The sequence below is a fragment of the Lepidochelys kempii genome, chromosome 7, assembly GCF_965140265.1.
Source record: "Lepidochelys kempii isolate rLepKem1 chromosome 7, rLepKem1.hap2, whole genome shotgun sequence".
NCBI lineage: Eukaryota > Metazoa > Chordata > Testudines > Cheloniidae > Lepidochelys > Lepidochelys kempii.
Genome location: NC_133262.1, coordinates 55608856 through 55680944, shown reverse-complemented (window position 1 = coordinate 55680944; position 72089 = coordinate 55608856). Strand labels below are relative to the sequence as shown.

The window sequence follows — 72089 nt, the reverse complement described above, 5'->3', positions numbered from 1 at the left end:
TCCTTCTTTTGAGTTTGTCCTAGTTTTCCTTTCTTTTTAAAGGATAGGAGTTGTAATAATCCCTAACCATGGCTCTCTGGCTAAGGGTTTATGAGTGGCAATGGATGCATCGGCGGTCAATTTAGCTGATCTAGTGAAGACCCGCTAAATCGACCGCAGATCGCTCTCCCATCGACTCCTGTTCTCCACCAGATCGAGAAGAGTAGGGCGAGTTGACGGGAGAGAGTCTCCCATCGACATTGTGTAGTGTGGACCCCGCAGTAAGTAGGTCTAAGCTACATTGATTTGAGTTACATTATTCACATAACTCAAATTGCGTAGCTTAGATCAAATTTCCGTGTATTGTAGACAAGGCCTACGGCTGTAGTAGCTCATGTTCCTCAGTTCAGTGTCTGGTGTATCAGGCACAGTGGGTGCTGTCACCAAAACATTCAGCCTCCCAAAAGTCAGGAAATGCCAAAGTTAAGGTTGAATGTTTAACCTTAACTCTGCGTCTTTGAGTTTACACATTACATCTTTAGTTGCCCAGTCACAGACTATGCATCAAATACAATACAATATACTATTTCTTTCACAACATCAAATACACATGTGTAAGAATCTTCTGTTTTTTCATTCTTGTCTGCTTAATTCTAGAGCTAGTAAAAAACATCATTTTTTTCCACTGAAAAATGGCCTTTCTTTGGAAATGAAATTTTTCATGACAAATTGCCAAAACATTTCATTTTTCATGAAAAATGCCATGTCTTTTCTGTACATTTCCACCCTCTCACACATGTATTTATCAGAAATATACTGAAAGTGTTGGCTTACTGAAAAAAATCCCATTTTCAGTCAATTACAATTTTCCTTAAAACTTTTTTAATTAAAAAATTGAAAATAAAGTACTGAGTAAAAAATCACCATTTTAAAAATAAACAGAAATTGGTTCAAGTTCATACCCTTTGAAACCAACTTTGAAATTTCAAAAATTTTCATCAAACTGATTTTGCATATTTCTCTGGGGTCTATTTAATTCCAACATCATAAAGATCCAGTGTATCTTTAGTGACAGCCTCTGTATGGTAAATTCTCTTCTCTCTACAGGATATGTTTTAATAATTTTCTCTGTACCTACTTACTATAGGCTTTTGTCCAGCTTATTTTGAATTCCACACCCTGATACACCTCAGAATAGTAATTTATTATTGTGAGTATCACACAAACGATATCTCAGAGAAATACATATAGAGAGTTAACAGAATATGTTTTAGTGATTTCTCATTTGCTGTTTTCATGTAGACATGTAAATAATTTATATTTTTCACATGACCTATAATCAAACCGTCTTCAATTTCAGAAAACCCTTCCACAATCTGGCCCAGAGGGAAATTCCTTCCTGACCCCAAGTCTGGTGACCAGTATAACCCTGAGCACATGAGCAGGACATGCCAACCAAGCAGCAGAGAAAGAGGATTCGCTGTACCACTTCAAAACACTGGTGCACTGTGTCCTGAATCCTGTCTCCAGCTGTGGCCAAGGCTGCGGGGTGGGGGGAGAGGGGAGAACCACCAGAAAGAAACCCAAAATATATCACCAGTTGTTCATCGAGGAAGAATATTCCTTTCTGACCCCCTGCTGCTGATTGACTGAAGCCCTGGAGCATGAATCTGATTTGATTATAGTCCCTGCTTTAATGCAGAGCTGCAAGTGTGTGCTTCCAGGTGCAAAATATTTCATGGTATGATGTCATAGGTGAATTTGCAGTAAGACATGTTACATGTAGTCACTGAAGGAGCAATTATTATTACTATTTGTATTACAGTAATGCAATGTTATGAAAATTCATTGTGCTAGACACTGTCTGTACACACATGGCGAGAGCCCTGAAGAGCTTACAGACAAGACAGACCAAGGGTAGGGGACAGAAGGGAGTATCCCCATTTCATAGATTGGGAACTAAGGCACAGAGCGATCAAGTGACTGCCAACATTGTACTTTAACCCAGTTAATTTTAGCACCTTTTAGCTATTCCTTTATCACTCTTCATTTATAGTATGTGGTGCAATGGTTTAGTGTATACTTCCCCCACAAATGGGGCTCATGGATAGTGTGGCACACAAAGAGCTGTGCACAAAACGATAGCATGCTACCTAATAGATAAGATTACAAAAAATGCCATGTTATTATATTGTATTCTTTGAGAAACAGTATGTGCTCATGTCATTTAAGACTGTATTGTAATAATGCATCCAAATTCCCTTTATCTACTTCCACACTACAAAGGGGCAGAGTTAAGGTTAGGCATTCAACCTTAACTTTGGCATCTCCTCAGTTTTCAGTACCTCACTAAGATTCTCTCAATATTGTTGCTTTTGCATTTCATTATTTTTCTAAGGTGGCAGCTACAAGTGCCTTATACATAAAGTGTTGGTAGCTTTCCTGTACTTTTACAATCCTTTCCATCCAAGGATCTCAAAGCATTTTACAAGAATTGATTAATTTAGCCCCACAACCCCTCCCCACTGTGAGGTAGACCAATATCATGTCCCCCATTCTCAAGATGAGGAAACTGAGGTTAAATGACTTGTCCAGGGAGTCTGGGACCCAGGAATAAGACCGAGTCCCTCTGGTCTCAGATCTGTGTCTTAAAACACAGCACTGTCCTTTCTCTAGTTTATTGTTGGAATCACTCAGAGATCTGCATGATAGTCTCTCAGCTGCTATCCTTAACTGGTCTCATTAGGGGACCCTGACCCACCTGTGTCCCATCTCCAGTCACTACGTTAAGTCACGGGGACGGACACACACACCCCCGCATCTGCAATTCCTATGGATTTTGGTAGGAACATCTGATGAAGTGAGCTGTAGCTCACGAAAGCTTATGCTCTAATAAATTGGTTAGTCTCTAAGGTGCCACAAGTACTCCTTTTCTTATTATTACTATTATTTACAAGATTATTATTTTCAAGTTGCAGTGGGGGAGATTTAGGTTGGATATTAGGAAAAACTTTTTCACTAGGAGGGTGGTGAAACACTGGAATGTGTTACCTAGGGAGGTGGTGGAATCTCCTTCCTTAGAAGTTTTTAAGGTCAGGCTTGACAAAGCCCTGGCTGGGATGATTTAATTGGGGATTGGTCCTGATTTGAGCAGGGGGTTGGACTAGATGACCTCCTGAGGTCCCTTCCAACCCTGATATTCTATGATTCTATGATTAATTACAGTGGACAGCAAATGGTGCTTCCCCACCCCCCACCCCCAGCAAACTTTTGAGAAAAACAAACCATAATAATTTTTGTCATAACCTTCAGCTGAAAATACCAACTTTTCATCAAAAAAACGGGTTTGGGGGTTTCTGACAAATATGGAAAATTTCAGAGGAAAGCAGCCACTTCCACAAGCTACTGTCGTCCAGACAAAGCCCCAATTCACTGTCCAGAACAGTCTGGATGGAAGATTTGTGACCATCCCTAGTGTGAATAGCACTTAGCGTGTCAGACCGAGTGGAGGTGGATGTGTGTGCGTGTGTACGTACGGCCCCCAGCACGGCAGGGTTCTCACTCTCTGGAATGTCTATGCCCTGCTGCAGTCCATTATAATGATACATGATGGGGACACTCATACGTGCTTGGGTGCTTTCCAAACATAGGAGAATTCACAGCCTGTGCCTAAAGAACTTACAACATCCCATGCTGCTAAATAGGGCCTCGACCACCAAGGCACTTAAGCACATGAGTCAGCCCATTGGCTCACCTGTGCTAAGTGCTTTGCAGGCCGAAAAGGGAGTGCTCTTGTGTGCAGGGACCTGGCTGGAGGCCAGGAAGGACCACAGCCCAGGAGGCTGAGAGACTCACACCTAAATACTTTTTCCCTTTAACTGATGGATTCACTCCTTTCCCTGCCTCTAACCAAGTCTTTACAGCTGCATTTCCAAGGCTATTCCCCCTGAAAGTTCTGTTGTTTGGTGCGTGTAACTGCTGCTTTGCTCCCCTCCTTCTGGTTAATGGCCCATTAACTAGTTCTCGCCACACGAGGGGAAGGGTGTCCAGGAGTTGCTGAGCGCTGGGAAATCATCACAATCAAAGCACATTAACAAACAACACTTTCCTGGTTCTGAGAGTGGCTGATAATTGTGCTGGGGTCCTGGGGAGGGCGGGATCTGCGGGCAACCACCAGGAATGGGGGGTCAGCGTGTTCTCTGCTTCTTAGAAGAGAAAGTGACTGTGGAAGAAAAAAGAGGAAGACAGGCATCAGATTGTTAAAGGATTCAATGAGCTGTGCCCAATGTATTCGAAAGGTGCTTAAGCTAGGCACAGCGACTCACCAAACATACCCAGCAAAGAAACAACACAGCCACACAGCAAACGCATGCAGCAAAGGAACAACCGAACACACACACACACACAGGCACACACACATACACTGCAAAAAACACAGCCCCTCAGTCCAAATCCCACACCCAGCAAAGACACAAGACAGCGTATAGACACCTCTCTGCATACAGCACACACAGCACCGCCCACTCAGAGTCAGTACCTACACCCGCAGTACACACCTCTCACCCAGTGACCAGACCCAGAGGCCCACCGGGTTTTCAAAACACAGCCCTACCCTTCCTAAGAAACGGAGCCACGCAATATAGCTCCAGCACCTCCCCATTGCATCATCCTTCCTCCTGTGGACCCCTGCACACTCACTACGCCTGCCACAGACAGTTCTACACCTAATACAACACACAGATACACCCAATGCAACACAGTACGCCAATGCCATGTCCCTAATGCCCACACAGAACACGTGCACCAGAGAGTACACACACATATACCAACTAGAACGCAGAGAACATTCCCACCCCACACTGCACACACTACACCAGCTGAGATGCTGTACATGTCCTGTTGCGTGCACGCACAGAGCCACAGCTCGTACACCCGCCGCTGGGCACACACACACACTCACAGCATTCCACCGCTCGGCACATGCAGACACCCAGAGCAAGTACACCGCGGACTGCACCCGCACACACACCAGACCGTGCACACCCACCGTTGAGTGCACAGACACCCCAGCATGTACACCCGCCACTGGGCGCATGCACACACCCACACAGCACGTACATCCATCTTCGGGCACATGCACACACCCACAGCACGGACACCCGCCGCTGGGCGCACGCAAACGCCCGCACCATGTACACCCACCGCTGGGCGCACGCAGACACCCGCTGCATGTACACCCGCCGCTGGGCGCACGCACACGCCCGCACCATGTACACCCGCCGCTGGGCGCATGCAGACACCCGCTGCATGTACACCCGCCGCTGGGCGCACGCACACGCCCGCAGCATGTACACCCTCCGCTGGGCGCACGCACACGCCCGCACCATGTACACCCGCCGCTGGGCGCACGCACACGCCCGCTACATGTACACCCTCCGCTGCGCGCACGCACACGCCCGCAGCATGTAACCCGCCGCTGGGCGCAGGCACACGCCCGCAGCATGTACACCCTCCGCTGGGCGCACGCACACGCCCGCACCATGTACACCCGCCGCTGGGCGCACGCACACGCCCGCTGCATGTACACCCGCCGCTGGGCGCACGCACACGCCCGCAGCATGTACACCCACCGCTGGGGGCACGCACACGCCCGCACCATGTACACCCACCGCTGGGCGCACGCACACGCCCGCACCATGTACACCCACCGCTGGGCGCACGCAGACACCCGCTGCATGTACACCCTCCGCTGGGCGCACGCACACGCCCGCTGCATGTACACCCTCCGCTGGGCGCACGCACACACCCGCTGCATGTACACCCTCCGCTGGGCGCACGCACACGCCCGCTGCATGTACACCCTCCGCTGGGCGCACGCACACACCCGCTGCATGTACACCCTCCGCTGGGCGCACGCACACGCCCGCAGCATGTAACCCGCCGCTGGGCGCAGGCACACGCCCGCAGCATGTACACCCTCCGCTGGGCACACGCACACGCCCGCAGCATATAACCCGCCGCTGGGCGCACGCACACGCCCGCACCATGTACACCCACCGCTGGGCGCACGCACACGCCCGCACCATGTACACCCATCGCTGGGCGCACGCAGACACCCGCTGCATGTACACCCTCCGCTGGGCGCACGCAAACGCCCGCACCATGTACACCCACCGCTGGGCGCACGAAGACACCCGCTGCATGTACACCCGCCGCTGGGCGCACGCAGACACCCGCACCATGTACACCCACCGCTGGGCGCACGCAGACACCCGCTGCATGTACACCCTCCGCTGGGCGCACGCACACGCCCGCAGCATGTACACCCACCGCTGGGCGCACGCAGACACCCGCTGCATGTACACCCTCCGCTGGGCGCACGCACACGCCCGCAGCATGTACACCCACCGCTGGGCGCACGCACACGCCCGCACCATGTACACCCACCGCTGGGCGCACGCAGACACCCGCTGCATGTACACCCTCCGCTTGGCGCACGCACACGCCCGCAGCATGTAACCCGCCGCTGGGCGCACGCACACGCCCGCAGCATGTACACCCTCCGCTGGGCGCACGCACACGCCCGCACCATGTACACCCACCGCTGGGCGCACGCACACGCCCGCACCATGTACACCCACAGCTGGGCGCACGCACACGCCCGCACCATGTACACCCACCGCTGGGCGCACGCAGACACCCGCTGCATGTACACCCTCCGCTGGGCGCACGCAAACGCCCGCACACGCCCGCACCATGTACACCCACCGCTGGGCGCACGCAGACACCCGCTGCATGTACACCCACCGCTGGGCGCACGCACACGCACGCACACGCCCGCACCATGTACACCCTCCGCTGGGCGCACGCACACGCCCGCACCATGTACACCCACCGCTGGGCGCACGCACACGCCCGCACCATGTACACCCACAGCTGGGCGCACGCACACGCCCGCACCATGTACACCCACCGCTGGGCGCACGCAGACACCCGCTGCATGTACACCCTCCGCTGGGCGCACGCAAACGCCTGCACACGCCCGCACCATGTACACCCACCGCTGGGCGCACGCAGACACCCGCTGCATGTACACCCACCGCTGGGCGCACGCACACGCACGCACACGCCCGCACCATGTACACCCGCCGCTGGGCGCACGCACACGCCCGAACCATGTACACCCTCCGCTGGGCGCACGCAGACACCCGCTGCATGTACACCCTCCGCTGGGCGCACGCACACGCCCGCACCATGTACACCCGCCGCTGAGCGCACGCACACGCCCGCTCCATGTACACCCGCCGCTGGGCGCACGCACACGCCCGCACCATGTACACCCTCCGCTGGGCGCACACACACGCCCGCAGCATGTACACGCGCCGCTGGGCGCACGCACACGCCCGCACCATGTACACCCACCGCTGGGCGCACGCACACGCCCGCACCATGTACACCCACCGCTGGGTGAACGCAGACACCCACTGCATGTACACCCGCCGCTGGGTGCACGCACACGCCCGCAGCATGTACACCCTCCGCTGGGCGCACGCACACGCCCGCACCATGTACACCCTCCGCTGGGCGCACGCACACGCCCGCACCATGTACACCCACCGCTGGGCGCACGCACACGCCCGCTCCATGTACACCCGCCGCTGGGCGCACGCACACGCCCGCTGCATGTACACCCTCCGCTGGGCGCACGCACACGCCCGCTCCATGTACACCCGCCGCTGGGCGCACGCACACGCCCGCACCATGTACACCCTCCGCTGGGCGCACACACACGCCCGCAGCATGTACACCCTCCGCTGGGTGCACGCACACGCCCGCACCATGTACACCCACCGCTGGGCGCACGCAGACACCCGCTGCATGTCCACCCTCCGCTGGGCGCACGCACACGCCCGCACCATGTACACCCTCCGCTGGGCGCACGCACACGCCCGCACCATGTACACCCTCCGCTGGGCGCACGCACACGCCCGCAGCATGTACACCCGCCGCTGGGCGCACGCACACGCCCGCAGCATATAACCCGCCGCTGGGCGCACGCACACGCCCACTGCATGTACACCCTCCGCTGGGCGCACGCACACGCCCGCTGCATGTACACCCACCGCTGGGCGTACGCACACGCCCGCAGCATGTACACCCGCCGCTGGGCGCACGCACACGCCCGCTGCATGTACACCCGCCGCTGGGCGCACACACATGCCCGCAGCATGTACACCCGCCGCTGGGCGCACGCACACGCCCGCTCCATGTACACCCTCCGCTGGGCGCACGCCCGCACCACGTACACCCGCCGCTGGGCGCACGCACACGCCCGCACCATGTACAGCCTCCGCTGGGCGAACGCACACCCCCGCTGCATGTACACACGCCGCTGGGCGCACGCACACGCCCGCTGCATGTACACCCACCGCTGGGCGTACGCACACGCCCGCAGCATGTACACCCGCCGCTGGGCGCACGCACACGCCCGCTGCATGTACACCCGCCGCTGGGCGCACACACATGCCCGCAGCATGTACACCCGCCGCTGGGCGCACGCACACGCCCGCTCCCTGTACACCCTCCGCTGGGCGCACGCACACGCCCGCTGCATGTACACCCACCGCTGGGCGTACGCACACGCCCGCAGCATGTACAACCGCCGCTGGGCGCACGCACACGCCCGCTGCATGTACACCCGCCGCTGGGCGCACGCCCATGCCCACACCATGTACACCCGCCGCTGGGCGCACGCACACGCCCGCACTATGTAACCCGCCGCTGGGCGCACGCACACGCCCGCACCATGTAACCCGCCGCTGGGCGCACGCACACGCCCGCAGCATGTACACCCGCCGCTGGGCGCACGCCCATGCCCGCACCATGTACACCCGCCGCTGGGCGCACGCACACGCCCGCACCATGTACACCCGCCGCTGGGCGCACGCACACGCCCGCACCATGTACACCCACCACTGGGCGCACGCAAAAGCCCGCACCATGTAACCCGCCGCTGGGCGCACGCACACGCCCGCAGCATGTACACCCACCGCTGGGCGCACGAACACGCCCGCACCATGTACACCCACCGCTGGGCGCACGCACACGCCCGCACCATGAAACCCGCCGCTGGGCGCACGCACACGCCCGCACCATGTACACCCTCCGCTGGGCGCACGCACACGCCCGCACCATGTAACCCGCCGCTGGGCGCACGCACACGCCCGCAGCATGTACACCCACCGCTGGGGTAACGCACACGCCCGCAGCATGTAACCCGCCGCTGGGCGCACGCACACGCCCGCACCATAGTACACCCACTGCTGGGCGCACGTACACGCCCGCTGCATGTACACGCAGCGCTGGGCGCACGCACAAGCCCGCACCATGTACACCCTCCGCTGGGCGCACGCACACCCACGCACACGCCCGCACCATGTACACCCGCCGCTGGGCGCACGCACACGCCCGCACCATGTACACCCGCCGCTGGGCGCACGCACACGCCCGCACCATGTACACCCGCCGCTGGGCGCACGCACACGCCCGCTCCATGTACACCCGCCGCTGGGCGCACGCACACGCCCGCACCATGTAACCCGCCGCTGGGCGCACGCACACGCCCGCACCATGTAACCCGCCGCTGGGCGCACGCACACGCCCGCAGCATGTACACCCGCCGCTGAGCGCACGCCCATGCCCGCACCATGTACACCCGCCGCTGGGCGCACGCACACGCCCGCACCATGTACACCCGCCGCTGGGCGCACGCACACGCCCGCACCATGTACACCCGCCGCTGGGGGCACGAACACGCCCGCACCATGTACACCCGCCGCTGGGCGCACGCACACGCCCGCACCATGTAACCCGCCGCTGGGCGCACGCACACGTCCGCAGCATGTACACCCGCCGCTGGGCGCACGCACACGCCCGCACCATGTACACCCACAGCTGGGCGCACGCACACGCCCGCACCATGTACACCCACCGCTGGGCGCACGCAGACACCCGCTGCATGTACACCCTCCGCTGGGCGCACGCAAACGCCCGCACACGCCCGCACCATGTACACCCACCGCTGGGCGCACGCAGACACCCGCTGCATGTACACCCACCGCTGGGCGCACGCACACGCACGCACACGCCCGCACCATGTACACGCGCCGCTGGGCGCACGCACACGCCCGCACCATGTACACCCACCGCTGGGCGCACGCACACGCCCGCACCATGTACACCCACCGCTGGGTGCACGCAGACACCCACTGCATGTACACCCGCCGCTAGGTGCACGCACACGCCCGCAGCATGTACACCCTCCGCTGGGCGCACGCACACGCCCGCACCATGTACACCCTCCGCTGGGCGCACGCACACGCCCGCACCATGTACACCCACCGCTGGGCGCACGCACACGCCTGCTCCATGTACACCCGCCGCTGGGCGCACGCACACGCCCGCTGCATGTACACCCTCCGCTGGGCGCACGCACACGCCCGCTCCATGTACACCCGCCGCTGGGCGCACGCACACGCCCGCACCATGTACACCCGCCGCTGGGCGCACGCACACGCCCGCACCATGTACACCCGCCGCTGGGGGCACGCACACGCCCGCACCATGTACACCCGCCGCTGGGCGCACGCACACGCCCGCACCATGTACACCCGCCGCTGGGGGCACGCACACGCCCGCACCATGTACACCCGCCGCTGGGCGCACGCACACGCCCGCACCATGTAACCCGCCGCTGGGCGCACGCACACGTCCGCAGCATGTACACCCGCCGCTGGGCGCACGCACACGCCTGCACCATGTACACCCACAGCTGGGCGCACGCACACGCCCGCAGCATGTAACCCGCCGCTGGGCGCACGCACACGCCCGCACCATAGTACACCCACTGCTGGGCGCACGCACACGCCCGCACCATGTACACCCGCCGCTGGGCGCACGCACAAGCCCGCTCCATGTACACCTGCCGCTGGGCGCACGCACACGCCCGCACCATGTAACCCGCCGCTGGGCGCACGCACACGCCCGCACCATGTAACCCGCCGCTGGGCGCACGCACACGCCCGCAGCATGTACACCCGCCGCTGGGCGCACGCCCATGCCCGCACCATGTACACCCGCCGCTGGGCGCACGCACACGCCCGCACCATGTACACCCGCCGCTGGGCGCACGCACACGCCCGCACCATGTACACCCGCCGCTGGGGGCACGCACACGCCCGCACCATGTACACCCGCCGCTGGGCGCACGCACACGCCCGCACCATGTAACCCGCCGCTGGGCGCACGCACACGTCCGCAGCATGTACACCCGCCGCTGGGCGCACGCACACGCCTGCACCATGTACACCCGCGGCTGGGGGCATGCACACGCCCGCACCATGTAACCCGCCGCTGGGCGCACGCACACGTCCGCAGCATGTACACCCGCCGCTGGGGGCACGCACACGCCCGCAGCATGTACACCCGCCGCTGGGAGCACGCACACGCCCGCTGCATGTACACCCTCCGCTGGGCGCACGCACACCCCCGCTGCATGTACACCAGCCGCTGGGTGCACGCACACGCCCGCACCATGTACACCCACCGCTGGGCGCACGCACACGCCCGCACCATGTAACCCGCCGCTGGGTGCACGCACACGCCCGCACCATGTACACCCGCTGCTGGGGGCACGCACACGACCGCACCATGTACACCCGCCGCTGGGCGCACGAACACGCCCGCACCATGTAACCCGCCGCTGGGCGCACGCACACGCCCGCACCATGTACACCCGCCGCTGGGCGCACGCACACGCCCGCTGCATGTACACCCGCCGCTGGGCGCACACACACGCCCGCAGCATGTACACCCGCCGCTGGGCGCACGCACACGCCCGCTCCATGTACACCCTCCGCTGGGAGTACGCACACTCCCGCACCATGTACACCCGCCGCTGGGCGCACGCACACGCCCGCACCATGTACACCCTCCGCTGTGCGAACGCACACCCCCGCTGCATGTACACCCGCCGCTGGGCGCACGCCCATGCCCACACCATGTACACCCGCCGCTGGGCGCACGCACACGCCCGCACCATGTACACTAGCCGCTGGGCGCACGCACACGCCCGCAGCATGTACACCCACCGCTGGGCGCACGCCCATGCCCACACCATGTACACCCGCCGCTGGGCGCACGCACACGCCCGCACCATGTAACCCGCCGCTGGGCGCACGCACACGCCCGCAGCATGTACACCCGCGGCTCGGCGCACGCACACGCCCGCAGCATGTACACCCACCGCTGGGGGCACGCACACGCCCGCAGCATATAACCCGCCGCTGGGCGCACGCACACGCCCGCTGCATGTACACCCGCCGCTGGGCGCACGCACACCCCCGCTGCATGTACACCAGCCGCTGGGCGCAGGCACACGCCCGCACCATGTACACCCACCGCTGGGCGCACGCACAAGCCCGCACCATGTAACCCGCCGCTGGGCGCACGCACTCGCCCGCAGCATGTACACCCACCGCTGGGAGCACGAACACGCCCGCACCATGTACACCCGCCGCTGGGCGCACGCACACGCCCGCACCATGTAGCCCGCCGCTGGGCGCACGCACACGCCCGCACCATGTACACCCACCGCTGGGCGCACGCACACGCCCGCACCATGTACACCCACCGCTGGGCGCACGCAGACACCCGCTGCATGTACACCCGCCGCTGGGCGCACGCACACGCCCGCACCATGTACACTCGCCGCTGGGCGCACGCGCACTCCCGCACCATGTACACCCGCCGCTGGGCGCACGCACACGCCCGCACCATGTACACCCTCCACTGGGCGCACGCACATGCCCGCTCCATGTACACCCGCCGCTGGGCGCACGCACACTCCGACTGCATGTACACCCTCCGCTGGGCGCACGCACACGCCCGCACGATGTACACCCTCCGCTGGGCGCACGCACACGCCCGCAGCATGTACACCCGCCGCTGGGCGCACGCACACGCCCGCAGCATATAACCCACCGCTGGGCGCACGCACACGCCCGCTGCATGTACACCCGCCGCTGGGGGCACGCACACGCCCGCTGCATGTACACCCTCCGCTGGGCGCACGCACATGCCCGCAGCATGTACACCCACCGCTGGGCGCACGCAAACGCCCGCTCCATGTACACCCTCCGCTGGGCGCACGCACACGCCCGCACCATGTACACCCGCCGCTGGGCGCACGCAGACACCTGCTGCATGTACACCCGCCGCTGGGCGCACGCACACGCCCGCTGCATGTACACCCTCCGCTGGGCGCACGCACACGCCTGCACCATGTAACCCGCCGCTGGGCGCACGCACACGCCCGCTCCATGTACACCCGCCGCTGGGCGCACGCACACGCCCGCTCCATGTACACCCGCCGCTGGGCGCACGCACACGCCCGCTCCATGTACACCCGCCGCTGGGCGCACGCACACGCCCGCACCATGTAACCCGCCGCTGGGCGCACGCAGACACCCGCTCCATGTACACCCGCCGCTGGGCGGACGCACACGCCCGCACCATGTACACCCGCCGCTGGGCGCACGCACACGCCTGCACCATGTCCACCCGCGGCTGGGGGCACGCACACGCCCGCACCATGTACACCCGCCGCTGGGCGCACGCACACGCCCGCACCATGTAACCCGCAGCTGGGCGCACGCACACGTCCGCAGCATGTACACCCGCCGCTGGGGGCACGCACACGCCCGCACCATGTACACCCCCGCTGGGCGCACGCACACGCCCGCACCATGTAACCCGCCGCTGGGCGCACGCACACGCCCGCAGCATGTACACCCGCCGCTGGGCGCACGCATATGCCCGCTACATGTACACCCGCCGCTGGGCGCACGCACACGTCCGTAGCATGTACACCCGCCGCTGGGCGCACGCACACGCCCGCACCATGTACAACCGCCGCTGGGAGCACGAACACGCCCGCTCCATGTACACCCGCCGCTGGGCGCACGCACACGCCCGCTGCATGTACACCCTCCGCTGGGCGCACGCACACGCCCGCACCATGTACACCCACCGCTGGGCGCACGCACACGCCCGCACCATGTACACCCACCGCTGGGCGCACGCAGACACCCGCTGCATGTACACCCGCCGCTGGGCGCACGCTCACGCCCGCACCATGTACACCCGCCGCTGGGCGCACGCACACGCCCGCACCATGTACACCCACCGCTGGGCGCACGCAGACACCCGCTGCATGTACACCCTCCGCTGGGCGCACGCACATGCCCGCACCATGTACACCCGCCGCTGGGCGCACGCACACGCCCGCACCATGTACACCCACCGCTGGGCGCACGCACACGCCCGCTCCATGTACACCCGCCGCTGGGCGCACGCACACGCCCGCACCATGTAACCCGCCGCTGGGCGCATGCACACGCCCGCGCCATGTAACCCGCCGCTGGGCGCACGCACACGCCCGCACCATCTAACCCGCCGCTGGGCGCACGCCCACGCCCGCAGCATGTACACCCGCCGCTGGGCGCACGCCCATGCCCGCACCATGTACACCCGCCGCTGGGCGCACGCACACGCCCGCACCATGTACACCCGCCGCTGGGGGCACGCACACGCCCGCAGCATGTACACCCGCCGCTGGGCGCACGCACACGCCCGCACCATGTACACCCCCCGCTGGGCGCACGCACACGCCTGCACCATGTAACCCGCCGATGGGCGCACGCACACGCCCGCAGCATGTACACCCACCGCTGGGCGCACGAACACGCCCGCACCATGTACACCCTCCGCTGGGCGCACGCACAAGCCCGCACCATGTAACCCGCCGCTGGGCTCACGCACACCCCCGTTGCATGTACACCAGCCGCTGGGCGCAGGCACACTCCCGCACCATGTACACCCTCCGCTGGGCGCACGCACACGCCCGCACCATGTAACCCGCCGCTGGGCGCACGCACACGCCCGCAGCATGTAACCCGCCGCTGGGCGCACGCACACGCCTGCACCATGTACACCCACCGCTGGGCGCACGCACACGCCCGCACCATACTACACCCACTGCTGGGCGCACGTACACGCCCGCTGCATGTACACGCACCGCTGGCCCACGCACAAGCCCGCACCATGTAACCCGCCGCTGGGCGCACGCCCATGCCCACACCATGTACACCCGCCGCTGGGCGCACGCACACGCCCGCACCATGTACACTAGCCGCTGGCCGCACGCACACGCCCGCAGCATGTACACACGCCGCTGGGCGCACGCCCATGCCCACACCATGTACACCCGCCGCTGGGCGCACGCACACGCCCGCACCATGTAACCCGCCGCTGCGCGCGCGCGCTCACCCGCACCATGTACACCCGCGGCTCGGCGCACGCACACGCCCGTAGCATGTACACCCACCGCTGGGGGCACGCACACGCCCGCAGCATATAACCCGCCGCTGGGCGCACGCACACGCCCGCTGCATGTACACCCGCCGCTGGGCGCACGAACACGCCCGCACCATGTAACCCGCCGCTGGGCGCACGCACACGCCCGCACCATGTACACCCGCCGCTGGGCGCACGCGCACGCCCGCTGCATGTACACCCGCCGCTGGGCGCACGCACACGCCCGCTCCATGTACACCCTCCGCTGGGCGCACGCACACGCCCGCTGCATGTACACCCTCCGCTGGGCGCACGCACACGCCCGCTCCATGTACACCCTCCGCTGGGCGCACGCACACGCCCGCAGCATGTACACCCTCCGCTGGGCGCACGCACACGCCCGCTCCATGTACACCCTCCGCTGGGCGCACGCACACGCCCGCACCATGTACACCCTCCGCTGGGCGCACGCACACGCCCGCAGCATGTACACCCGCCGCTGGTCGCACGCACACGCCCGCAGCATATAACCCGCCGCTGGGCGCACGCACACGCCCGCTGCATGTACACCCGCCGCTGGGGGCACGCACACGCCCGCTGCATGTTCACCCGCCGCTGGGGGCACGCACACGCCCGCAGCATGTACACCCTCCGCTGGGCGCTCGCACACGCCCGCTCCATGTACACCCGCCGCTGGGCGCACGCACACGCCCGCTGCATGTACACCCGCCGCTGGGCGCATGCACACGCCCGCAGCATGTAACCCGCCGCTGGGCGCACGCACACGTCCGCAGCATGTACACCCGCGGCTGGGGGCACGCACACGCGCGCACCATGTACACCCTCCGCTGGGCGCTCGCACACGCCCGCAGCATGTACACCCGCCGCTGGGCGCACGCAAACGCCCGCTCCATGTACACCCGCCGCTGGGCGCACGCACACGCCCGCTGCATGTACACCCTCCGCTGGGCGCACGCACACGCCCGCACCATGTACACCCACCGCTGGGCGCACGCACACGCCCGCACCATGTACACCCACCGCTGGGCGCACGCACACGCACGCACACGCCCGCACCATGTACACCCGCCGCTGGGCGCACGCACACGCCCGCACCATGTACACCCGCCGCTGGGCGCACGCACACGCCCGCTCCATGTACACCCGCCGCTGGGCGCACGCACACGCCCGCACTATGTAACCCGCCGCTGGGCGCACGCACACGCTCGCACCATGTAACCCGCCGCTGGGCGCACGCACACGCCTGCAGCATGTACACCCGCCGCTGGGCGCACGCCCATGCCCGCACCATGTACACCCGCCGCTGGGCGCACGCACACGCCCGCACCATGTACACCCGCCGCTGGGCGCACGCACACGCCCGCACCATGTACACCCGCCGCTGGGCGCACGCACACGCCCGCACCATGTAACCCGCCGCTGGGCGCGCGCACACGTCCGCAGCATGTACACCCACCGCTGGGGGCACGCACACGCCCGCAGCATGTACACCCACCGCTGGGCGCACGCACACGTCCGCTGCATGTACACCCTCCGCTGGGCGCACGCACACCCCCGCTGCATGTACACCAGCCGCTGGGCGCACGCACACGCCCGCACCATGTACACCCGCGGCTGGGGGCACGCACACGCCCGCACCATGTAACCCGCCGCTGGGCGCACTCACACGCCCGCACCATAGTACACCCACTGCTGGGCGCACGTACACGCCCGCTGCATGTACACGCACTGCTGGGCGCACGCACAAGCCCGCACCATGTAACCCGCCGCTGGGCGCACGCCCACGCCCGCAGCATGTACACCCGCCGCTGGGTGCACGCACACGCCCGCACCATGTAACCCGCCGCTGGGCGCACGCACACCCCCGCTGCATGTACACCCACCGCTGGGCGCACGAACACGCCCGCACCATGTACACCCTGCGCTGGGCGCACGCACACGCCCGCACCATGTAACCCACCGCTGTGCGCACGCACACGCCCGCAGCATGTACACCCACCGCTGGGGGCACGCACACGCCCGCAGCATGTAACCCGCCGCTGGGTGCACGCACACGCCCGCACCATGTACACCCACTGCTGGGCGCACGTACACGCCCGCTGCATGTACACGCACCGCTGGGCGCACGCACAAGCCCGCACCATGTAACCCGCCGCTGGGTGCACGCCCACGCCCGCAGCATGTACACCCGCCGCTGGGCGCACGCACACGCCCGCACCATGTACACCCGCCGCTGGGCGCACGCACACGCCCGCTCCATGTACACCCGCCGCTGGGCGCACGCACACGCCCGCACTATGTAACCCGCCGCTGGGCGCACGCACACGCTCGCACCATGTAACCCGCCGCTGGGCGCACGCACACGCCTGCAGCATGTACACCCGCCGCTGGGCGCACGCCCATGCCCGCACCATGTACACCCGCCGCTGGGCGCACGCACACGCCCGCACCATGTACACCCGCCGCTGGGCGCACGCACACGCCCGCACCATGTACACCCGCCGCTGGGCGCACGCACACGCCCGCACCATGTAACCCGCCGCTGGGCGCACGCACACGTCCGCAGCATGTACACCCGCCGCTGGGCGCACGCACACGCCTGCACCATGTACACCCGCGGCTGGGGGCACGCACACGCCCGCACCATGTAACCCGCCGCTGGGCGCGCGCACACGCCCGCACCATGTACACCCGCCGCTGGGCGCGCGCACACGTCCGCAGCATGTACACCCACCGCTGGGGGCACGCACACGCCCGCAGCATGTACACCCACCGCTGGGCGCACGCACACGTCCGCTGCATGTACACCCTCCGCTGGGCGCACGCACACCCCCGCTGCATGTACACCAGCCGCTGGGCGCACGCACACGCCCGCACCATGTACACCCGCGGCTGGGGGCACGCACACGCCCGCACCATGTAACCCGCCGCTGGGCGCACTCACACGCCCGCACCATAGTACACCCACTGCTGGGCGCACGTACACGCCCGCTGCATGTACACGCACTGCTGGGCGCACGCACAAGCCCGCACCATGTAACCCGCCGCTGGGCGCACGCCCACGCCCGCAGCATGTACACCCGCCGCTGGGTGCACGCACACGCCCGCACCATGTAACCCGCCGCTGGGCGCACGCACACCCCCGCTGCATGTACACCCACCGCTGGGCGCACGAACACGCCCGCACCATGTACACCCTGCGCTGGGCGCACGCACACGCCCGCACCATGTAACCCGCCGCTGTGCGCACGCACACGCCCGCAGCATGTACACCCACCGCTGGGGGCACGCACACGCCCGCAGCATGTAACCCGCCGCTGGGTGCACGCACACGCCCGCACCATGTACACCCACTGCTGGGCGCACGTACACGCCCGCTGCATGTACACGCACCGCTGGGCGCACGCACAAGCCCGCACCATGTAACCCGCCGCTGGGTGCACGCCCACGCCCGCAGCATGTACACCCGCCGCTGGGTGCACGCACACGCCCGCACCATGTACACCCGCCGCTGGGCGCACGCACACGCCCGCACCATGTAACCCGCCGCTGGGCGCACGTACACGCCCGCACCATGTACACCCGCCGCTGGGCGCACGCACACGCCCCCTGCATGTACACCCGCCGCTGGGCGCACGCACACGCCCGCAGCATGTACACCCGCCGCTGGGCGCACGCACACGCCCGCACCATGTACACCCTCCGCTGGGCGAACGCACACCCCCGCTGCATGTACACCCGCCGCTGGGCGCACGCCCATGCCCACACCATGTACACCCGCCGCTGGCCGCACGCACACGCCCGCACCATGTAACCCGCCGCTGGCCGCACGCACACGCCCGCACCATGTACACCCGCGGCTCGGCGCACGCACACGCCCGCAGCATGTACACCCACCGCTGGGGGCACGCACACGCCCGCAGCATATAACCCGCCGCTGGGCGCACGCACACGCCCGCAGCATGTAACCCGCCGCTGGGCGCACGCACACGCCCGCAGCATGTACACCCGCCGCTGGGCGCACGCACACGCCCGCACCATGTACACCCGCCGCTGGGCGCACGCACACGCCCGCACCATGTACACCCGCCGCTGGGGGCACGCTCACGCCCGCACCATGTACACCCGCCGCTGGGGGCACGCACACGCCCGCAGCATGTAACCCGCCGCTGGGCGCACGCACACGCCCGCAGCATGTACACCCGCCGCTGGGCGCACGCACACGCCCGCAGCATGTACACCCGCCGCTGGGCGCACGCACACGCCCGCACCATGTACACCCGCCGCTGGGCGCACGCACACGCCCGCACCATGTACACCCGCCGCTGGGCGCACGCACACGCCCGCACCATGTACACCCGCCGCTGGGGGCACGCTCACGCCCGCACCATGTACACCCGCCGCTGGGCGCACGCACACGCCCGCACCATGTACACCCGCCGCTGGGCGCACGCACACGCCCGCACCATGTACACCCGCCGCTGGGGGCACGCACACGCCCGCTGCATGTACACCCGCCGATGGGCGCACGCACACGCCCGCAGCATGTACACCCGCCGCTGGGCGCACGCACATGCCCGCTGCATGTACACCCGCCGCTGGGCGCACGCACACGCCCGCACCTTGTACACCCGCCGCTGGACGCACGCACACGCCCGCAGCATGTACACCCGCCGCTGGGCGCACGCACATGCCCGCAGCATGTACACCCACCGCTGGGCGCACGCACACGCCCGCACCATGTACACCCACCGCTGGGCACATGCACACGCCCGCAGCATGTACACCCACCGCTGGGGGCACGCACACGCCCGCAGCATGTAACCCACCGCTGGGGGCACGCACACGCCCGCAGCATGTAACCCGCCGCTGCGCGCACGCACACGCCCGCAGCATGTAACCCGCCGCTGGGCGCACGCACACGCCCGCAGCATGTACACCCGCCGCTGGGCGCACGCACACGCCCGCACCATGTACACCCGCCGCTGGGCGCACGCACACGCCCGCACCATGTACACCCGCCGCTGGGGGCACGCTCACGCCCGCACCATGTACACCCGCCGCTGGGGGCACGCACACGCCCGCAGCATGTAACCCGCCGCTGGGCGCACGCACACGCCCGCAGCATGTACACCCGCCGCTGGGCGCACGCACACGCCCGCACCATGTACACCCGCCGCTGGGCGCACGCACACGCCCGCACCATGTACACCCGCCGCTGGGCGCACGCACATGCCCGCACCATGTACACCCGCCGCTGGGGGCACGCTCACGCCCGCACCATGTACACCCGCCACTGGGGGCACGCACACGCCCGCTGCATGTACACCCGCCGATGGGCGCACGCACACGCCCGCAGCATGTACACCCGCCGCTGGGCGCACGCACACGCCCGCTGCATGTACACCCGCCGCTGGGCGCACGCACACGCCCGCAGCATGTACACCCGCCGCTGGGCGCACGCACATGCCCGCTGCATGTACACCCGCCGCTGGGCGCACGCACACGCCCGCACCTTGTACACCCGCCGCTGGACGCACGCACACGCCCGCAGCATGTACACCCGCCGCTGGGCGCACGCACATGCCCGCAGCATGTACACCCTCCGCTGGGCGCACGCACACGCCCGCACCATGTACACCCGCCGCTGGGCGCACGCACACGCCCGCAGCATGTACACCCTCCGCTGGGCGCATGCACACGCCCGCACCATGTACACCCGCCGCTGGGCGCACGCACACGCCCGCACCATGTAACCCGCCACTGGGCACACGCCCGCACCATGTACACCCACCGCTGGGCACACGCCCGCTGCATGTACACCCACCGCTGGGCACACGCCCGCACCATGTACACCCGCCGCTGGGCTCACGTACACGCCCGCAGCATGTACACCCGCCGCTGGGCGCACGCACACGCCCGCACCATTTACACGCGCCCCTGGGCGCACGCACACGCCCGCACCATGTAACCCGCCGCTGGGCGCACGCACACGCCCGCAGCATGTACACCCGCCGCTGGGCGCACGCACACGCCCGCACCATTTACACGCGCCCCTGGGCGCACGCACACGCCCGCACCATGTACACCCACCGCTGAGCGCACGCACATGCCCGCTGCATGTACACCCGCCGCTGGGCGCACGCACACGCCCGCAGCATGTACACCCGCCGCTGGGCGCACGCACACGCCCGCTGCATGTACACCCTCCGCTGGGCGCACGCAGACGCCCGCACCATGTAACCCGCCGCTGGGCGCACGCAAACGCCCGCACCATGTACACCCGCCGCTGGGCGCACGCACACGCCCGCACCATGTACACCCGCCGCTGGGCGCACGCACACGCCCGCACCATGTACACCCTCCGCTGGGCGCACACACATGCCCGCTGCATGTACACCCGCCGCTGGGCGCACGCACACGCCCGCACCATGTACACCCGCCGCTGGGCGCACGCAGACACCCGCTGCATGTACACCCGCCGCTGGGCGCACGCACACGCCCGCACCATGTATACCCTCCGCTGGGCGCACGCACACGCCCGCACCATGTACACCCACCGCTGGGCGCACGCAAACGCCCGCACCATGTACACCCGCCGCTGGGCGCACGCACATGCCCGCACCTTGTACACCCGCCGCTGGGCGCACGCAAACGCCCGCACCATGTACACCCACCGCTGGGCGCACGCACACGCCCGCACATTGTACCGCTACAGCTGCACATATATACAGCTAACACACAGACACCAGTCAAGATGCTGCACACAGATGTACACCTGAGAGCACACACACATACAAGTGATAAAACACACTCACACAGACAAGTTGGGAGAGGCAATATCTTTTACAGCACTATCTTCTGTTGTGAGAGAGACCAGCTACACAGAGCTCCCCTTCAGACCCTGAAGCACGAGAGCTTGTCTCTCTGACCACCAGGAGTTGGTCCAATAAAAGCTATTTCCTCCCCCACCTTGTCTGTCTGATCTCCTGGGACAAACACAGCCACACCACCACTGAGCATGGACACACACCAAACAGGATCCTGCACACTGGAGCACACAACACTGACGCTGCAGGCACATGGGGATCCCAGGGCAGCACACGCCAGGCCCACGTGAATATGGCCATGCACCCTCTGGCCAGCTCCTTTAAGGACTGCGGATGACACTAAACTGGGAGGAGTGGTAGATACGCTGGAGGGGAGGGATAGGATACAGAGGGACCTAGACAAATTGGAGGATTGGGCCAAAAGAAATCTGATGAGGTTCAATAAGGATAAGTGCAGGGTCCTGCACTTTGGACGGAAGAACCCAATGCACAGCTACAGACTAGGGACCGAATGGCTAGGCAGCAGTTCTGCGGAAAAGGACCTAGGGGTGACAGTGGACGAGAAGCTGGATATGAGCCAGCAGTGTGCCCTTGTAGCCAAGAAGGCCAATGGCATTTTGGGATGTATAAGTAGGGGCATAGCGAGCAGATCGAGGGACGTGATCGTCCCCCTCTATTCGACATTGGTGAGGCCTCATCTGGAGTACTGTGTCCAGTTTTGGGCCCCACACTACAAGAAGGATGTGGAGAAATTGGAGAGAGTCCAGTGAAGGGCAAAAAAATGATTAGGGGACTGGAACACATGACTTATGAGGAGAGGCTGAGGGAACTGGGATTGTTTAGCCTGCAGAAGAGAAGAATGAGGGGGGATTTGATAGCTGCTTTCAACTACCTGAAAGGGGGTTCCAAAGAGGATGGTCCTAGACTGTTCTCAATGGTAGCAGATGACAGAACGAGGAGTAATGGTCTCAAGTTGCAGTGGGGGAGGTTTAGATTGGATATTAGGAAAAACTTTTTCACTAAGAGGGTGGTGAAACACTGGAATACGTTACCTAGGGAGGTGGTAGAATCTCCTTCCTTAGAGGTTTTTAAGGTCAGGCTTGACAAAGCCCTGGCTGGGATGATTTTACTGGGAATTGGTCCTGCTTCGAGCAGGGGGTTGGACTAGATGACCTTCAGGGGTCCCTTCCAACCCTGATATTCTATGATTCTATGACTCTGGTTCTTAGCAGGTCAGACTCTCTCAGCTAGAAGGCAAGTGCGGTACCCTTAGATGAATTCAGATTGTCAGCTGTTTGGAGCAGGGGCCGTCTCTTGGCTCTGTGTTTGTACAGCACCTAGCACCATGGGACCCTGCTTCCTGGATGGAGTTCTTAGCTGCTACCACAATACAAATAATAATACCCTAAGCTGGCTTCCCACACCTTTTGTTAACGACTGCACCCAATACCTTGCTACCCCAGGTGCTCTAAATAGAAATTAAATAGCTCTCTGGATTTATTATGATAAAGCCTAGCTTACATACCACTTTTCATCAGTAGGAGTACAAAGGCAGTCAGTCTCACTGTGGAGATGTCAGTATCCTCTATGGGGAAACTGAGTCACAGAGCTGGAAAGTGATTTGCCCAAGATTATGGGAAGAGCTTGGAATAGAACCCTGGGCTACTGCATACCAGTCCAGTGCTCCATCCCCTAGGAGTCAAGTATCCAGATCTTTGCTGTGAGGATGCAGTTCTCTGAGTGCTACCCAGCTTGTTCCTGGCAGAGGTTCGGGTGAGGGTAGTTCTTGACACAGGGTTGTCCAGGATGCCGGGATATGCTACAAGTCTGATCCAAATGGGAAGGATTTGAAAAGCAGCCACCTTTAGTTCAGCCCAAGGTCCCCGGTGAGACAAGAGTCGCCGAGCCCACCCGCGCTGGCCTCCGTGCTCACTTCCAAGCAATGAATTCATCAGGCTGGAGGCCTGGGAAAGTTTAGACAGAAACTCACCCGACAATCATTCACAAAGTTTGACATTAAAAAGTGCTGACAGCAGCGAGGGGGAAAGGAATGGAAGAAGGGCCACTTTCATCTTGTGATAGCCTCCTCCTGGCCCCAGGTCACCGCTGTCTCCTCGTCCTCCCCCCCACCTTCCCAACACCACCTCCCTTCACCCCACTGCTCCTAGCCTCCCTCCCGCGCTCTCGGCATTTTATTAAATAGGGTCACAGCCCACATTCAGGTCCCTCCCACCTCCCAGCCGAAATGAAAACACTCATCCCTTTGCTCTTACCCTTGGCGCAAGGCACACGGCCCTCTCTCCTGCCGCAGCCTTGAACTTTCCCTGCGAAACATCAAGGCAAAGGCTGCTTCTCCCCTCTCATCCCCCACCCTTTTCCCTCCATTAATTATCTTCTTCTGTTGAAAGAAAAGTAAAAATTGGAGCCTTCCTTGGGCAATTTATGACGTCGGGAGACTGAGCGATCATTTATTGCTTGATCCAATTTTATTTTATGCGTTCTTTACAAACACACACACAAAGGTATGGGGAAGGGGAAGAGACACTAACCTGAATTGATCTGCCACATACCTGCCTGCTGGAGGTAAAGATTGGATGTAATTTACAGGGCAGGAGGGGGGCATTTAGCAGAGTTAATATTTGAAAGCTGGACTTTGAAGGTGGGAGGGGAAAAAAGCCCCAATAATTAAAACTGATGGGTCAATTTCAGAGGAAGAGTGTGATGGTAATGAAAATGCGCATGGGTGCCAGCAACAGTGGGGTGGTCTGCCCAAGAAGGTTAGACACCCACTAGGAAAACAGCCCTGAATTAAACATCAAAGTAGCTAATGAGAGCGTGTATCTATTTACAGGCTCATGGAGCCACTCACCGAAGTAGCAAGACACCAGGTGAGCCCTACTCAAAGCAAACCGGATAGGCCCAGCAGGGGGCACCCTTGCCACACCTGTATACGTGTTGTACCAGAACTTCCCTCAGGGTAGCCACCCTGTGTACCCTCGCCCCACCCAGAAACATGCCTCTTGGGCTAGTGAAGTTGCCAACAGATTCCCCAGCCATCCCCTTTGAGCCCTGTGCACTTGATGGTCATGGAAAGAGTTTCCTGCACCCTCTTTCTAGTGCATTCATGTAAGTGCAGGCATGATGTAGCCCTACATATGAATGAATGAATCACCTCACACAACACTGAAATCCAGCTACCTCTGGGGTGGAAGGAAGCAGCTGCAGAAATACTGCATAACAGTTTGAGACAGGAAGTGAAAACACAAATAGAAACGCACACCCAGATGCTGGTGCACATGCACGTACTAGATAAATGTCCTCTTATGAAAACTACAATGAAAGCTTTTTTCCAATTTCTCATCAATTCTTCTTGAACTTGAACTTCAGATTCTTAGTCTCAGGCCCACAGGTGAAGTCTGAGCAATGAGTTATCAGATATATTTTTTTGCAGTGTGTACATCCAGCAAAAAGTTAATTATGTGATATGGGTTCATTAGAATGCCATGTGCCTGTACTAAACACTGCCACTGTTGCAACTAATGTTCCAGCATGCACCTGTGTCCAATTAGCTTGGAGTGCGAGCTTGGGGGAAGAGCGGCTTGAGGGCTGCTGTTAAAAATTTTGCTGGCTTCTCAAATGATTTCATTGCTGTTTTGATGCCTGGCTCACTGGAATCTCTTTATTGCACTGGGTAAACGGGAGACCCCACAAAGTGGCTGCTTCATGAGTTTGCAGTACACTAACGCATAGGGCGAGACAGCAAGCAGAACGCATAGCTTTGCTATCTTGGAAAAAAGGGCTTCCATCCAGATCCACAGGGGAACTTCAGCTCCTAACTTCCACTGAAATCCCTAGAAGTCAGCACCAAAACACCTGGGAGGATCTAGGCCTTAGTCATTTTAAATAGACCCCGTCAACTTGGAAAATCACATTGGCCCGATCATTTTGTACCTATTATAGCTACAAGTAACACCCAAGATCACTCTAAAAGAAAGAAGTTGAGTGTATCTATCTGCCTATCTATCCAAGTACTTATCTGGCCCTCATCACCACACCATCTGAGGGCCTCACAATCATTAACAGATTGTATCCTGGGTATACACACACACACACACGAGGTAGGGAAATATTATCCCCTTTTTACAGCTTGGGGTCCAAGGCCTGCGATAGATCAAGTGAGGTACCTAAGGTTCCCCAGCAGGACAGTAGCAATAAACCCATGTCTCTTGAATCCACATCCAGTGTCCTACCCAGTGGCCAACCTTTCCACCCCAGGGAGCCCTCCAATTGACTTCAATGGGCTTTAGATCGGGCCCTGAGTTTCTTTCATCTGTGTAGAGTCAATTTCACGGTTTCTCATGTACAGTTAGTTACCTGTACATTGCAAAAGCCCTTAGAAACATCAAGAAGAGTACAGGAAAAAACCTTAAAACTTTTTTAAAGGATTTTTTGACACAGTACATTGGGAGATAAAGTTTAAAAGGGATCTCTGTGACAAACGGGACTTCCTTTCCATTTGTCACTTTAAAAATAGATCAGGGTGACATCGTCCCTTTAAACTTTTGAATTGTTGCAAAAGCGGGTGAGGCATTGACCATGCCTATTAGCCTATGATAGCAGATTCTGCTGCAAAAAAAAAAAAAAAAGTGATTTATACACGGATGCAGAACTACTGTGCAATTCGTAAGGATAAGTGTTATTTTTTCTTATTGTTTTAACTGTAGACTTCAGCTTACTCACAGATCTTACACCAGTATACAGCAGTGCTGTTAAACAGGTGAGGAAAATAGGGTTTTTCCTTATTGATTTAGGGATGGTTTCATTTATAAGCAAAAGGGCATCTGTCAGTACAGACTGACCAAAGGTCCAGCAGTTAAGCATGCGAATAGTCCAACTGATTTCAAGCAAGCATATGCTTAGATGCTTTACAGAATCAGGGCCTCAAGTCTCAACCTCATGGTACATTGACTGTTTACATTTCAGTGTAACAGATATGAGTGATCACATGAATGCAAAGGAGTTATACTCATTATTAAATAGGAAAAGGTGTCTATTTCTAGCTATTTCTATTCCAATAATATTAATAATACATTTATAAAAACAAAACAACATTAACCTTCACTCTTCTAAGCTTTCCACAAAGCCCCATCTACACTGTTTTGTTTAAATCCTACAGCAGACTATCCTAATTTGGGTCTGGTACAACAGGTAGCTCTTTGTAGAATAGTAATAATCTATCAGGAAAAAGAAATCACGGCAGGCAGTGAAGCTGCAGAACTATTTCTGCCTGGAAAGAACAGCAGTGAAGCTCGGGAAAAGTTTCTACATTTGTTCAGATAAAGTGGGTGTGAGAATTTCATTAGGATCTGCAACCCCCCAGCACCCACAGAAGTCCCAAATGCATCAGCGTGAGGGCCTGGGGTATTAAGAGGTACATCCAGTAGCATTTGAAGTATCAGACGCTTATGAGAGTAAAACTGAACTAAGGTTTGAAATTTCATAGAATCATAGAATATCAGGGTTGGAAGGGACCCCAGAAGGTCATCTAGTCCAACCCCCTGCTCAAAGCAGGACCAATTCCCAGTAAAATCATCCCAGCCAGGGCTTTGTCAAGCCTGACCTTAAAAACCTCTAAGGAAGGAGATTCTACCACCTCCCTAGGTAACGCATTCCAGTGTTTCACCACCCTCTTAGTGAAAAAGTTTTTCCTAGTATCCAATCTAAACCTCCCCCACTGCAACTTGAGACCATTACTCCTCGTTCTGTCATCTGCTACCATTGAGAACAGTCTAGAGCCATCCTCTTTGGAACCCCCTTTCAGGTAGTTGAAAGCAGCTATCAAATCCCCCCTCATTCTTCTCTTCTGCAGGCTAAACAATCCCAGCTCCCTCAGCCTCTCCTCATAACTCAATTTAATTTACTTTGCACCAGGTCAGAAAAATATGGCAGCATGATCTAACAGTCAGGGCAGAAGACTGGGAGTCAGAGGTCAGGATTCTATTTCCCACGCTGCATTGACTCGCAGCCTGGCCTTGGCCAAACCACTTAAAGTCACTCCGGGCCTCAGCTGCTCCCTCTCTAAAATGGGGATGATGCTACCCACCTCTGCAAAAGGCTTAGAGGAGAGGCATTATATAAGGGGATCCCTTATGCCCACTGGGTCTAACGCTAGGTGTGAAATATCAATATTTTGCTGCTGAGTTACTTCCTGAGCCAAAAAGAAAAGGAGGACTTGTGGCACCTTAGAGACTAACTAATTTATTTGAGCATAAGCTTTCGTGAGCTACAGCTCACTTCATCGAATGCAACTGAGCCAGTATCACCAACTCTCATGATTTTTATCACAAATCTGGATATCTTGGGTGTTACTTAAAGTGCCAGATCCTAGAATCATGAGATTAGAGGGGAGAATCTCCGCTTTCATTTAATTTAAAAAAAAAACGTTTCTAATCCTTGTGTTTGCAGAGAATATCTCGATTGCAAAACATGACTGCAGTCCACGCTAATGGCTATGCCACCAGACAGCAGATAAAAACAACCCCACATTTCGTATTGGTGGTTTTGAGATCTTGTGATGTTTTTAAACTAATCTTATAATTGTGGGGAGCTTTGCTTATGATTTCTGAACATCCCTTGGGGTTAGCCATGCTGGTTTAGCTTGTAAAATGAAACTAGCTTGGTCAATTTCACTTCCTGGTTCCCTCAGCCTAATATGATTTCTACTAAATGCATCTGATGAAGTGAGCTGTAGCTCACGAAAGCTTATGCTCAAATAAATTTGTTAGTCTCTAAGGTGCCACAAGTACTCCTTTTCTTTTTGCGAATACAGACTAACTCGGCTGCTACTCTGAAACCTGTCACGATTTCTATTGTGTTTGGAATGACAATGAGAACAAGGCGGAGGACAGACGTCCCATTTTGTGAACGATTTTGAAATCTGGCTTCCTTCCAAACCGGAATGAAAACTGAAAATTTAAAAACTCTCTGTGAAAGAAAACTGCTTCCGGTTGATCAAAGCATTTCATTGCAATTTTGACTTTTTTTTACACTTTGTGTTATATGAGAAAATACAAACTAAACCCAATGAAAAGTCATTTCGAAAGGAAAAATCAAAACTTTTGGTTCCAAAAATGTCAAAATGAGCCATTTTGCCACTTTCAGAACATTTTTCCAATTTTCTTCACAACGAAAAATCAGAAAAATCAACCTGATTTCAGAGTGTTTCAGCTTTGATGGAACCACATAAATCTGATGGAATATGGTTCCCCCGAAATTTCTACAACCAACTCAAGAAACAACACAGCGCTGCTGTGCTCGGGGTAATGGTGAATGTGGTGGTGCCAATTCTTGTGATTTTACTGGGAGTTGCACAGTTTAGGTTGCTGTTTTTTTCTGACAGCCCCCAGCTACTGGAATCTGGTTATTAGCTGAGAATCTCAGCTTTCATTTTTTTTAAAAATAAGAAGTTCCTGGTTGCAAAGAAAAACTCAAAAGTGTGGCCCCCCTAAAGTCTCTAATGTTAGAAGGCAAATAAAATTAACCTTAAATATATGACAGTACTTTTACATGATCATGACTTTTAGCACGGGATCCATGATTTGTGAACATTTGGGGTTGGCCATACTAGGAAGGGGAAAGGGGGGGTGGGATTAGATGCAAAATAGTTTTCATTGACATTTTTAAAGAAAGATCATGAAAACCCATTTCTCGCCAGAATATGTTTTCCAAAAATATATAGATGTATTTAACTTCTTTAAAGCAAAGACCTAAATTTGAGCCTTAAACTCCTTTCTACTATCTTTTTAATAGTGGCCTGGAGGAAGTATTGCTAATAAATTAATAAGAATTGTGACCAGTGATATTTTTAGTATTTATTCATGTTCTCAGGAAAACACTTAGGCAAGAACTTAATTTTAACCTACTTGCTTAAGTCTGCTTGATTTCAGTGGGACTAAAGCATGGGCTTAAAGTTAAAACCCTGTTTAAGTGCTTTGCTGAATCACTTTTGGAAAGGACAGACGGTCAGCCTGCAAAATTTACCAATGCCACAAAATTGTTTGATTTAGTCATTAATCCTAATGCACCAGGGCAACAAAGCAGCAGATGAGAATCATCTTGGATGGGGTAAGGCAAGGTACATTTTGGCAAAAAGAATCTAAGCTATTTCTATACAGATTGGCTCTGAACCTGTGCAGTCCTCAGAGGAAGAATGATGTAGGAGTCTCCTTGGTTAACAAAATGAACATGCCACCAAAATGTCCAAACCACAGTTTAAAATGAAAATCAACGGATTGTTTGGATGCATTTAGCATAGAAACCGGAAACAATACAGGAAATATTAACGGCCTGATCACTTGATCCAACACTGGGCAAAACTCCCACTGATATTCTTCTTCTTCCCCTTTCACAGAGGAGGAAACTGGGGCAGAGCAGGGATGCTGTGACTTACTAACGGTCACAGTGAGTGAGAGCCATGAAGAGAACTCAGGAGTCCTACACCAAAAAGACCTGGGACAAAAGTCTCTGATCTGTAGGTGCCATTATGTCTCTCACTTACTACTTTGTCAGATCACACCCTGTGCTGTTCACTCATCTAAATTTCAGCTTTGTAGTTTGCATCATTTTCAGGTTGCATGTACATAAAGCCTCAACTCATCCACATTAGGTTACCATCCCGTCAGGTTATACACTGGAGAGGGGGCTAGGAGAGCAGGCAGGCCATGCAGGGGAGGTGCCTTCACTTGCTATAAAGTACAATTCCATGGAGGTTTGTGAAGAACAATTCCCATCCTCACCTAGACCCTTGAAATTAGGATCATATGTGCTGATCTGTTGTCATTTTAATGCCTTCATTCAAATAGTGAAAGCCTGCTCCAATCTCTAGCTCCAAAACCCTCCAGAAATGGTAACTATATTTTGCAAAATATTTTGCATTTTTTCTGTTGATGTGTGTGTAAAAAAAATAAACCAAATTTTTGGGAGGTTTGGAGGTTTTCTCTCTTTATCCCCCATCTCCCGCCCCCTCCCCCCTTTGCTGGCAAGGTAGAAGAGCCACAAAAAGTCATTCAAAAGCGCGGGGTGGGGGGGAGGAGGAATGCCTTTCCATGCAAGACTGAAGGAGCTTATCAAAAAGATCAAGAGGTGATTTGATGACAGTGTTTATGTACCTTCACAGGGAGAAAATACCAGATATTCTTTAACCTAGTAGAGAGGGGCATAACAAGAACGGCTGGAAGCTGAAGCCAGACAAATTCAAGTCAGAAATGAGGCACACGTTTTCAGCGGTGAGGGTGATTAACCACTGAAACAAATTACCAAGGAAAGTGGTAAATGCTCTCTCTCTCTCTCTCTTGCTGTCTTCAGACCCAGACTGGAGCCTTTCCAGGAGAGACGCTTTAGTCAAACACAAATTAAAGGGCTCATCACAAAGGTAAGTGGGTAAAATTCTCTGCTCTGTGATATACAGGAGCTCAGACTAGAGGATCTAATGTGCCCTTAAAATGTATGAAGGGAAAAACCAGAGACCCCTGGAAAGAAAAAAAATTGGGTTCCCCCCCAGACAAAACAATAGAAAAGCTAGGGAACAAAACCTATTTTTAAAGCCATTTTTATCTGGAAAAAAGTTTTGGATTAAAAATGTCTAGCAGCATTCTGAAATGGGCAGCAGGCTCAAGAATTGGGCCTGTGACTCTAGAGAGGGGCTCCCTGGTCACCCACGGCCAGTTAAGTTGCACCCACCCCCAGAGCACAGAACGAGCTGCTCAGAACTCTCTGGTGAATCCTGTGGATTTCCAGCAGAACAGCTTTCCACACTCATGTTCTCTGCTGGTTTCAAGCAGGGACCTTCACTGGCTTGGAAGAACTGGTGCCATTTAGATAGCCCACTCCCAGGGTTTCCTCATGCCTTCCAATGGGGCCCGTCATTAGGATCTGTGAAGGGTTGGAGGAGAAAACATTATTTTCTTTTTACAGAGCCAATTTGATCACTCGCCTGTGATAACCGCTCTCCTCTTCTGACACCGAAATTCATTTCCTAGGTACATAGCACACAATAGGTTTCCAGTGCAAACAAAATTAAAAAATTAAAAAAACCCAAGCCCACCACCGAACAACACAGAAGAGTTAAAAATAGCCACGCTGTGGAGCAGGACGTCAGAGCAGACACAGCACAAGCAGGGGGCCATGGGAGACGGGAAGGAGTTTTGGAGGTGATGCAGCAGGAGCAGGCAAGAGCACAGGGCAGGGAGATCGGAGTGGTAAGTGGCGGAGGAGGGGGCAGGGGGAGGGTTTGGATGTGGTGATAATGGAATGCAAAGAAGACTGGAGGATAAGGGTGACCTGTGTGGCCATGGGGTAGCGGAAGAGACACAGGGGGTGGAAGGTGTAGTAGAAAGAAAGCTTAAGATCTAAGTCCGTGTATCAAAGGCCTGGTATGAGGCCTGAGCTAAAGTAGTGGGCAGGCTTTGCTAATTTAAAGCAAAGTTAGCAAAGTCAGGTTGTGAGCAAACCTCAGGCTCTGCCTGCTTGCGGGCTCACAGAACCCGGCAAGCACAGGGCTGGTATTGCAGAAACACACACTCCTAAGACGTGCTCGGCAAACCCATCCCAATATCAAGTGGTACCAAAACATCCCCATATCAAAAATGGTACAAAACCAGGATAATGAGAACACACTGACCCCTCCTAAAAGATAAGGTCAGGATGACAGTATGTAATAAAAATGTTTTAATCAAACCAACATGTATAATGCGATGGGTGAAAACTAGTCATGTCAGAGGGGCAGTACTAACTTGTTTGTATTAGGGTATAAAGATGTATCTCAGAGGGAGTCTCTTTGTCCGGTCTAGGGAGGAATGGAAAGTCCCACCGTTCACTGAGCTGGTCCACTGTTACATGCATACATGTATTAGCGGTCCCGTAGAGTCTGCAGGATAGTAGTACCGTGCTTCATCAACAACAAACCTGGCTGGATACCTTCATCCCTTAATGGATCTTGTGGTCACTGGGCAGTTTGATTGAGGTCTGCCGTGCCAGCTGTCTGCGTGGGGCTGGGGCGGCACACAGAGGGAACACACACACAGCCAAACATCTATCAACATCTAACCACAGAAGGAGTGATACACGGCCAGTGGGTAGCAGAAGGCTGGTTGGGGGTGTACAGCAGGTGTGACAGATATCATGGTGTCACTTGCCCCACCACCCAAGCTGTGTATTGCAGTGGGCTTGGTCTCTGCACTGCCGTGGGTTTCTGTCCTTGGAAGTCCCCCATCAGGGGGTTATTCTTAGGTCCTGTGCTGGATGGGAGGAAAGCTGCCAATTCCCAGTCCCTGCCAGGAAAGTCCCTCCCGACTAGTTTATCAGAAACCAATGCTTCAAAGAGCGATCAGCAAAGCTTCCGTACGTTTGACATTTCACACAACGTATCCATTTGGCAGAGCCAGGATAAATGACACAGCGTGAAATATACTCCACCGCATCAAACCCTATAAATCAGCGAGATTCCTGGTTTCTAAATGTCATGTGTGGAATATGAACTCCTTGGGAACATCTGAATCAGGCCAGAGGGCCCCTCCCTCCAGCACACTCCCCCGCTTTGAACAGGGGGCTCCTCGGCTCCCCTTTGGAGCCAACGTGTCCCCATCAATTCTTGTGTGGGCCACTGCCGACTGTTGGCCCAACATGGCAGCACGTCCACATAGAGCTGCTCACAACCTGCACGGGATGTAGCCGTATGGAAAGAAATCTGCACCCAGAGGACACAGCTGGAGGACTCTGGCCGTGATGGACCAATGGGCCGATCTGGAATGGCAACACCTATGTGTCAGTATAGGTACACACACACAGGCCAGAGAGAATGGAGTCTGCATCCCTAGCGCTGCTCATGTGGATCCGCTGGAGGGGATGGATCCGCAGATGGACGGGGAGGGCAGAGGGGCTCTGCTCAGCAGGAGGAAGAGCCTACAGAATTGCTCTTTCCTCTTGAGATCTCCTGATGGGTAGGAGTGGGAGCTAGGCTGGGCTGGGCTAGTTACACAGTACTTTGGGGCTATGTGGGCGCTGAGCACTACTGATCAGGCATCCCAGAGCGCGGTGTGAGCAGCAAGCAGGAGTCACTGGCCGGAAAGCAGGTGCAGGCAGGTGTCATTGACGTGCTGAGGGTACAAGAGAGAAAGTGACTAAGGGGGAAGTGTCAGACACAGCAGCCTCCTATCCCCATGTCCTGTCCCCTACACTGGGCTCTCTGATCTCACTCATTCCTGTGTCACTCTGCTGGCTTCAGCAGAGTCACTCTGGATTTATACCAAAATCCAAACCAGATCCACTATCTTACTCCCACCTCCGGCCTCCTGCGACCAGCTTCCTTGCTACAGGTTCCATTCCTGTCTCAGCAGAGCTCACTCACCGAATGCCAAGCACCTCTCCTGCCTGCCGTGCAGCGAACACTGCCTTTTGCTGGCCCTGATTCAGGCCAGAGGAATGCTCCCCAGCTCTGACCTGGGCGTGTTCTTATGGTGAGCATCCTGGGGCCGGGAAGTTGATCTGCTCTAACTTGTCCCTGCAAAGCCGGGCTGGGACTCTCAGGAGAAGAGACATTCCCAGGAGATCTCTATCGCTTCCTCGTGTCTCGCTGGACTCGAAGAGAGCAGGAATGCAGCGGCCTCTGTTGTGGCCTTTGATGCTGCTGGTGCAGCCAGCTCCTGGAGATGTCAAAATTCACAAAGAAAGAGAGACAGCAACAAAAGTACCTTGCAGAGCTCCAGGTCATTTGGGGTTTGTGCTTGAGGCAGAGGGGGGACTAAATCTTAGCTGGCTTCCCCCACATACATGGAGAGGTGGTGACACAGCCTGATCCTGCCCATATACCACCTCCATCCCCCAAGAGCCGCTAGCAAATGCCCCTCCTTGTGGTCTCCTGCTGGGGCACGAGCCAACTCAGGTGGAGAGCTTCCTGGTCTCTCTGCCCCTCCTAGCACCGGGAGGCAGAATTCAGTCCCAGCTGTGGACCAGCACCTGGTGTTATTCAGGCACTCCTGGGGCTGGGCAGAGACCTAGAGCCAACCTGCCAGCCCTGCCTGCCTCTCCCTTCGGAGGGGAAATCTGCACACATATTAATCTCATCTCACACACGACCCCACCATCCTGATCCCAGAATCCATCTATTAGGGGATTTACATAAATTACCAGCTATCAATAGGGCGCACAAGGTGCCGGGGCTCTGATTCGAGGGGCTTGGAAACTGGCAGATAGGGAGGGGGAGGGCTCAGCGGGGCTGGAGAAAGGTCGCTCCCCAAGCGAAGGAGAGATTGGGGTGCTGGGAGCAGGCTGCACAAGGAAACAGAAGAGATTAACCGTCACCCCCACCTTTGTTTTAAATCCATATTAGTTTCACTGCATTCCTCAAACGCTGGGTCCCCCCAGCACCGCTGACGCAAGAGCCTTCTCGTCTGCGTTCAGCCCAGCCATCCCAGACTCCCTCACCCTCAGGAGTGGATTGAGCCTCATAACCCCCGCCCCCCATGGGGAGTACCCTCCCCATTTTGCAGATGGGAAACTGAGGCACAGGGCAGACTAAGCGACCTGCCCAAGTCTCACAACACTGCTGCAGAGCTGGGCATTGAACCTGGGTCTCCTGACTCCCAAGTCAAATCCCGCACCACTAGACCACCCTTCCTAACCCCACGCTACCTCCTTTCCAATCTCCTCTGCACACATCTCTTTTCTCCATCACCCCCTCCCATTGCTTGTGTTGTTTAATGCTGCGAGGCATTTGGGGATGCGGCTGTATGGAAACCCTGGCCCTAAAGCCAGCTGGTATCATGGGTGGGAGGCAGATGATGGACTGGACTGGGCTGTTCCATCTCTAAGGCCTCCACGCCTCTGTTCCTAGGCCTCCTGCAGAGACACATGGGGATTCCATGCAAGCCAGACTCGGGTAGATGGGGGAAACGTGCAGATGTGAACGGCCGACGCAACTAAGGCCTCGCCCACCTGGCTCTGGAGAGCGCTCTGAGCGGTACGTTCATCCCAGTTTCCTTTAGCACTGTCACTCAGGGAGGCCTTCTGCAGCATCGCGTATTCACTCTCTAAATTGATGCCCAGTTTCGAGTTCAGTCACCTCCTTTCTAAGCCACAGGAACTCCTGGGAAAAGAGATCCAGGGCTGCACAAGAGCAATGAATGGATTCTGGTGCCAGCTTGTGTGTAACATGGATTTCTCCGGGTTCCTTTAATGTCTCTGCCACTGACTCACTCTGGGGATTTTGGCATGTCATGTCATTGCTCCGTGCCTCAGTTTCCCCATGGATGAAATGGGGGTAATTCCATTTCCCTCCCTTGCAGTGCTGTTGAGGGGTCTCAGTTAATGGTTGCAAAGCCACTTCGGAGCTGTAGCTGAAAGGCTGGCAGGAGAGGGCACAGATACCTGCAAAGGTTTCTCTTTATTCTATCATTTCCTGAAGCAGGGCCTTGTGCCAGGGCACACAAACTGAAGGACTTCTCACTGTGCCAGACTAATGACTTGGCGTATGGCATGCCATGACCTGCACCAGCATCTCCACTCATGCTCCCGAGCCCTGTGCAGATTGGCATAATGCGCCCATGTTCCTGTCTTGTTTGCCCACTCCACTTCTCACTCTACTTGGGATGGGACACATCCACCATCCCAGGAACCTCCCCTTAGTGTGGGCCTTTTTAAGTGGGAGACGGGCTATATGTCCCCTTCTTGTTAAACTCTACAATGGTTCATCAGCTCTGGGGGTTAGGGATAATTCTTGGATAGGACAATGGAGCCGACTTCTCCCTCAATGCACAGCCCTAAGGTAGAGAAACCCCCATTACCACCAGCCCTCTGGTCCATCTGGAAGGAGACCCAGACCCTGTGTATTAGCAGGGGTAAAAGAGCAACTTTTCCCATAGTGTTTTGCTGCCCCTTTGAGGCCAGTGGGGGGATTGCACCCTACCTGACTTGCAAGGGAAGTGACTCCATAAAAGTACATCTAAGCAACAAGTCATTCGTTCACACCCCAGACAGACGTCGGCGGGAGATTACTGGTCTAGGGGAAGAGCGGTGGAAAGGGAAGCAGAGCCAAGCGGGCAGCCCTGGCTGAGTGACAGATCAGTTGTGGTTGTTGCTTGGGCCCCTGTGTGGAGTGAGTTGGTGGATCTCAATTCAGTTCCTAGGGACAGATGTCCACACATGACAAACCCACTCACACAGCTGGCACCCAGGGGCCGTCTCTGGCAGTCTCAGCAAAGAGGCCAAGAATGGAATGAGTCAGAGAGTCAGACCCCTCGAAAAGGATATAGGCAGCGTGGGAGGAACTTGCCCTGCAGCTGCCTGTGCTCCATTCCTTCCTCTGGATGCACAGAGCCCTCCTGGCTCCAGGGCCGGCAGAGAAAAAACTGACAGACTATAAGCTCTTTGGCGCAGGTGCCAGCTGTTTGTGAATGTACGGCACCCTGCGGAATGGGGCCCGGTCCATGGGTTACTGACAGTGATCTGCAACCTTTCAGCAGCCTCTGAAATCCACCACAACTTCCTTCATACCATGGGGAAGAGTTCAGTCTACTCCAACTTCTCCACCACTGAGAAAGCAGCTGGTGATGCAGAAGAGGTGTTGCAATCCGCCCCAGGCAGAGCAGTCCTGAAGCTGAGTTACTGTATGGAGAAGCCAAGCAAGAAAGGCAGAACTTTTCCTTGAGCTTTTCTCTCCAGCTGCATCTACAGTAAGAGCCCAAAAGGAGGAAGACAAGCAGATCCTGGGGCCTTTAAGCAAAAGCATGGGCACAGCGCGCCTAAGCAGAGAAGGGGTCGGCCGGGAAAACATGTGTGACTGCAGGACAGTGGCTGCATCCATATGTGGGTATCTGCGTGTTTGCATGTATTAGTGCATGGTGTCTGGATCCTGGTTTCACCTGTATGTTTTTATGCGTGCATGTCTGGGGGTCTCTGCACACACATGCATGTGAGTTAGTGTGTGTACGCATATGGATGTGTTGGTACAGGAGGGTGTATGTGAGCATGCACTGTTTCTACAGCACCTAGCATAATGGGGTCATGGACCAGGACTGGGGCTCCTAGATACTACTGCCATGCAAATAAATAAGGAATGTGTGGGTATGATCCTGTTTCCCTGTGTGTTCACAGCTGTGTCTCTGCCTAGACAGAGGTGGAGCCAGTGCTCAGCTCTGGCTCAGGATTAACTCCGGGCTAGTGTTTGGCCTGTGAAGTAAAACCACAGATAACATTGGGGCCCTGATTTGAGGGCACTGAAATCTCAAGCTGTGCTCCCCTCAGCTCAGCCCCACGTAGTGAAAATCTCATGAAAACAGCTGCTCTTGAGAGATTGCAGAGGCATCCAAGTTGGCACCAGAAACGATAGGCTCCCTCCAGCTTCTTGGTCAGTCTCAAAGCTGGAACTAGAGGGTGGTTCGGAGCCAGCTGGATTTCAGACTGTCCCCTCCCCAAAATTCAAAGGAGCTGAGAGTCTGAGTCCTGGGTTTGGCCCATCTCTGTTTGTGTTTCTGAACATGTGGGCATATGTGAACACTGACCTGCTAAATGCTGCATGAAGACAGGCCAAGCCTGAAATACCCTCTCCAAGCATGACAGGTAACTCCAATGCCCTTTCTCAGCCTTCAGCAACTCACTAGGCACAGAACTACTGCAGATCAGGGGTCAGCACACTCCAAAACAGACCCAGTAACTGCCCAACACTGAAGCAGGTTCCTTTAAAATAGCTTCTCACCTGCCCCAAACAAATACTGCCCTGTTGAGCCCATATAGAACAAGGGCGCCACTCTGTGGCGAGACGGAAGAATTTCACTTTCACAAACTGATCACAGTGGCTGGAAGGTCGGTGACCATGTGCCCCATCTCCTTGAGGATATCCTGCAGTGCAGCCGCTGTGCCCAGGAATGCACATTCCTGCTGGTCGCGCATTCAGCCAAGTTAGCAGCTGCTGCTCGTTCAGTGCAGGACTCTCCTGTGTGCTGACCAGCCGGTGAGTCAGAAGTCCTGATATTCTCCCTTTATCCTGGCTAACTAGAGCTTTACCAGCTTGACAAGCTTGAACTAGAGCTTGTATCCAAGCCCAGACACCTTAAAGCCATCCCAATTTCTTTACTTGTTTCCTCTTAGCCCTGAGTACAAAAGGCCGCATGGGGCCCAGAGCTCCCTCACCCATAGGCTGGACTGTAACCCCATTACTGGGCTCACTCAGCCATTCTCAAATGAGCCCCTTAAAGCAACCCCAGGACTGGGTTGCACTTACCACTGCTGCCCAATGCTGGGCCAGAACTTCCACTGCCAACTGCCCCTTTAACCGCAGAACCAGGACGTAGCTACCAGCCTATTCAACAAGCCACCCCAATGCCAGGCTGTACTGCATCACCAACAGCTCCACCAGGGATCCACCTCCAATACCTTCCCTGCTGCCCCTCCCAAGGAAAAGTTAGTTAGCATGCACAGACCTTACGGGTGCTCAGGGGGGAGCCAGGCACATCTTCAGCACCATACTTGGAAGATGACAGGCAGTAACTATACCATTGTTGCAGAGATGGTAGGCCATAACCTGACAGCTGCACAACTCCTCCAAGGGTGACATGGTAAGCTGGCACGTGCTCCAGGAGTGAAAGGTTGCCTGGAAGCAACAGACATTAGCCGCCTAGCCGTACAGCTATGGAGTAACCATGCCGCTGCTCCAGGAGCAGTCAGAAATGCCCTGACAGCTGAACAGCTCCTGTCAGAGGTGACAGGCAATAACTGCCTCGCTGTGCAGCCACTCCGGGAGGGACAGGTAATCATCACCGTACAAACACACCAGCGCTCCAGAGGTGTCAGGCAATCACTGCACAGCCACTCCCGAGGTGGCAGGCAACAATCTGACAGCTGTACAGCTACTCTAGAGGTGACAGGTAATAATTGTAGAGCTGTGCAGCCACTCCAGGAGGGACAGGTAATCATCACAGTACAAGTACACCGCCACTGCAGAAGTGACATGCAGGGATGCAACAGCTTTACAGCTGCCCCTTGTGTGCAAGGCAAAAACGGAATCTGAAAAGGTGACCAACAACAATCTGACAGCTGTACAGCCACTCCAAGAATGACAGGCCTATTTCACCTAGTGGGATCACAACAGCCTGTGACATGCCCAGCGGTAAGAGGCTGGCATGGCACTCAGTGCAGCATCACCACCTACAAGACTCCTACTGCTGGACAGCCTTCTCGGGGTGACAGGCACAGCAGGGTCAGTGTACACAGTGATTCTGCAGTTGCAATCTCAATGGTTTATTCCAAGGGTTGTGAAGAAAATCTTGCCAAACAGACCTGAGTGTGCATCCCCCCAATGACGTCTGCAGACAGCCTGAACTAAGATCTCAGAAAGGTGTAAACTGCCCCCATCCACCACAATAGGATGTTGGCTCTGGAACTCAAAAGGGTTATTTAAAATGACAACAATGATGATTTCAACGCTGCTGATTTTAGCAGAAACTTCCAGCTAATGTGCTTATTCCACAGCCCTAGACTGCACCTAATAACTTCTCCAGTTCTAATAACTTCAGCTGCCCCTTACAAGCTGTCCAAACCTCCAGCTTGCCCCCGGACAACTTTGGCAGTGCCATCAGCATTGTCAAGATCAACATTTTTGGCATGCTGAAGACTGGAAATTACCTTGTCCCTACAAACGAGTTGAACTGACCATCAACCCCTCCCAAACCAGTTCAATCAGTTCCCGATTTAATTCAGAAAATTCATCCATTTCCTAATTTATGCGCAGTGGGAGCAACGCAGAATCCAGGTGTCTTGCTGCAGAATCCAGCGGAGCTGCGCGTGGAGTATGCAGAACCCAGGCAATGACTGAACAGCTGTACAGACCCCCTGAGACGGGCAGACAGTAGCCCCAGGGGTAACAGGCCAGAGTCATCCAGAGTGACCTTAGAGTGGTATTGCTGACCTGGTGTAAGAGACCATAACCAAACAGCTGCACTACCCATCCAACCACTGCAGGCACTTACTGTGCGGCAGCATGGCTCCCACAGGCAATAGCCAGACAGGAAGGGCCTGATCTTCAGAGCTGCTCAATCCCCGCAACCGTGACTGAAGCCAACAGGAGCTCTAAATGCTCAGCCCCTCACAGGCAGGCCTGGGGTGCCTTCAAACCAGCAGCAAAGCCTCGCGCCAAGCAAGGTGCCCAAATGCTGTGGAATTCCGGGAGACGGCTCAGGGATGTTGGAAAGTATCACCCGCTCCATGGATGAGCCCTGTTCCTTCCCACTCAGATCTCAGGCGCTTTCTCTCCAGATGAGCCCAAGCCACAAAGCTGAAGGGGTGTCTGAATGAGAGGTTCTCCTAAGCCCCATGGTGGGCCTCTCCTTTCCCGGTTCGCCCACCCCCTGGCGCCACAGCAATGCTGTGACCTGTGCTCACGTCAGCTGTCAGTGTGGTTCCTACAGTGCCAGGGCATGGCCCACATGCCAGCTAGTGCTCCTTAAGCCTGTCCGTGGGCTACAGTCACCTGCCCACTCCAGCAGCTGAACCCTGCCCTGACTGGGAACAGAACAGGGTCATGGAGGCTGGTTGTTGGCAGTGGGACTCAGAGCCTCTCACCTCCAGCCCCCAGTAGCAGGACTGAGAGGAGCTGCCTTGTGATGATCACTGGAGGTCCAGGGGAAATGTGGCTGGGGCTCGGTCCCATACCCCGTGCACAAGGTATCACCATCAGGAGAAACACAAGCACCAGCCGGCAGCCTCTGAAGAGAGGCCATGGGGGTACAGGCCAAGGAGACTGGCAGGTGAGGATAGGGTTGCTGGACAGGAGCATGCAATCCAGGGGAAATCCCCCTACAGCTGTTTCCCTGCAGACCTGCCTCCTCCCCACACGTACTCACGTGTACCTGGGAAACTGTTCCCAAGTCACCTGCAGGGCTCTCCATTAGCGCTCTCCACCTCAACTTGAAGAAGCTGCTCAGAGGAACCTGTCCCTGGGGGAACCATGTGTCTGGAGAACACAGCTGGGATCCATCCCACTCACCACTCCACACATGAGCCATGGGGACAGCTTGGGGACAGCCCATGCCAGTGCACATGGATCACACACACAATGGACAGATGCCTCAAAGCCAACCTTCCCTTCAATGTTTGCTCACATTCATAATGGAATTGGCCTGTGTTTGCACTGCCCCGTCATTTGGCCTTCACTCTCCCCCAGTCCTCCTGTCATTCAGCCTCCCTCACACCAACTGTGGGGAAGTTTGAGCTCCAGTCGTCAATTTCACACTTGAAGGTGCTACTAAAAATTTACTCTGCTCTTGGTTGTTAACCTAAGCCATCCAATCAGGGAGCAAAACTTATATCACATGACTTATGGAACTCATCACTAGCACAACTCAGATTCTGAATATTCACACATGAATTCTCGCTGAAGAGGTCCACCAGCTGCTTTGAATGCAGAAGGACCCTGAGAATTTCACCATCTTTGCCCAGACAATCCACAAACGGGCTAAGTGCATCCAGTAAACAATCCATCACAGATTATTCAGCCAGCTCTAAACAGGACCTGGGAGAACACTCCCCTCTACTGCTGCTCCCCAGGATCCTGGAAAAATTGTGTCGTTCTCCCCACACACACAAACACACACACATAAACGGACAGCAGGCAATGCTAACACAGTGATACTTTGGAAAAGGCTACAGTGACTCTCAAAAGAATGAAGCTGGGGGAGCGGGGGCTTTCTAGGTCCAGAGCATAACAAGTTGTCATGTGGCCCCCAAAGCTATGAAGAGCACAGGGTTGGGTTCTCAGCACTGCTGAGCGGTCTCAGGTCCTATCAAAGCGGCTGGAGTTGTGGGAGGCCAGCACTTGGGAAAAATCAGGTCCCTACTGTCTAGCAGGAGTGACTCCCATCAGACCCTGGCTATGCCGTGCACTGCTGCAGACACAGAATCAGGCTGTGGGGTCTGATTTTCAGAAGCAGCCAGCCCTGGTTTCACTCTGTTTCCACTGAAGTCCTTGGGAGTTTTCTCACTGCATGTAGTTGGAGCAGAGTTAGGTCAACCTGAGTGCTTTCAGAAAATCCCAGTGATACAGTATTTCTACAGCATCACACGTAAGCAAACAGGCTTTACAGAGAATGGGCCTACACAGAGGTGTTACACTAGGCGCTGGGCATGCACAAAGTAAGAGACAGTCCCTGCTCCACGCTCTGTTTGCGGTCTCAATGGACAAGACAAAGGATGTGTTCTCCCCATTTTGCAGGCGGAAAATGGAGGCCCAGAGAGATTCAGTGATTTGGTCAAGGTCATAGGAATCCTGATTCCCTGCTGAGCACCTTATCCACAAGCTCTCCCTATCGGGGCAGGGGAGAGGAGAGCCTGCATCACCACTGCTAAACCTTCTGCAGGAGCTTGAATGTCCTGAGCAGCCAGCGGATTGGTGGGGAGCGCCAATCAAAAGTAGGGAATTGTGAATGCAGCTGAGTTTGGATCCAATTCAGGGGGCCACAGCTCCGTTCAAAGGATATATATGCCCTATAAAGGACAGTGTGTTGCATTTAACTTAGTCAAGGTGTGAGGGGGGTGTGGGTTTTATGGACAGCACTTTTGGGCTGGCCTCGTCACCATTCCTAAATACAGCCAGCAATTAGGATGGAGGCTGGGTCCATACCTGTCATATTGGCAGATAGGTGTTCAAAGCCCTGAGTTTGAAGCCAAGTGTGTATGTCTGTACTGACCATGTATGGATATCCACAGGGATTCATTAGCCGTTATCACAATGGGGGCGTTATTGCATGCATCTGATGCATGTGTGTCCGTTTCAGCGTTGATCTTTATGAATCAGAGACTGCAAAGTGAGAATCTGGCTGCCCCTCATCTCAGAGTGCAGACGGGGCACTGCACAATAAAGGGACAAAAGTAAGAGAAGGGTGGAAGGGAAGGCAATATGGTCTAATGGAGAAGGCATATGATTAGGAGCCATGGGTTATATTCCCAATTCAGAGGCTTACCTTCAACAACTCACTTCATCTCCCCCTGCTACCGTCTGTCTATTTAAACTGCAATCTCTTCCTGGCTGGGCCTGTCTCTTCCCGTGTTTGCACAGCACACAGCACAAGGGGCTCCTGAACTCTAATTAGATTAATAATTAAAATTACTAGGATTATTTTGTAACTAAACTGAAGTGGATGAAAATATAAACAGAGCCATTTATTCAACACTCCCACCATTGTTGCCCATTTATTATACACAGAGTCGAAAGTGGGTGCATGACACGGCACAAACAGAAGATGGTACAGTCCCTGCCCCACGGTCTAAAGGCTTGATCCTGCAAAGAGATTGATGCAGCCCTCATACTGCCCTGCCAGAGTGCCTCAGCGCAGATCCAGAGAAGCCACTACCAGAGAAAAGGGAGGAGATCAGCCTCTGTGGCAGATTGGCTCCTTGGCTGCTCAGCTGAGCCCACAGTCACACACTGGCCAAGCGTATCTTCGTCCCTGTCATGGCTGCACCACATCTATGGGCCCATGATTTTAGATCCAGAGGACCGAGGTTCAAGCCCCATAGAAGACCCACCCAGGTGGTGGCTTACATGGGGATCTGAACTGCTGGTCCTCTGATGTCTGGGATGAGCTTCCCCAGCCAGTGAGTGCTGGTGGGGATGAAGCTTTGAGGGATTAGCAGGGGTGAATGTGGGCCAGTATGGTGTACCAGTAAGAAGCCAACGTTAACGCGCTGCCGCGGCAAAGGACCCTCTTGGGTGCTGCCCCAGGGCCAGCGATTTAAAAGGGCAGCAGCCAGAGCCCCCATCCCTTTTAAATCACCACCAGAGCCCCGGACAGTGCGGGCCAGGCAGCATGGTTGGGCTGGCTGGGGGAGGTTCACCCCCCCAACCCCGCCCCTTCCGCCCGAGGCCCCACCCCTTCCAGCCAAGCCCCAGAGCTGGGCCCCATACCGGTAAGTGTTTAATATTACTTTCATCTCTAGGGATTAGCCACTAATCCACTTGATCCCGTGACCGTGACAGGACAGTTCTGAGTCAGTGACTACAAACATCCTCTTCAAAACGTAGCAGTAAATGGCCAGGCTCTTTCAGGAGCAGAGGGGTGGGCTGGACAGCCACCTCCTGGCTCCCTCCTCTCTAGGCACAGACACCTGGCCATGGGACTGAAACCCCTGGCAGCTGCCTTGCTCTGGAGGACAAGGCTTGTTGAGCATGGCTGAGTGATCCCAGCCGCTCCTGTCATCACAGCTGCATGAATCCTCGTTCTCCCAACACAAGGCTCGCTGCCTCTCTGTATCACCCCATTACATTGCTAATATCTTATTGTTCTTTAAGATTTTGAAACTTGCTGGGAAACATTTACAGATAATTTTTTTTTTTGCCTGCAGTCACTGTGCCTAATGCCCAGTCATTGAGTGCCATATGTGTTTATATGCACTGCAATTTTCCACTTGATTACATTTTACCACAAACAGTTTCATCCACTCTGCAAAGACAGCAGCAACATATCCATAAGGTTCAGAGCAGCCCGAAGAGCGCCACCAGCCCAGACCGACAGAGCTCAGACAGCGGCACGGCCAGTGTCCAGAGCAGCCCAAACAACCGACTGAACCGACGCCCAGATACCTCCAACATCATATCCCAGGATGTCTCGAGCCTTCCAGACCCCTAGATGGAGCACACAGAGTTACCCTGCCGTCCCTAGCTTGCACCTGGAATATCTGGCTGTCTGAGAGGCAGCAGAACACCTGTAAGAGGAGGGCACACCTTAGACAACTCAGGCTATCCACGAGATACAGACTCTCCTTGGCGTTCCTGGGCACCTGGAGCTGAGCACACAGCTGTTCTGTGAGAAGGTAATAGCACCACATGCCAAGAATATTTTGTTCCCCTCTCTGTCCCTGGGCCCCAGACCGTCTCTGTCAGCGGGTTCTGCATGCCTAGGCTCTAGCATGGCCTCTAGGCAATCTGTCTGAGTGGTACCTTTCCCCCAGGGCAGAGGTTGTCAAGCTTTTCTAAAGCATGGCTCACATCTCACGGGTTGTCTCATGGAGCACGTCTTTCCCATTTGCAATCGGGTGGGCCATCTTTTCTCCCATTCACAACCACACAACATCCTGGCAGCACCTACAATTGCTTGCATGGGAAAAACTCCTATTAACAGCCATGAGCTTTGGATCAGGCCCACTGTGACTGTTTAGGCCCACAAGTCTGTCCTGCTCTGAAATGATCGATGTCACCAGCAAAGTTGAGGTACTGGATGTAGGAACATAGAAGCACAGAATCATAGACATTAAGGTCAGAAGGGACCATTATGATCGTCTAGTCTGACCTCCTGCACAACGCAGGCCACAGAGTCTCACCCACCAACTCCTGTAACAAACCCCTAACTTATGTCTGAGCTATTGAAGTCCTCCAATCGTGGTTTAAAGACTTCAAGGTGCAGAGAATCCTCCAGCAAGTGACCCGTGCCCATGCTGCAGAGGAAGGCGAAAAACCCCCAGGGCCTCTGCTAATCTGCCCTGGGGGAAAATTCCTTCCCGACCCCAAATATGGCGATCAGCTAAACCCTGAGCATGTGGGCAAGTCTCACCAGCCAGACACCCAGGAAAGAATTCTCTGTAGTAACTCAGGTTCCACCCCATCTAACATCCCATCACAGGCCATTGGGCATGTTTACCGCTAGTAGTCGAAGATCAATTAATTGCCAAAATTAAGCTATCCTATCATATCATCTCCTCCATAAACTTATCAAGCTTTGTCTTGAAGCCAGATATGTCTTTTGCCCCCACTGCTTCCCTTGGAAGTCTGTTCCAGAACTTCACTCCTCTGATGGTTAGAAACCTTAGTCTAATTTCAAGTCTAAACTTCCTGATGGCCAGTTTATATCCATTTGTTCTTGTGTCCACACTGGTACTGAGCTTAAATAATTCTTCTCCCTCCATGATATATTTATAGAGAGCAATCGTATCTCCTCACAGCCTTCTTTTAGTTAGGATAAACAAGCCAAGCTCCTTGAGTTTCCTTTCATAAGACAGGTTTTTCATTCCTCAGATCATCCTAGTAGCCCTTCTCTGTACCTGTTCCAGTTTGAATTCATCCTTCTTAAACATGGGAGACCAGAACTGCACAAAATATTCCAGATGAGGTCTCACCAGTGCCTTGTATAACAGTACTAACACCTCCTTATCTCTACTGGAAATACCTCACATGATGCATCCCAAGACCGCATTAGCTTTTTTCATGGCCATATCACATTGGCGGCTCATAGTCATCCTGTGATCAACCAATACTCCAAGGTCCTTCTCTTCCTCTGTTACTTCGAAGTAATGTGTCCCCAGTTTATAACAGAAATTCTTGTTATTAATCCCTAAATGCATGACCTTGCACTTTTCACGATTAAATTTCATCCTATTACTATTACTCCAGTTTACAAGGTCATCCAGATCTTCCTGGATGATATCTCGGTCCTTCTCTGTATTGGAAATACCTCCCAGCTTTGTATCATCCACAAACTTTATTAGCACATTCCCACTTTTTGTGCCAAGGTCAGTAATAAAGAGATTAAATAAGATTGGTCCCAAAACCGATCCCTGAGGAACTCCACTGGTAACCTCCTTCCAGTCTGACAGTTCATCTTTCAGTGTGACCCGTTGTAGTCTCCCCTTTAACCAGTTCCGTATCCACCTTTCAATTTTCATATTGACCCCCATCTTTTCCAATTTAGCTAATAATTCTCCATGTGGAACCGTATCAAATGCCTTACTGAAATCAAGGTAAATTAGATCCACTGCGTTCCCTTTGTCTAAAAAATCTGTTACCTTCTCAAAGAAGGAGATCAGGTTGGTTTGACACGATCTACCTTTTGTAAAGCCATGTTGTATTTTGTTCCAATTATCATTGATCTCAATATCCTTAACTACTTTCTCCTTCAAAATTTTTTCCCAGACCTTGCGTACTACAGATGTCAAACTAACAGGCTTGTAGTTACCAGGATCACTTTTTTTACCTTTCTTTAAAATAGGTACTATGTTAGCAATTCTCCAGGGGTACAACCCCTGAGTTTACAGATTGATTAAAAATTCTTGCTAACAGGCTTGCAATTTCATGTGCCAGTTCCTTTAATATTCTTGGATGAAGATTATCCGGGCTCCCCGATTTAGTCCCATTAAGCTGTTCGAGTTTGGCTTCTACCTCGGATGTGGTAATATCTATCACCATAGGCCTTTCTCACTTTATCCCTACATGTTCTGACCTCAGTAAGGTAGCTTTCCTTGCTAATCCCTCCCATCTTCCCTTCCTTGTAGGCTTTCTGCTTTTTCTTAATCACCTCTCTGAGATGCTTGCTCATCCAGCTTGGTCTACAACTCCTGCCTATGAACATCCAGACTAACAAAACTGTCCCCGCTCCACAACCAGGGCCCCCGGTAGAGAAATGCAGTGTGAATTCTATTCCTTTCTTTGCATCCGTTGCCCCTGGAGAACAGAGGATGTAGCAGAGGATTTCCAGCTACTGGGGACATCTGCACAGACACTACAGCTGGGGGACATTTTTTTGAGGAATAGTTTATTCACCAAAATATGCAGCTTCAGTTGATCTCAAACCATTTGCAAATTTGACACAAGTTTGGCCCAAAAAATTATTTCAGGCTACAGTCACAAGGGGACGTCAGCTTCATTCACAACCCAACTGGAGAAGTAGGTGGTGGTACCAGTGCTAGCCTTATAACCCTTTCCCAAGTAGTTAGAGCACTCACCTGGAATGGGGGAGAAGGCAGGTCAAACCTCACTCTGGAGCAGGGGTTTGAACCCGGGTCTCCCCCGTCCTAGGTGAGTGCCCTAACAGTTATAGGAAGGGCATCACCAACACCTTCTCCGTGAATCTAGCTCTTTAAAAATACCTGGACACAAAACATTTCGAGTCGAACAGTGTTTTGTTTGACCTGAAATGGACTTTTTGATTTGCCTAAAATCCTGAAAGAGTTCACATTCGATTCAACCCAAACCAATTCTTTCTTTTCTTTAGAGCTGCCAATGAATTAAAAATCAGTTATCCTCCCAGCTCTACTAGACATGTCAAATAATCTGTCTAGGTACTTCCCCTCCATATATTCTAGGTTACATGGACTCTGTGTTCTTAGTTAGAGAAAACCAAGAGCTCTCAAACCTAGCTCAGGGGAGTTTACTTCAGAGCAGCTTCCTGGAAGAGCTCCTTCTACACTTCTATCGCTAGGTCAGAGCTGGGTGGGAGACAGTTTGCAAGTGGGGACCACAGCTTCAAGCAGTACAATTCAGCTGTATACTCAGGCTGCAGTGTTTGTTATTCTCCCTTTATCCAGATCTGTGCATGAGATAGCCAGTAAGAGGGGCTGCATACCCAAGGCTCATTATTCTATTACATGAATAGGTTTTCAGATGGGTTTTGGATCTAGCTCATCTCACTGCAGACCTTTAGGGATTTTGCCCAGGCCACCTGGTCCTGCACGGATCACCTGGCGTAACATGATGTGGCATAGGACAGGCATGTGCTAGGCCTGGTTCTGCTCTCATGCTGGTGTAAACTAGGAATAACTCCACTAATGACACTGAAGTTGCCTGGTGTCAAACCAGCATAAAGCCAGAACACAGTCAGGCTAAAGCCACTGTGATTTTAGCAACATTTGGACATTCCTTCCCCCAGCATGAGGGAGAGTTTTCAGATGTGACCTGTGATTTTGGGCATCTCACATTTTGATTACCAGCTCTCAGAAAGTATACTGCACATCCACCCTCTGAAAAATCCGGCCTTTTTAAAGGGTCTCACTTTGGGTTCTCAGAGTCACTAGTGACTTTTGAACATCTCAGCCATAGGATGGCTAGGTAACTCGTGTTACTATTTCACATTAATGTTTTCCATCATGGTCAGTCGTCATTTGTATGAGATGGTGAGAAAAAGGCGATTCCCTCTTTTAAAAACAATGATAAAACTGAGTTTGCAAACAAAAGTAACAATAGAATTCAAATGAACTGCTGGAGTTCAGAGCTACCCTTTCCCATGTTAGTATACTCCCTTTGAGCTTGGAGGGAGAGAGGAAATACTGCAGTGAACTGGTGAACGCATGTGTGTCACCACTGACCTCTACTGGTTGTGGTCAGAACTGCTCAACTGTGCATCACCAGCCCTATACTGCAAAGTCCCTGAGGATCATCCTTTAGCAGTGGCTTTGAAGAAGGGGGTGAGATTTACCCCCCAAAGAAAGCCATGACATTCTAAATGGCCAGGGTGGGCAATTTAGAGACAACCATAAAATCCATAGCTGTCTAGGACTTGTTACCATACTTTTTAGCCAGCCAAGCTGATCAAGGTCCAGGCACTGATAGCATTTCGTAAGCTGGCCTGTCTCATTACTCGCATAGATCCTTTCTGCAGGTGACTAGCACTGGATAAACGCTGTTAAGGACACTGGACAATTTCACCTCTTTTTACGTTTTTATATTTAGGAAAAGTTACTTACTCCATTTTCTTGGCTCTGACAATTCAACCACCGGCGTGTCGCTCAGACAATCTCAGGCTCCCTCTGGAAAATACAGATCCACTAGACAATGATCTGTGGCCCCAATGGGCCACCTCCGAGCAGCTAGAGGACTTACCCAAAGTGAGTCAGATTCGGAGCTGGGAGTAGCGCTCAGGTCTCCTGACTGCTAGTCCTACACTATAACCACAAGGCCAGCCGCCCTCCCCATCAAGCTGTGCAGTATGGGCATGGTTGTTCATGGTGTGTTCCCACACAAAGGGCTCTGGTTGGGCGAAGTGCGATCACCTGCCCATGGCCCAGTGGGGAACCACCACAGCTCTGCCCAGCAATTGCAATCCTCTCTTTAAACTCTGCTGTGCAGAGTCTCAGGCACAAAATCAATACCCCCTTTAAGGAAACATCAGTGTGAAACAATGAGATGGTGACCTCCTCACCAGGCTCTTTCTATGCTGCTGCCGTTGGAGGTCAGGGGCATGCTGCGGGCTGGCTGGGAGGTACATGCAGCTGTCTTTCAACAAGGGTGCCCAAGAGGAGCTCTGCCTTTAGACACGTTGCTGCAGAGCTAGCACCCCCCTGGCTTTGTGTCACTTCATCCTCTGGAGACACAATTTGTCTTCAGTGCCAACAGGCGAGGAAAGACATGGTGAGGGAGTCCCCACTCACCTTTCCTAGTAGCTGGTGGCCACACCACTTTGAATTGTGACTGTATCAGCTCACGCCACCCTGGGATTTCTCCGGTCTGGGGAAATCACAGGGTGCTGCAGAAAGTAGGTGATGCTCTCCGCTCTGAGTCTGTTGGGAACTTATCTACACCCCAGCACAGTGCCAGGGAACCCTGAGCCTACTAGAGATACCATCTTTCAGTTGGGATGTGTTCCTGAGCCCATCTAGGCACTAGTGATCTTGTGTGTTTCACAAGACGAGGCATGTCAGCCTCTACCTATGTGAAAGGGGGTAATTACATCCTTCCTGCCTAAACTCCTCCTCGAGTTTTATCAGACTAGAGGTTTCTTTTCCACTGTGTCCAGAAGTTTAGTGCCACTGTGCTGTAGCTGCCACATTTAGTGCCACTGTGGTGGCTGCATTTCAGTGTTGGGGAAAGTAATCCCTGCCTTCATCCGGTCTCCTTCATGCTCATGCCTGGCTCACGCTTACAGTTCCATACTGTAGCCTCTCATCTAGAAGGACCCTTTTGCTGTCCTCTAGGCTCAGCGTCAGGCACCTCTGCCCAGGTCAGCCATCTTTCATCATTTTCGACTCCCTTTTCTCTTTCTCCAACTTCCCATCTCTGGGATTTTTCATTTCAACCTCTCGCTGTATGCTGGGCCTTCTGACCCCCTCAGACTCCACTCTGAGAGGAGGAGTCATGTGATGCTGGGAGGTGGAGTTTGTCCACCCTGTGAAGAACAAGTCCTTCTAAAAGCCTGTGGAGCTACTGGCCTAGGGAGAGTGGCCAGGTTAAGAAGCCCCTCTAGGAGCAGAGCAACCCCCGTCCCATGCTGAAGCACTGGGATTCGGAGATCATTCCTGTTACGTAGAGGAGAGAGCCCCTCCAGCAGCACAGCACCCCTTGACCCCTGGCTGAGGTAGAGAGATGCTGCATAGCCAGCTGAGAATGGATGGACCATACTTCCCGCAGCACAGCTCTCTGGCCCTAGTCTGGCTCAGGCTCTGAAGGGCGTACGTACCGCATGCTCTCCCCAAGACTCTACTGGCTGTGGAAGCATGTAGCACATCCAGGCCATGATACAGTGTGTCCATGGGAAATGAAATAGACACACAAAGGCAGCCTTCTTCCGGTATAGGGCAAAAGGAATTCTGGGGGTAGTGATTCAGGCCAGCCTCCAGCCAGATACTGTGATCACAGGTGCCCTCGATAGTCCATACGCAGATGAGGTTAGAGTCTATAGCTAGATCGGGTGAGATTCCACAGAGGTGGGCGCCAGGGGGAGCCATAAAAGATGAATAGATTTTAAAGCCAGAACAGACAGTTATGACCATCTATCTTAACCTCCCCAGACACATCTATCCTTTCCCTTTGCTCCTTTCCCCTCGCCACCCCTCTCCTCCCACATCTCTTCCCTCCAGCCACTTGGGTGGATGCTGTTATTTCCTCCCTCCCTCCCTCTCCCCCCCCCCCCCGCCGATTTCTTCCCATCCAACTTTGCAGTGAAACCAAGATTCGAGAAATGACATGTTCAAGTTGCAGGGAAACGACAGATCCATCACAGCTAACAGTAGCCCACATGGCGCCCGGCCTGGCTGGCGTCCCGCTGCCCATTTCCCAGCTGGCAGTGACAAGGGTCCCCAGTTTGCAGCGGTGTCACTCCGGCAGAAACGGCTGGGCTGATTGGTGAGAGAACATGAGGGTGTCAAAAAGGTGCTCGCAGACATTTCTTGGCTGCCTCAAGGAAATAAAGGCCATTGCTGAACCTGTCAAAATGATTAATAGCTTACACAGTATGGGGGGAGGGAGGGAAAGAGAATGGGAGGAAGGAGAGGAAGACAGATGGGACGGGGGAGATCTATGAATACTGGGAAGAGCAGGAGATTTAAATAAATACAATATTACCTTTGTGCTTGGAGAGGAGATGGGAATAAGCAACTCGAGGGGCTCATAAGTCACATGCCCAGAGATACAGGGGGAAAGGAGAAAGCCAGAAGATGAGTGGGCAGGAAGTGGGACGCTCCAACACCAGAATCAGAACCACAAGATCCAGGCCTGGGCCCAAGCCTATGGAACAATCAGAACAGACTTCAGAGTGCTACCCCAGGACCACCAGTTCCGTGTGTGGCATCATCTGAATGCAGGCTCACCAGTGCCAGGCCCCCAAAAGCCTGTGAGTGCTATCTTGGGAGTGGCAAGCTCATAGGGAAGCCCCACACAGTGCCAGATCCACATGAACAGCCCTGTGAATGCTGGCCTACAAACATAGCTTCACAAGCAGAGGCTGCCAAACTCCAGGCTGACAAATTCCAGGCCCCCCAGCTCCACTCCCTGGAACAGGTTGCCAGCATTTGCCCAACATTCTCATCCTGAGCAGCTGGCAGTCCTGCTGGAAAGTGTTTGTGTGTTTTGATAACATACTGCTGCAAGTGGCTTCTTGCCCCCATGTGATTATAAGGGAGGTGAAAGCAGCTCTGAGAGAGAGGAACTAGTATGTGGGCTGAGCAGTTCTCAAGGAGGAACGCTGGGAGCAGCCAAGCTCGGGGAGTAGGTTTGGGGTTGATTTTCTGTTTCATTTTGAGTTCCTTTGGGGAATACAGCCAAACCTCAGGAAATGCAGCTTGTGTGGTCTGCATTTAATGCAGGTTTGTCACTTGGGCTCAATGTATACAGGCTGATGCTTTTAGTTCTGAAGAGTCCCAGTTCAATCCCCTGTCAAACAAGATAATGGTCATTACACAAATATCTCCCACTGAGCCATCCAACCTTTCAAAACTAAAACAAAAATTCTAGCCTTCATTGAGGCAAATGAATCCAACGACTGTGGTGGTTCCAGACCAAACTGTTCTACGGACAAGACACAACCCAAAAAGTCAGAACAGACTTGGAAAGAAAAAAAATCAGCCTTTTCCCTACTTTCTGAACGCTCCAGAATGGCTCATCCAATGAACCTCAAGCTTTCCACACACAAACATCGCTCTGATGCACAAGAAGTTTCAAGCAGAAAGGACTTGTTTGAGGCAGCTGAGGGAGCAGCCAACACTGGGATTCTGGAAGAGAGCGAGAACTGGCTACAGCAGCTCCATAACTTGGTTTGGTTGTTCAGCACTCATGCACTTATTCTAAAGGCTACTTGGTAATAAACTGAGCTGCTCAAAAAACAGCCAAACAACAAAACCAAAGCCAGAAGACCAGGGTTTTGACTCATGCAAGCCCTGTCTAGAGTCAGGGTCAGTGAGGAAGTTCTACTCACAGGGAGCCCGCTCTAGAGCTGAGTTTAGATTCTGGTGCTGATGGACATGGGGATTCCTTGCCACCATGAGAAACAGTGCAATCGATTCCAGCTGTTGGGCACTGATTTTACCAGAGGCCTTTGTGATAGTTGGAACTGCTAGGACGGTGTCTTCCAAGAGTCTCCACTAGGATGTAGCTGTGACAATGCTTCTTGCTAAAAAAGTGTAATCAACCAACTTGAGTCTAGCGTTTTAGGAACACAGAAGCTGCCAGAATGGTCAGACATTCAAAGGCCAGAAGGAATCATTGTGATCATCTAGTCTGACCTCCTGCATAACACAGGCCAGAGAACTTCTGCAAAATAATTCCTTTTGTGTCTGACAATAGCTACCAACCAGATGCTTCAGAGGAAGGTACAAGAAACTCTGCAGTAGGTTGTTATGGGAATAGCCTCCCTCCAAGAAAAGTGTCTGCACTGAAGCAGGAGGGTTTATATTAAAGCTGGTCAACATTGTTTTGGATTTATAATTTCAGTGAAAAAATAGGATAAAATTTGAGTTCTTTCATCATTCTGTCGGATTTTGATCATTTCCTGTTTATATCCCTTCCAAAACTTTTTTTTTGCGGGGGGAGGGGGAGAGTTCTTACGGTTTGGGAGTTTTGTAAATGATTATTTCTCATTCTAAATCTGCAGTAAGTGTGAAAACTGCTGATGGATAGTGCAAAAGGGTAATTAGGGCTTAATGATTACCAAACATCCGTGCATGAATTTCTCTGGAGCCTAGAGTTGAAGGAAGTGATAAGAAACGAGCAAGTGAAGGAACATGGTAATGGAAACAGATAATTCTTCTGAAGTAAGGCGTAAACATTGTCAGGAGTTGTTAAGTAGCAAGACAGAACAGATTCCTGCTTACCTCAAAGTGAGCAGAAAATCGGTGTCTCCAGCCTCTTCAAGATCAATTGAGCCACTGAATGAAACTTTGCTTGTTGAAGTGGTAGAGCAGAATATTGTATCCAAGTTAAAACAGACGCCAAGGAAGGGAGGGGACTACGGGGTGAAAGGGGGAGAATGGAAGCATGGAGGGCAGAAGGAGTGGGGAGGGAATTGGAACAAACACCCAGCCAATCAGGAGAGGGGGCAAAATGTCCAGCCTGAAAAAACTAGTTGACCACTGATAACATCAGAAGCCCTTGCACTCTGCACCCTCTCTTCTCTGCTCCTGCTGACTGAATTTCTGGGTAATGGTTTCTTCCTTCCCTGAGCTCACATGGCTTAGAAAAGGGGTGAAGGCCTCATAATTGGTTGAATCAATTTGAAAGAGGACCAATGGCCTAGCTTCCCACTGCAACTTGGTGGAACACTCCAGAAGTCTAGAAACAATAGTTTGAGACTTCAAATAAGGTGAAGTTTCTAACTTCCAGGGTAATCACCAGAATAACTCACCTAGGGACATGGTGGTATCTCCCTCACTTGAAGGCTTTAAATAAAGATGGGATCTCTTTCTAAAATGTATGCTCTAGCTCAACCTCAAGATATGGGCTGGTTGCTTAGCTGGCTTCTTAGCACATTCAGATCAACTTGATCAACAATAATTTCTGTTGAATGATCTTCAACCTGGGGCTCACAAGCAGGTGTAGAAGGACATGACCACTTTCCCCTTCCTTTACGGCTAGATGGGAGGGATCCCTGATACTTCTCTATTGTACCATCGGGTCATAGAATCATAGAACTGGAACGGACTTCGAGAGGTCATCTAGTCCAGTCCCCTGCACTCAAGACAGGACTAAGTATTATCTAGACCACCCCTGACACGTGTTTGTCCAATCTGCTCTTAAAAATCCCCAGTGATGGAGATTCCTCAACCTCCCTAGGAAATTTATTCCAGTGCTTAACCACTCTGACAATTAGGAATTTTTTCCTAATGTCCAACCTAAACTGCCCTTTCTGCAATTTAGCCCATTGCTTCTTGTCCTAGCCTCAGAAGTTAAGAACAATTTTTCTCCCTCCTCCTTGTAACAAGCTTTTATGTACCTGAAAACTGTTATGTCCCTCTTCAGTCTTCTCCAGACTAAACAAACCCAATTTTTTCAAGCTTCCCTCATAGGTCATGTTTTCTAGACCTTTAATAATTTTTGTTGCTCTTCTCTGGACTTTCTCCAATTTGTCCACATCTTTCCTGAAAAGTGAATCCCAGAACTGGACAGAATACTCCAGTTGAGGCCTAATCAGCATGGAATAGAGCGGAAGAAGTACTTCTTGCATCTTGCTTACAATACTCCTGCCAATACATCCCAGAATGGGGTTTTCTTTTTTTTTGCAACAGTGTTACACTTTTGACTCATATTTAGCTTGTAGTCCACTATGACCCCAGATCCCTTTTCGCAGTACTCCTTCCTGTGCAGTCATTTCCCATTTTGTATGTGTGCAACTGATTGTTCCTTCCTAAGTGGAGTACTTTGCATTTGTCCTTATTAAATTTTATCCTGTTTACTTCAGACCATTTCTCCAGTTTGTCCAGATCATTTTGAATTTTAATCCTAACCTCCAAAGCACTTGCAACCCCTCCCAGCTTGGTATCGTCCGCAAACTTTGTAAGTGTACTCTATGCCTTTATCTAAATCATTTATGAAGATATTGAACAGAATTGGACCCAAACTGATCCCTGTGGGACCCCACTTGTTATGCCCTTCCAGGATGACTGTGAACCACTGATAACTACTCTCTGGGAACGATTTTCCAACCAGTTATGCACCCACCTTATAGTAGCTTCATCGAGGTTGTATTTCCCTAGTTTGTTTATGAGAAGGTCATGTAAGACAGTATCAAAAGCCTTACTAAAGTCAAGATATACCACATCTACTACTTCCCCCCATCCACAAGGCTTGTTACTCTATCAAAGAAAGCTATCAGATTGGTTTGACACGATTTGCTCTTGACAAATCCATGCTGTTATTTACCACCTTATTATCTTCTAGGTGTTTGCAAATTGATTGCTTAATTATTTACTCCATTATTTTTGCAGGTACAGAAGTTAAGGTGTCTGGTCTGTAATTCCCCGGGTTGTCCTTATTTCCCTTTTTTAGATGGGCACTATATTTGCCCCTTTTCGAGTCTTCTGGAATGTCTCCCGTCTTCCATGACTTTTCAAAGATAATTGTTAATGGCTCAGATATCTCCTCAGTGAGCTCCTTGAGTATTCTCGGATGCATTTCATTAGGCTGTGGTGATTTGAAGACATCTAACTTGTCTAAGTAATTTTTGACTTGTTCTTTCCCTATTTTAGGCTCTGATCCTACCTCATTTTCACTGGCATTCACTGTGTTAGATGTCCAATCGCCACCAACCTTCTTGGTGAAAATCAAAACAAAGAAGTCATTAAGCACTCTGCCATTTCCACATTTTCTGTTATTGTCTTTCCCCCCTCATCGAGTAACAAGTGTACTCTGTCCTTGGTCTTCCTCTTGCTTCTAATGTACTTGTATTTGTATGGTATGGAAAAGGCCAGGAGACCTCAGGCTAGGATGATTAGATGTCCCAACATTAGGGTCTTTTTCTTATATAGGCAATTTTAAATCCCCACCCCCCAAAATAGTGTCCCGATTTCTCACACTTGCTATCTGGTCACCCTACCTCAGTCGTGTGTTCTAGTCCCAGCTCTGCTAGTGAGTGGCTGTGATGCCTTTGGCAAGTTGCTTGAGTTCCCTGTGGCAAGAGGCAATCACTGTTCTACTTACCTATCTCACAGAGTGGTTGTGATGCTTAATAAATGGCTATCTGGAACTTGGAGATCTTCTGCTGATGGTTGCCATATAAATGGTAGGAGTTATCACACACAACCAGGACTAGGCCTGGATCCTCCAAAGGCAGAAGGGAAGGGAAGAGGCTCCCTAGAACAGTGCTAACTTTGGTGCATGAAAAAAGACCTGCCTGCATTTTGTTTTGCCCATAGGCTGTTGTGAAGGCCAAGACTTTAACTGGCTTCAATCGCCATTAGCCAAGATGGTCAGAGATGAAACCCCATGCTCTGGGTAGCCTTAGGCCTCTGACTGGCAGATGCTGGGACTGGACAACAGGAATGGATCACTTGATGATTGCCCTGTTCTGTTCATTCCCTTTGAAGTATCTGGCATTGGCCACTGTCAGAAGACAGGACACTGGGCTAGATGGGCCATGGGTCTGACCCAGTATGGTCATTCTGTTCTGATGAAAATTAGATGCACCATTACCATGAATGGTGATGACTGAGGAGTGGGTAGGAGGGACTGTCCAGCTACACCCCTTGGGCAATTTCAGGAGGAATTGTATTATTAACAGTCACCGCAATTATTTATATCACTATAGCACCCAAAATTGGATTGGGGCTCCATTGTGTGAGGTGCTGTACACACAGGCCTGCTCTAAACTACGCAGTTAGGTCCATGTAAGGCAGTTACGTTGACCTAATTATGTCAGTGTCTACACTACAGCCTTGCTCCTGCCAATGTAAGTGCCCTACTACACAGACATAACTCCACCTTGACATAAGCCTTACGCCTCCTGTGGGTGTAGTTAGGGCAACGTTTAGTGTTGGTGTAGACACTGTGTTATTTACAGTGGCTGTTGGCAGTCTTGTCAATTTCAGAGCTCCATGATGCGCCTGCCTGGCTCCCCGCTGCAGGAGGTGAGAAGTCTTGGTGGTGCCCTCCCACACCTGCTCCTGGCAGGGAACAGGGAGACAAGAAGCCTGGATGGCAGCTTGGCTCCAGGTGGGGAGCTGGTGGTTAAAAGTGTTTTTTTTTTTTTTTTTTTTGGAGATTAAACTGGTTTAGATGGGCTACAGCCCCTGCCATAAGCACCGCACTTTTATCACTGTGTAGGATCCCTTTAGATTAATGCAACACCCTCAAAGCCCTTCAGGGCAAAGATTGTGTCTTGTGTTTGTACAGCACTCAGCAAAATGGGACCACAACCCCTGTTGGGATCTTTGGATGCCACCATACTATCAATATTTACTACTATATTTGTGTCTGAAATTGGCTTATCTACTAATGGTACAGGTAATATCTAGGCTTGTTGGAACTTAAGAGCTAAAAGGGGAAAAAATCAGTTTATTCCCTATGTATTTGACAGTACTTTGTGCATAGTAAATTTCACCATTTCTCAAATTTGAGAGTGTCTGACCCACAGCAACAGGGAGAGAAAAGCTTTAAGAACAGGAAAATGTGACTGTAAGAGACACAAAAATTGACCAGGGAACTTGGGGGCAGATGGAAAACACGAAATTCGTTTTTTGAAACTAGCTACATTGCCAGTTAATGATGTCCCTTTAACTTTATTATGGATCTATGCTTCCTGGCATCTTGTGAACACTCCAACTCAAAAGTGATACTATAAACCAGTGTGTGAACAGGTTTAAGCTATTGTTTTCCTATCTACTGGATTTGCTCTTTGGAACACCAGATCACAGAACTGGTCTATCATGTCAGTCTGGTATCTTGCTTCTGCCAATAACCAGTGCTTCAAAGGAAAGAGCATCAGAGCTCTCAGAGCTAATTGTGTACTGCTATAAGGATGGAGAGAATTCCTTCCTGAGGCATGCAGCAGTCCTGACATACTGATGCATGAGCTTTGAAAGCCTTTATTTTTCAGCATCCAAAATAGTACTTGTACTCCGGTAACAACTACACCAGGTGAGGCACTTGTCCATACAGAGAGGAAGACGCAACAGAAATTAAAATCCAAGACAAAGAGGAGGAAGACAATCACAATATACAAGAGAGTTTAATATGCTTTAAACATATGCATCTTTTAGCTATACCCCAATGCCACTCCACAAACCCATTAGTTGCTGGCTAATTTCCTCTTGGCATTAAAGAAGTGAATCCAGAGGAGAGATCTGAAGAAGAGTGCAGCAACCTGATGTATCAGTTCAGAGAGAGCATTCCATGAAAGAAGGGGCAGCATCCAAGGAGATGGTTGCAGGAGATGCAGACAAGTGGGCAGTTTAGTGAGCACTGGTCAAATTAGCCATTGATGCTATGGGACCAGATGATGTCCTATGCTAGTGAATGACAGAGAGAAGCTACCGGCTGTGTGGATACTGCTCCCTTCTTTATTTGCCTATCATGCATCCATCAACCACCTCCTTGTTCTCATATGCTACAACATCAGGAAGGGAGCGTGAGCAGCATTCACTTTGCCCATCCTAATCTTACATGTGTCAATCAAGACCACGCTGGCCCTTCTCTGCCTTGTGAATCACTGATCTGAGTGAGGCTTTAGGAAAAATTCTCTGCAAGACTAAGCTGTCCACACACCTATTGCTGGAGGTTTGCAGCAGGGCCCTAAGAACTGAACCCAGGTGGCTGAATGCAGCAGGGAGATGGATCGGTGATGTGATCTCTTCCTTACAGAGCAGTCGGCTGGGAAGCACTGACCAAACGGAAAGATTTTGCGCACGGTGATTCCCTGAAAGTTTTCTGGCCATGCAGAAGTAGGCCTGTGGTCCCCTTCACAGCCCCTTAATGCTACTCCTCACCTGGGCAGAGGAGGTGCTGTAGAGCAACACTGACACTTCGAGTTGCGTGCCTGAAGGCTGCCTTGCTGTGGAACGCCTGGCACGGTGATAGCCAAGTTGGCGGCTTCCATTGTTTGTGGGATATTTTTCCTCCTTTCTCACATTCTCCTAACAAAGATTCTGATTAATGATCGCTCATTCCTAATTGTCAAATTTCTTTTCCTTCATCCTGTGTCTAATCACCAGTGACAGAAGCCATTACGCAAATGAGAGCAGACGACTTCCCACAACTGTTCTCGTTGGTAAAAGCCTTGTAATTTAAAGCTCTGATTTGTAGAGGAAAGCTGCGTTTCCCCAAGGCGTCCGGGCATCTGTTCCACTTACACTCCGAGAGCCTCCACTTCCGCTCCCTCCCCCGCCAATTAATCCTCTGCTCGCAACAAATATTTGACTTGCAAGGCAGTAATTAGAACTTACTTTGCATGCGTTCACCACAGCGAGAGCTTTGCCTCCTTCCTCCTCGGCTTGCTCATCTCAGAACCCATCCCATGCAGCAGCAGAGCAAAACAATGCACGAAGGAGGTGGTGACTGCTTGACTCCTCAGAAGGAAACTTCCCGCTGACCTCCAACCTCCCAAGACATCGTGGTGGTTGAAGCCCAGCTCTTCAACTGGAGGGAGCTGAGCTCCAATAGCCATCAAAATGCACCAGGAACCGCCTTACAAAAAGAAGGTGGCAGCAGAGGGGAATGCAGAGATGTAGGAATATAAAGGAAAGACCAGTGGAAGGAAAACACAGTGTTTCCTACCTCATATGATGGTTGTGAGGCTTAATAAATGGCTCAGGGCAACACACTAAGCTGCGAAACAGAAGGCTGCAGCTAAGGGAGGTAGGAAAGCTGCATGATCATGGACTGCATACCATGTCTTGAAAGCTACTGCCTGACCTCCCTGCTCCCTTGGTGCCTCTTAATGCAGCCAGCCACAGGGCAGTTCATCTATATGAAGACAGTAGCAACCTGCCACCTTTCTACAGGACACTGTTCAGCCATGAAAGCACATACAGCCTGGAACCCTATGGCCAAAAGGAGGCCTTCCACTTCCCTAGGAGAATCTGCCTTCAAAAGAACGGGGGAGAGGGTGAAGACAAAGAAAAGCAAATGGGAGCTAGAGAAGAGAAAGAGAAACCTAGAGAAGAGACAAGAAAAGGATGTAAATTAAACATACAGGAGTCAGATCAGGCGTGTTTTTCTCAAGAGCTCTAACACACTCACTGGATGACTCACTTCACTTTTGTGCCTCAGTTTCCCCATCTGGAAAAAATGGGCGAATTCATCCCTCCCGATTCTGTTGTGAGGCTTGTTGGTAAAGTGCTTTGTGTTCAGTGGATGCAAGCAGCCACCAAAGGGCGAGTGGACATTTCTGAACTGTGGCCTGTCACCAAAGTAAGTTACTCAAAAGGCATGCTCACAGCACAGACACTAGACAGGGTTAGGACAGGCACTAGGAAAGGGTCAAGCCAGGCACTCTCACACATACCCATAATCTGACTGCACCGTGCTAGAGCTCCTCAGACCAAGTAACCCACTGCCAGTACCTCTGTCCACCCAGCTGCCCAGCTCTCCACCACCCCCCTCCACTTCATATTTGCCATTTCCTCTCAAACAGAGATATCAAGAGACCTAAGAGCAATCACACGCTCACCACCCCCATTCTGCAGTTTTGTTTTACAGGTTAAACACAAAAATCCAATCAGAACATTGGGTTAGGGAAGTTCCCAAAACACCTTCATGAAGAAGCCTGATCTTGCCCACCCAGCCCTTCCTCAGCTTACTACACCTGCACAGTAGTTACCTAAATCAATTCCCACCCATTGAGGTTTCGCAGGTGGCTGAATACACACGACAGTTCATAATGAGCTACCAGGCCTGTATGTACTCATTTCCTGGAAGTGTAACAGACATGAGGCAATACCCATAGGCATTGATGCACACCTGAAGTATGTACAGGCAAGCTCCCACAAATACTAACCTGGACCTACAGGTGCAGATCTGCTGATTACCAAATAAAGTGAGGAATTGGCTGAATGCACAATGGGGATGAGATGGCTCAGGGGACTGATAATGGGATATGCGGCTTTTCATCTCTACGCTGCGCCTGCATCTCCAGCACATGCTGGTGCTGACTGACAGTCATGACTACCTGACAGACTGGGTGGTCTCTGGGAAAAGTTCTCATGCTTGTTGCCAAAGGACAAGAGTCCATATTGAAGGCCATAAATCAAAGGGGACTAATTTACACTCGACAGTGCTCTCAAAGGTAAAGGATTGGATCAGCCATATCCTAGACTCCTTTCTCACTCTTAGAGGCATGGTTCCTTCAGATCAAGGGAAGGCTGCTTGGAGGGGCAGTGGTCACAGCTTGCACTGCTATTACTCCTGCTACACTGGCTCTGAGGATAAAAGGATGTCAGAGGCTAGGGCTGTCAATCAGGCACCTTTCACCTGCTCTGAATTCATTCAAACAATCTGAAGTGAAAGAGTTCTGAGTTCTAACCTCCATCTGCAACCAGCCTGGGTGGCCAGCTCCATGTCGCTTCCCACAGGAGTCCTGATCAGATGCCTTCCTGTTCTCCTTTAGGGAGCAGCACTCAGAGAATAAAAGCCACACACTTCTGTTGTTCAACATTGGTTGTATTTAAGAACTACATTTCAGAAGGTACCATGTGTTTCTCACACACACACACATACATAACTTCCCAAGACCAGGGTAGGGGCACTGAAAACACAGGGTGGAAAGGGGGGAGGGGGGGAAAAAAGAGAGAGTCCATCAGTGCATTGTAAACTGAGCTTTCATGCCAGTCAAGTGCAGCAAAAACTGTTCTGACACTTCAAAGTTAGACCTTTGGCAAATAAAGAAGAAAGGACCCTGAAGTTCCAGATATACCATCCTTCATGAGCCCCTTGGAATTCTCAGCCTGGGCTTCAGGAGCTGGTGGCGCCCCACGAGCTGCTCAGAACACTGGCTGAGACTGCTGTGCTCCCAAGAGTGGCACGCAGGTGAGACTCCAGCTGAGTGTCTTCCCACCAAGGGCGGAGAGACTGCACACACCAACAACTCTTGGGAAGGCTTCACTTTCAGGCAGAGGCAGAAGAGGGTCCTTCCTCCCTCCCCCAAGGCTGAACGTTGACACGAATCCAGCTGAGTGACCTTCATTCTGACCTAGACAGTGCTCTGGAGAGGAAGTTTGTCTCCTGCTGCTCTCTTTGACCTTGATTATATACTGCTAAGTCAGGGACACAGAGATGTTTGGTAACAAGACTCCTGCTCTGACCCGTAGCACCTCTCTTGGTATCAGAGCCACAAATAGTGATGGTCAACAGACAGACACCGAAGTTCCATCCAGATGCTGTCCAACAACTCAGTTTTGCTGAGTCTTTCTTCTATTCCTGCATAAGAGAAGTTCACAGTAAACGGTACAAGAGTCGTCCCAGCACAAGATGGGACATGGCATGCCATGGATATCATTCTGTTTCCGCAACAACATCTCCTCTCTGGGCTACACACTTCACAGAAACCCAAATGTCACAATCAGCCCTAAACAGTCAAGGAGACAAAGCACTACGAAACATAGTGAAGAGAACACCCTTCACTGGTCAGCGGGGTGAATTAGATGGGATCCAAACCAGCTTTTCTAATCTTGATTATCAATTACAACCGTGTTCAGTATGCAAGTTTCCCACCCAGGAACAGCAGAGCAAGGCAAGGCAAGGCAAGGCAAGGCTCCATGTGAGTTTGGAAGGCTCTGCAGGGAAAGGACTAGGAAGGCATGCTAGTTTTTCAGGGCGATTGCCAGGACTCTAAAAGGAAGTTCTGCTGCTCCTGTAGACTCTCTCTTCTCATTCTGAAAATTGTTGTGCCAAGTATGAGAACATAAAGGATTCAAACAAAATGAACACAGGTATGAAAGTTTCCCCGCCTCCCCACATGACCATACAAGGAAGGGAGCAACACTACAGCCTCACAACACACACAGTTAATTAGTAAAGGGCACTTTCTGTGTTTTGTCCAGGAAGCCGGCACCCCCTGGTGGAGAAAAGGGAAGCTGATTTTAACTGGCTATTCATCAGTCTCAGGGCCCCAGGAGATCAATTTTGACATGGTTTCATCGTGGGAGACTTGGTGAGTGCCCTCGTAATCTGTCTCCCTCACCACGTTACATCCACTTCTAACCATGCTGCAGCTTTAGAGAAAAGCAGGAGACCTTCACTCCTCAAAGAACTCTGCTGTGAACGGGAGAGAGGAGGTTTCCTGTGACACATCTGACAGAGGCAGGACTCAAAGGGTGGCGTTGTGTGCATACATACTGTATGGATTCAACTTGATCACCCTGCTAGGTACCAAGCTCCCAATACCCTGAGCACTGCATCTTTTGGGAGCAGGGTGGTGGGGGGGGTTCCAAACCATCTTTCCAGTTTCTCCTCAAACAAGTCATCACATGCTCATTCCTGCTGTCCCACGGTGCCAAGACCCAGCAAGAACAAGACCTCTAACACAACAGGATCATGGAACCTAAGGCTTTCTGCTATCCAGGCTGACTGTCCCAGATTTCAGGGGTACTGTGTCCACTGCCAGCACCATCACAGAAACCCAGCCACTGGGCTTGTGGAAACAAGACCACTCTTGGCTCCCTTCCAAACTGTTCTTTCAACACTTTAAATTAAAACCCAAAGAAGAAAAGCATTCGAGTGCCAGACGCCACATTCCTCGTCTCGGCAGACAGGGGAAACACACTTATTGGAAGCTGGATTCTTGCTCACTAAGTGCAGGTTCTTTCTTGGGAGATTCAGTTGGATGACAGTGAGGGAAGGGGGAAGGAGGTGGGCTAATGGTTTTGCAGTTCCAGTAGTCCCCTTAATTGTCGTGGAGTGGGACAGAGATGGGCCAGCAGCCCATCAGTCTTAAGTGCTGCGTGCAATACCAGCGCTCAGTATCTTCCATTACTCGTGAATGAAGCAGCTCCACCGTCAGTCACCCAGGTGGCCAGGGTCTAGTCATACCGACCCTTAATCATCATGTTCAACAGGGGACCCACCTGTTCAAAGCAAAAACAGATTATTAGCCATGGCAAGCGCAGAGCAACAAGGGCGGCACAGCCTGCAGCCTAACTCCCACAAGCTAAGCTGGGCCGGGCCAGGCCAGGCCAGAGAAGGGGATCTCAGAGGAATACAGATTGGGAAGAAGTGGAGCTGGTTATTCTGCCCAGTTAGCAGTGAACCAATCTCCTGATAAGATTCAGAGGAGATGTCAAATGAGTCTTGATCGCTTATGGTTATTAAAGATCCCCTAGCATCTTCCACCAGAGTTAACCACAGTGTCCTGGCGAGTAGTGACAACTTTCCTACACAAAATCCCACCTGCAGTTTCAACTGGAGACAGTTTTCTTCACTTCCTGTTCTAATCTTATGCCACACTGAACAGGGGCTGCTTTATTTTCGAGTGGAGAAGGAGCATTTCCTCTGTATCACCAGTAAGGTACTCTGGGGTTACTTAAAATCACAAGCATTATAGAAAGGGAAGACAATATTTGTCCCTCAATCCTAAGGTTTGGCCTGCAGTCAAGGCTGCTCCTATCCCTCAGCATTCCCTGTGAATAGTCAGGGAAGGAATCTCTCATCATGCATTAGTATTGAAAGGCATTTTTATTTGGATCATCCAGATAGCATGTAAATTGGATAAAGAACATTTGTTGACATTATACAGAGATTTAAGTGTTCTTGCACTAATCAGTGGTCTAGGACCAGTGCTTGGAAGGGTTTACTGGCCATGAAAACGTTTGTATTCCACACCCAGTATTTCAACCTCCACCAAAGAGATAACAGCCCTTCAAAACCAGATTCTGATTCCCAGTTTAATCCACTGCATCATGAGATGCCAGCTGGTAAAAATCATATTGGAACTCAAGTCGGGGGGAAAAAAGCAAGGTGGTATTCAAAATGAGTCAGTTTTGAGGTCAAATCTCTCTCAGCCCAGCAGAGCTAAAAAATAAAATTGTGTATCCCACTGAAAAACTGATTATGGAGCATTTATTTATCACCCTCCCTGCTCCTGAAATATCATACCTTAATGTTGTCACTAGTGCCTCTGACCAGCATCCTTTTCTGCCAGCATCCGCAACCAAACAGCGCAAGCTGTGGGCAGAAGAGACTATTTCCCAGTTTTTGCACTACGTCACTGGTTGTACTCATCAGCCCAAGCACTGTACTTTGAGGATCTCAGCCTTTTGTGTCCAAGGACTATTAGGGTAGAGGATGAAGAATTGCCACTAGTGCGGTGTCACCCATCCCCATTAATATCACAGGCAGCCTCAGGTGGTTTGCTGGGATCCAGAGTTCTGCAGTCCACACTTGGACATTTCAGTGGGGGTGGCAGCATCTCTAACTTTTACTTTACCTCTTGTGGGTTTCCCAGGGCCTCTCCCAGCATCTTCTCAATGTTCCTCATTATCGCCACTTTCTGATGCGCCTTTAAGGGATACTCAATTCTCTTTGGGGTGGGAGCACCCTGAAAGTAAAGAGAAAGAACACCTCATTGTGTCCTTCCTGAAATGCCTCAACCTTACCCCAATCTTAGCAAACAATGCCACTCACACCCAAGCACCCTGGCTATTCAACTGCAATACCCCCATGCCTCCAGAGGAAGAAACCTTGCTAGTGACAAGTCCTTATAGACAAGATTAAGAATGGGTTAGAAGAATACATTCCAGGGATGGTCCAATCTAGGCACACTTAATCCTGCCTCAGCACAGGGGGGGTGGACTACATAACCCCGTGAGGTCCCCTCCAGCCGTAAATTTCTATGATTCAGGCAGTAGAGTTCTCCATGCTTGCCATCCTGTCTTCATGGTGGGGTGCCACAGGGACAGTGGGAATCCTACTGAATAATGGGCTCCCACAGGAGTGCAGATGGACATGTGCTTACCTTGTACCAGAAGTTCACAGTGATGGTGGTTCCGCCATTCAGCAGAGACTCAATGTGATGCCACCTACATGGAAACACAAAACGGGAGAGCTACTATCAAAAGAATGAGCTACACAGACATAAGTGTTGGATGCAAGCCAGAGTGCAGGAGAGGCACCTTGGCATGTCACTCAGTCACCAGCACAATTACTTGAACAACTCCCCTTAGTTATTTAAATGTGCATTGCTAGAGCACATCTCACTGTAGTATGCGAATGCCTCATGCACATTAACAGATTTATCCTCAACATTCAGAGGTAGCAGATATTATTACTCCCATTTCACAGATGGGAAACTGAAGCATGGAGTGGTTAAGACTTGTTCAAGATCTCACTACAAATCTGTAGCTTGGCCAGAAATAGGAGCCGAGATCTTCTGAATCGCAGTGCAATGCTTTAATCAAAAGACCACCCTTTCTGTCTAAATCTCTGCACCTGCTGGCCACACTCCCTCCCCTCCTTCTCCCAGCTCATTGGATCCTCCTTACCAGTACATAGGGATGTAGAGCACATCACCCGGGCCTACCACTGTCTCATAGCCAACCACGTTCTGGAAATTGGGAAACTTCTCATAGTCAGGATTGTCAAAGTCCACCTAGCAGATCAAGAGACAAGGATGCAGCACTGATCAGCCAGAGGGAGGAAATTCAGGAGTGCACTCTGCTCAGACAGCAGCCTCTACTGCAGGTTCTCCCTGCAGGTCTGTCCTGTGCAGCAGTTACATTCCTATACAGTGTACCAGTCCCAGGTGCGGTGTATAGTTCCACACACACTTCCAACTCCTGCAGCACAGCCCAAGGCAGATCTGCGTCGAGTAGCTCTCTTGGAATAGGTGTCTTGTTAAATACTTAAGAAAAAGAGGGGAGGAGGGAAAGGTACGAGAGAAGAAGCAATGTCCCTGTTATTTCCCATCAGTAGGAAATGCTTATGACTAAAAGAAAAACGTCTTTGGACCAAAGCAAACAAAATAAGAATACTGGTACCATTCCAGAAGAGTTATGTTCTGTGGCTGACAAATGCACCACTCAAACACCCAAGGCACAGTAAACAACACTTGGCATTTCTACAGCATCTCAAGGAACTGCCAACATTCAGCTTCATAACACCAGTGTGCTAGACAGAAGATCGGAAAACTGAGACACTGAGACTGACATGCCCTACTCAGGGCTAGAGCTCTGTCGGCTCCAAGCACTAAAATATACTGCCTCACAGTGACACTAAAGAAGTCTAATTCATAACTCTGATGCACAATAGAGTCCCATTTTCCAGCACCACATATCGATACCAAAGGTAACAACTAGTGGACGTGCTCTAAAGGTTCAGCATCAGGATAGGCACTAGTACACTGTACTGATACTGGCATATCGCCCATGGATTTAGTGATTTTTATGCACGTTCTTTTTTGGTGCATAGTAGGGAACAGATCCAGTTCACTATAGATCTTATTCTCACCTGGCTCTGCCTGTCACATGGATGGTGCACAGGGTAAGGGTAGAGGCATTCAAACTGATCTGGAGGGAACAGGATACACCGCTTGTAGCCCTTAATCTGAGCGAAGAAGTTCTGTTGCTCATCATAGTGAGCTGGTGTCACATTCCCTGGACAAAGAAAGAGACTGATAACTCTCACATATACTTTAAAGGCTTGGGCAAAGGAACAGGTTATAGGCCTCACTGGGGCAACAACGAACTGCCATACATGTCTATAGAACTAAACAGAGCAAAGGATCCTAAAGCACTTTACAAACCAGGCATTACAGCAGGGCTAGCAACTGCTAGAGTTAAAGTTACAGAACAGTTTCCGTTTTAACCCTCATTCTCAGTTACTCCCAACTCTCACTTTTCATTATGAGTTTTTCCAATTTGGTCTCAGCCTGAAGGTGGAAGGTAACATTTATAGAAAGTTTTAAGAAAACCTGTTCAGCTGTTTGAGTACAAGAGTGGGAAAGAACTTGTTTTAAGAAGACCCAATAACTTAAGAACCTTGATGCCTGAAGAAAGGAAGATGCAATTATGGCATAGAAACGGCCCTCTCTAAAAAGGGCCCCACATGGTACATTTGCATGCTTTGCTCACAAATTTCTTTCCACTCCCATGAGATGCCAAATGACAGTTCCTTCACAGTAGGTCTTTATAACATGACTGTCCCTCCCCTTTCTCTGATACTTTGACCAGCAGTGAGATAGTTAGCAAGACTGATTCTTTTGGTTAGACTTGAGTCAACTAGCCCTTAAACCAAACCCTGGACACCACTCTGAGCTATTGCTTCTGTAAATTCAGACCTCACTGCGATGGTTTACATTTTCTTTGCATTTTGAAGGTATCTTAGTGACCACAATGGCTAGACACTTAAAAGGAATTAACTGGAACTGTAGATTCTGAACCACAAGATGGCAACCTCCAGAAACATGTCCCATTTCACCATAGCAAACTGACCCAGTCTGAACCCTCAGTGACTGACTGCCCTGATGAGATTTGGAATTCATCTGACCAAGATACGACCCTTTGAAAAGTGCCAATGTAGTGTTTTTGAAAGGTTTCAGAAACACACACAAAAGGCTGCTCTGCACATGGATGAACAGCTTACACTTCACTGCATAGGGATAAGTGTAGCCAGAACTTGAACAAGCCAGCAATTTCTGAGGATTTTAAGATTGTACCCCAGGAGATACAAGTATGATGGACAGCTGGATTACGTTGCATCCAGCATGCCTCAGAACTTTTAAAGTTCATCCTCAAAATGTCAAGGTAAAGAAATATCAACCTTCTACTAAAATGCTCTGTATAAAGGAAATGAAGTAGTGTATATATTTTCCAGTACCTAAGTCTACATATCAGTCTCTAAATTAATTAGAGGTTCCACTTTATGCTATATTTTAGGAGTTATCTATTTCCAAGTTCCCCAGTGCCCGATATAATTTTGCAATATCAGATTTAAGTCTCATTCAAGAGACAGCTCCTCCCTGCAATACACTGCCCATTAACACTATCCTGAAGCACTGCTTCAGTACTGATTCAGGAAAGAACGTCTCTTAGTAAGTTACCAGCATCTCCTCCTGCAATATCTGGGTTTTCCTTGGTGGTCTCCCATGCAAATATTGAACAGATCTAATCCTGCTTAGCTTGCAAGATCTTAAACTCTGATCTTCTCAGTTCTACTGCTGGTCCCTGCTTGCAGTTAATTCGAATACATAAAAATAAGTTAGAGGACACTGTACTGAGCATCAAATCCAAAAAGCCTGAAGTGCTCAAGTAAGACACAGGGATCAGTTCATCCCCCACTGATATATGCCAGGGGTGGCTATGTCAACTATTAGTTCAAAACACACTGCACAACTTTTGTCTGTATCAGAGTTGACACTTCAGGGAGTAATTAGACACGTAGAAATTTATCTTCCAGCAACCACAAGCAGAAGGGTACTCTCCTGACCCTCTCTCCATGCAACATAAATTAAAAATTGTGTGTACAAGGAGTCCCCCCTTAAAGCTATCTGTGCTGCTTCAGAGACACTCTGCAAACAAGTGGTAAGTTCAGATTAAAGCGACCCCCAGAGTTGAAATACACCAGAATTACCAAGTCTCCCTCATGCCCTTCAGAATCAACACTGGTTGCTTACCTTCCATGCCAATAAGCAGTAAGTTGGAAGTCAGTTGCCCCCAGCCACGCTTCCCTTGCTGCTTGTTAATCCAGTTCCAGTTAAAGCCCAAGAAATCCACCACAATCTTCCTTCCAACCGTGTCATTCAGAGTCTGCTGCAGATACAACCTGTATTTCCCAAGGGAAAAATGAGTGTTACGCATACATATGGATACACAGGCATCTTCTCATCCACCCTTAGAGAGATGTCTTTCCCGGTCTTCTCACACACACACACACACACACACTCCATACTAACAGAGACAGGTAGATTTCATGTA

The 72089-nt window shown here is 53.0% G+C and overlaps 1 protein-coding gene and 1 long non-coding RNA gene across 2 annotated transcripts in view; both read right to left on the bottom strand.

Moving 5' to 3' along the window:
- Positions 1 to 31941: 31941 nt before the first annotated feature.
- Positions 31942 to 55681, bottom strand: LOC140915301 (uncharacterized). The gene is made up of 3 exons (XR_012160126.1): positions 55572 to 55681; positions 53329 to 53490; positions 31942 to 32174 (listed from the first exon to the last, which is right to left on the bottom strand). It is a non-coding gene; the product is annotated as an uncharacterized lncRNA (long non-coding RNA).
- A 4721-nt stretch (positions 55682 to 60402) lies between these two features.
- The window catches only part of HIF1AN (hypoxia inducible factor 1 subunit alpha inhibitor), an 18498-nt gene continuing 6811 nt past the window's right edge, over positions 60403 to 72089 (bottom strand). The window contains exons 3-8 of the mRNA XM_073352917.1: positions 71789 to 71937; positions 69625 to 69770; positions 68661 to 68767; positions 68135 to 68198; positions 67607 to 67717; positions 60403 to 66248 (exon numbers count right to left, since the gene is read on the bottom strand). Coding sequence (XP_073209018.1) covers positions 66204 to 66248; positions 67607 to 67717; positions 68135 to 68198; positions 68661 to 68767; positions 69625 to 69770; positions 71789 to 71937 — 622 coding nt within the window. The 3' untranslated portion in view covers positions 60403 to 66203. The remainder of the gene's footprint in view (positions 66249 to 67606; positions 67718 to 68134; positions 68199 to 68660; positions 68768 to 69624; positions 69771 to 71788; positions 71938 to 72089) is intronic.